Below are 72089 nucleotides of genomic sequence, written 5' to 3'. Positions count from 1 at the left end.
AAACATGGTTCCCATCACGTATATAAATTTTCGGATCATACATTGGTTTACGTATGCTCAGGTTGATACAACATATCAACCTGATCATATGCATGTTGAAATTGTTTCAACATATTTACATACGTGTGACCATGCTAGATTGATCCCCCAAAATACACAAACCGTTTTGGATGTTATAATTATAGTGAACTCCAATAGTGTGAAAAATGTTTAGCTGGGCACACATATGTTTAATACATTGAACAGATATAAATAACCTAACGTCTATATGAAATATGTAAAAATTGTATTATCAAACTCGTAAAATGCAGGATATTGTTTTTTAAAATTACTTTATTTTACCCTTTTTATTATTTTTTCAATGCAACTCGAATTCATTCAAAGACAAATATTGAACCTATTGTAATAATGTTCATAATTGTCCTGATAAATGCAATTACTTGATTCTTTTGTAAAGTATATGTATGTTAGACTCAGATCGACGTCCGGCCTCTTATTGAAGTCCGTTCCTCAAATCGACGTCCGTGCCTCAATTCGACGTCATAATCTGACGTCACATTCTCCATTCGACGTCCAATATTTTGATACTCTAATCGACGTCCAATGTGATATTATGTATTTCCAAAAACAAAATCCGATTTAATATAGTCTTTTCTAATCGATGTCCAATATCAATTAAAATCTCGACTAACACTTATACAAGTACATGTTTTGTAGGGTTTTTATGACAACTAAATTTTCAAACATTTTTACAGACTTTCCATTTATACCTTTTTCAACCCGAAATAAGTAACATGCACATTAATGTTTATCTTGTCAAAGAGTAAATCTAATCGATGTCACTCTTTTTTTTTTCGGAATTGTTTTTTTTTAATTGATATAAGGCCGTCAATTTTTTAATTTGAATATTTTTTATAAACATTAGAAACATTGTTTATCAAAAGTTGTTCGGTTGCTAACATTAACTTTATCTTAACTCTGATGGATAGTTGTCCCATTGGAAATCATACCACATCTCCTTATCTTTATGTAATCTCTAAAATTTAAAAATTGATATCACTACCTATTTCCATACTTAGTCTAGTATGTAATAATTTAGAAAACCTTTTTTAATTTTAAATACATCTTACTTGTCATACATAATATGTTTACAGCCGATATCATTCAGTGTGTAGGCAAAGGTAATATCTTTGGTTAGCTTGCTTGCTAGATGAACCGTGAAGTCGTTATAAGGTAAGGTAAACAGATTTACAGGTTTCAACTACTATCAGATCAGTTTAATTTTGTATAGTGTGTCAAAAACGGACGTTTATTAGAGAAGCTATAACTTGGACGTAGATAAGAGAAGCCCAAAATGGACGTCGATTAGGTAAGCATAGAATTAGCCGTCGATTTAGAATGATATTTCATTGTGACGTCGATTTGAGACCGGACGTCGATCTGAGTCTTACATGTATATCTCAGAACATACAGATGCTATTTATACGTTTTACATTTGCGTTCGTTTTTGTGAAAAGGGGCATTGTTTTAAAGTTTGGGATCAAAAACGTTTACATATCATTAGTTATTAACACTATCTAGAATTACACAGTTTGTCTATGTATACACAATCATAGTTTATATTAAAAACAATTACTCACTCTGAGTCTTCACCGACTGTATAGAAATGACATATAAAAAATCCAAAAGCTATTTTCTTAATAACAGTAAAGTATGACCTCGTATCATTTCATATGTTTTTAACCTTATCAGTTTCGTATTCGGGTGAAATGTTTTCTATTAAAATACATGTATGTATCAACTCCCTTTCAAGGTTATTTATTGGAATTTAACTCCGCATAATGATAAAATATTACTGTAGTACTGACCCTACTGATGTTTACCTTCTATTAGAATATATTGTAAGAATTTTGTTAAATTTATAACAAATAAAAACTTAATCAATAATATCAAGTCCAAAAGGTCGGCTTATTAATACTAAATCATCTCTACGGCTTTTTATGCCCCATTTATGGGCATTATGTTTTCTGGTCTGTGCGTCCGTTCGTCCGTTCGTTCGTTCGTTCGTCCGTCCGTTCGTTCGTTCGTCCGTCTGTCCCGCTTCAGGTTAAAGTTTTTGGTCGAGGTAGTTTTTGATGAAGTTGAAGTCTAATCAACTTGAAACTTAGTACATATGTTCTGTATGATATGATCTTTCTAATTTTAATTCCAAATTAGAGATTTAACCCCATTTTCACGGTCCACTGAACATAGAAAATGATAGTGCGGATGGGGCATCCGTGTACTGGGGACACATTCTTGTTCTTAACCACCTTTACGCAATATTATATGTTCTGCATATTGCATTATAGCTGCCTGTAATCATTCAACAATTCTAAGCTCAAACAGTCTGGCAAGATACGTGAACACTACAACCAGGGATTGTCAAGAAGAATGTGCTAAAAGTCCAAACTGTTGGTCAGGGATATCTATCGATTCAAACCTTTGTATTCTACTTGAATCACGACCAGGTTCAGAAACACTATCACAGGTCACAATGTTCAAAAAGTCATGTGTACAAGGTAAGTAATGCGTAATGGTTAATACGGTGGTGTGAGCGAGAGCGAGAGAGAGAGAGATGCTAAACTTTGTGATCTCTGAATCATTCCAGAAAAGTTGTGTAATTTCAGAAGATCGAATATTAACTTTGAAAATGTGTAAGAGATGGTCTGACTGTTCCGACCGACACTACCTAGAATAAGCCTTTGAACTGAAAGAGGAAATTAACACAAGATACAGATCCAAGAGTACATGAATTTCGGAACTACTTAATTGATTTATCGTATTTTTCTAAAACTAAAAATATCAAACAGGCATATCTAAAAGATTAATTGTTAAGCTATCATAAATATTATCGTAAACTTAAGTATGACCTTGTCTTATGCCACCATATAATTATACAAAGCCAATATTGACATTAAACAGAGAAACAATAATTAACAAATCAAAATACAGAATACTATGATAGGAAATTCAAATTTTCTATTTGTATTAAGTAGCAATTTTATTTTTGTAATGCTAATACTAGTTGTATATTACCATACAGAATAGAAATGTCATCAATGAACAAGTTAAATAGGGTTAATGGTATACTTATTTTGTACTTTTATCGAGGACTTGCAAAACTATCAAATAACAAAAAGAGGGGAGAAAGATACCAGAGGGACAGCCAAACTCATATATCGAAACTAAACTAACAAGAGTACCCAAGACACAACATAGAAAACTAATTTGCATTGTTTTGATTTTTAAGAAAGTAATTTTTTAATGTTTCGCAATTACTTGATACAAAATTATAATATGCTTCAAAATTGGAAATAAATAGAATAAATAATAAATAAATGAAATATATGTAAATATATTAAATATGTGACTGCAAAGTTTAAGTATTATCATCCTCATGGCTGACAAAACGAGAGATCAGCCCGTTGTTAAATTGAAAAATCAGAACCACAAATATCATGTTATTTCGTTCTCTTTTCCTTCTTTAAATTCTTGTCTTTTAGGTTTGATAATGTACTTTGTCTACATGCATTTTTGTGCTTTTTTGTTATATATTTGTTTGTTTTTATAGTGATTATGATTATAACACAATAATGACTGTTGTACCCCTAATTTTGACATTTTTATTTATTCTGTTTGGTCTGTTCACACATCGTTGTCAGTATAACGGAATTTGATTCGACAGTAATGAAAGTAAGAATTTTAGCGCACTATAAAATCAGGTTCAATCCCCCATTTTCTGGATAAGAGATCTAGAATGCCTGTACAAAGAACAGAATATGACATTTGTTATCCATTTGTTTGATGTGTTTGGGCTTTGGGTTTTGTGATTTGATTAAGAACTTTCCGTTTGCATTTTCCTCATAGTTAATTACTGTAGTCATTTTACGTTTTGATTAAATCACACTCAACTAACATTGTATGTGATGTGTTTGGGTGTATGGGTCAATGTCTAATAGTGTCCTATTCTAAACGTGTACACATTCTTCTGACATTTGAGTGTGTTTTATCATTTTAGTGAAAGTTGTAGACAACCAACGTGTGCCTGTTGTGGTAGCAGATGAAAATGATGCTCCTTCGGTGAACTGCTCATATACATCGCAAACAGGTAATAATGTTTGTTTAACTTAGTTTCTCTTTTCATATTTTCATTATAGAAGATCTATCTGATGAGTCAACGTTAATCTCATTTGCTATCATTCCACATCTTCTCATTTAAAAAAATGAATTCTATTGCCTCAGGTTTGTTGTAAACTCTTAATTAACTCGTGTCAAATAAATGTAACTAAAATGCAACAGTAGGTTAATCAGTCTCGCACCTTTTGATAAAATTGAGAATGGAAATTGTGAATATGGCTAAGAGACAGCATCACGACCGAAGAGCAGATAACAGCTAAAGGCAACCAATGAATCTTCAATGCAGCGAGATAATCCCGCAGGCGGAGGTGGTCCTCAGCTGGCTCTAAACAAAAATGTGTACTAGTCCAGAGAAAATGAACTTCATACTTAAAATATATATTAATATATGAACTAGAATTCAAAACATATACACGACTAACAAAGACAAGTGGTTACTGACTTGCGACGGGCACAACACTGCACGGGGTTAAACATTTTTTTGAGATCTCAAGTCCCCTGACTTATACCTCTTGCCAATTTAGAATTAAGAAATACACAGTATTACGTACAGTTAAGCTCAGCTTAAAGAAGTTCGATGTCAATGTAGGTAACATAAGAAGCAAAGAAAAAATGACAATGATAAAAAACAAACAAAGATAAAATTGAGAAAGGAAATGAGGAATGTGTCAAAGAGACAACAACCCGACCATAGAACAGACAACAGCAGAAGGTCACCAATAGGTCTTCAATGCAGCAAGAAACTCCCGCACCCGGAGGCGTCCTTCATTTGGCCCCTAAACAGATATATATATACTACTTCAGTAACAATGGACTGCTAGCAGTTACTGACAGGCCAGCTCCAGAACTTAATAAATTTTGATTGAAAGATTCTGATGTTAAGCTATCTGTTTCAGCTTATGTTAGTTACGTTGCTGTGATTCTTCTTGCTCGATTTTTGCGAGATTTAAACGGGAATCTAGTATCATTTTAACTTATTGGGTTGACAGGTTTAAATATCAGTGTCGTATCAGGACAAGTAAAAAGATAGAATGTTTCCAATTATATAATGTTTGTTTTGTTCGTGTTATATATTTATTGAGATTTACTATTCACTGCATAAATCATAACATAATATATGGTACAAGGACTTTTGAGAAATTGTAGATATAAATATTAACAAACTAAAAACTGTTTGCTCGGCTGAGCCAGTTAGTTTGTGTCATGAACTTGAAAAAGTAGTCATCCATTGTATGTCACCTGACTTTGAATATTTTTTTAAATCTTTTTTTTGAAAAACTTTATTATAAGTTTTCGAGTAGACTATCAGTAACCGTAATCATTATTCTTGTAGTACATCGTTACAGACAAGATTTTAAACAAACATTTCTTAAATTGTCAAGTTTGTCAAGTTTATACATTTTTAAATTTTTTAAGAAAGTCGCTCAGGCAAAGTTGACCTTAGATGAATTTTCCTATTTTTCGTTTGTTTATGTCCTTTTGAATATAACGCTCTTCAATTGCTTTGGATTTTATACATCGTTGGCTTTCTAATATTCGACTGTGAGCGTTCCTGATAAAGATAAATCAAGAAAAGCGCTTCTAGTGCGTGAAATTTATTACTTGTTGTTTTCATTTTTTTTTATATCCGTCGTTGATGACAACGAAATGTTCCCAAAGACCACTTTCGAGTAATGTCCTTCACCGGAAAAAATTATCAATTATGCGCCCCTTTGTGACTTCAAAAAGAAAACTGTTATTCTAAAACAAATCATCTAATTTGAAACTAAAGTAAACATGCGTAGAGTAGACATTATCAGATTTAATAAGCTATAAATAGTTAGTAGCAAAAGGGTTGTCACCGAGGGGTGTCAGGATAGATCAAATGAAAGACCGACCTTAGGTAGTTCTTTCTTTGAACAATCCTGACACCCCGAGGTGACGCACGTTTCGTCTTCATAAGACACAGAAGTGACGCTATGATAAAAATAGTTATAAAAACCAAACAAAGTTGAAGAGCATTGAGGACCCACAATTCCAAAAGTGTGTGCATAATACGGCTTATAAGTTAATCTATAAAATTCGACTCAAGAAAATTGACTTAAAAGTAATTCAGTATCTTGGCTACAAAAAGACTATTGACATAAAAAAAAATAATGATTAAAGAGTAAAATAAAAACAAAACCATATTCAGAGGAACATTCAAAGCCCAAATATAAAACTTTGATCCTGGTATCCATGATGAGTTGATCATACAGCATCGAAATTAATGTTAACATAATTGCCTTATAACAGAACCATGTTCAATTTGATTGGGTAGACAATGTATTCAGTATCTTTTGAATCTTGCTGGTATGAAGGCTAAAATCAACAAAATTCCTCAAAACCGTTATTTGCTGATGCTTATTTTTACGTATAAGGCAGCTGACAGGTTCATGTTCACATGCATAAAATCAAACATTGCATTCAAATGGAGCCAGGAAAAATAAAGAATCACAAGGGTAAACTTTTACAGCTAATTAAGGTAAAGTTGTGTAACTACTATATAGCTAGGACTCAAATTACCCGTAAATTTGAGAAAAAGAACTTTGTAATAAACAACCTTTACTGCGGTATACAAAAGAGAGTCAACGCAATTAAAAAAACATTGAAATCACAATCAGAACTCCATTCAATTTTAACGACCAGAATAAAAGATCGTGTCGCTACAGAAAAGTCTTTTTATGAATAGTTCGAAAAAAGTACAGTGCATTTTTATTGACATGATTTAACGAAAACTGATGACCTTAGTAAACCCAACATTTTATTCTTATATCTTCACCTTTTTTTATTTTACGTTCCTGTTTCTTGCCGAAAACTAGTATTTTTTTCTAAAATTCTTTTTCATTCGGGGGGGGGGGGGGGGAGTTAAAAAAAAAGCTTCCTGATCGAGTACAAATTGTTATTTGTCGATTTCTGCAAATTGTAAACAACTCTTATAAAATAAATTACTGTCACGTTATTGACTACTTTTATCTAATGGCACAATTTCTTTCATAGACTCCTTTCAAATCAAATCTGTCATTTTCATTCCTAGAGCATCATTACAATGTTTTCAAACGACGGATTATTTAACCTCACTTAGAAGGGACTTATGTTATTGATAGAAAGCATTATTATGCAAACCGTACTCTACACATAATTTCAAAAAAGTATTCAAGTTACCGTCCTACAGACAAAAAAGTAAGGAAATCCTATTTGATTTTTTTTTTAAATGAAAGCAATTTTTTTTTTTAAATTCCGGCGTACCATTTTTCCAGGTTCTGACAACAGATGTAGTTTAGACTAATTTCTTTGTTTAAAGTATTGTTGCATGAAATATAAAATACAGTGCTTCAAAAGTGAAGGCACATCCGAATAGAGTATCTTCAAAATTGAATTTTATCATTTTTAATAATTATCAAAATAAACTTTTTTTCCTATTTTTCAGAGGTTTTAGATTCTACTGTAGTTCAAAGTATTCCAGATGTTTCTGATTCTACCGTCTCTGTGACAGACATACCAGAGGTTTCTTATTCTACCGCCTCTGTGACAGACATACCAGAGGTTTCTGATTCTACCGTCTCTGTGACAGACATACCAGAGGTTTCTGATTCTACCGTCTCTGTGACAGACATACCAGAGGTTTCTCATTCTACCGTCTCTGTGACAAACATAGCAAAGATTTCGGATTATACATCTGTACAGACAGACATTTCCCCAACACCATGCTATATGGATGAAACCTTAAATGAAACGAATATATACAACAGAACAGAATTTGTTACGCAATATATTACAGTTCCTGTTTCGGTATCAACTTTTTTTCCGAATTTACAAACTGTAACCACGACTATAAATGTAACTGAAACTGTGTATTTAAACAACATTGTGATAGAAACAAATAATCCAAGCCCGAATGGTTGTGTGGATGCGTCTCCACCATATCTTTCCCCAGACGATCCAGTCCTGCATGAAGCTATTGCAAGTATGTCAAAAGAACTGAAAGTTGACAAAAAGAAAACAAACTCGCACATTAGAAAATTAACAAGTGCGTCAGACAGCCGAATGTCTTCACGAACAATTGGAATATTTGGATTAGTATTACTCATAATACCATTTTTTCTAATTATAATCGGTGATATTCCTGCTATTTGGCGCGATACTAGTATTTTTTTTAGGAGATGTCGGACACAAGACAGTCAAAAACCGTAATAGTTTATTTCTGTAACTCAACTACGTCCATATCTGCAACACATTTTGAAGAAAAGATCTTTTCAAAAACATTGTAACGGCTTTGTTTTAAGTTGATTGATACCAATACCATAACAATCGCACATTATTTGCAATTAAAATGTGTTGAAATTAAAACAATGTACTGAAATATATATAGAGAGAGAATAATGCATGGCAAAATCCGTATCATATGCCGTATCATCCCGAGATACCAATATCAGCCAGAGGGATATTGGTCGAGGGTGATAAGGCGTGTGATACGGATTTTGCCATACATTATTCTGTTTATCATATATTTTTTAAAACCTAATTAAAATTGTAAAAAAATTCATTTGTGCAGAAACAAACTTCTCGAAAATTATGAACAAATAAACAATAAAACTTCAGATATTTCTACATCTTATTGTACTATTTTATATTAAATCGCTCGTCAAGTTACTGGGTAATAATTATTTGAAAAAAAACGATTTTAGTTGAAATGATTTTTTTTTTAAGGGAAATCATTTTTTCCCTAAACCTGAAAATGAAGCAACTGGACGTCATAGGTCAATTGTAATTATAAAGTCACGCCAGGTTTCGATATGGTTTTTGCTATGCGATACGGGGTATGCGATACAGGGTAGGTGATACAAAATGGAAAACAGAACCTTTATTAGATATACAAAATTGCTGTATTTTGTACTAATTCCATTGTATTGAATCTTCAATTGAATAATTATCAGAAGTAGGTTACTTTTAACTTTGAATAAAAAGAGATACACAGTATTGAGAGAGAGAGAGAGAGAGAGAGAGAGAGAGAGAGAGAGAGAGAGAGAGAGAGAGAGAGAGAGAGAGAGAGAGAGAGAGAGAGAGAGAGAGAGAGAGAGAGAGAGAGAGAGAGAGAGAGAGAGAGGGGGGCCGAAGAGACACCAAAGGGTCCTTCAAAATCGAAAACAAACTGAAAACTCCAAAGGTAATAACACAGTCCCTTGAGAGAAAAAAAAATTGGATTACTATACAGTATACAGTAACATAAATCCTGCTGTGTTCTTACATTTAATTTGTTGTTTAATAATCTGAAATTATAAATGTTCACATTATATCACTCGTATATAAAAAGGTGTACGTAAATGTTTCTCTTACAAAACCAGGGAAAATTCGTTCAAAGCCTTGTACGTTTAATCGGAATTTTTAAACCAAATAATTATAGTTTAAATGATATTTCACGGCTAATTTTGCAGGATGAGATTTTGTAATTATTTGTGTCTGCATGATATTGCAATAACCCATGATATTTGGGCTTTTGTGATTAGCTATCTCATTAAACACCATACAGTATCTACTATTTATATAATCTTCTATAAGTTCAAACAAATACGCAAGCTGCTTAAGACACAGTCGATCAAACATTTTAAAGTACAAATGGCAAACCAAATAAAAGCAATGAATTATACATTCATAGACTGATCTATACTTAAATTGAGTTATCGTTCTTCTTATTGTTACAACGAAGGCAAAACTTATTTTAAATAAGTCGAGTAAATTTTAACAAATTAATTTTTTCTTAACTTTTAAATACATGTTTCCTTCAAATAAAAGTGTAATGTATCAAGGAACACCTTGTTGTGGCTTTATTGTGTAGTTTTAGTATTAATGTAAAAGAGTGCATGTTTGTAAATTATTAGAAATATCTTATATATATTTATTCATCGACATACCTGCATCCCTCCTACAACAACATGTTGATAACTTGATGTTACCAATGAACATATGTGTGTTTGTTTGTCTTATATGTACACAATAAATGGTCGATTAATTAGTGTTGAAAATGAAAATATGTGTGTTTGTACGTCTCATGTGCGTATTTCATATTTGCTGTTTTTAATTTTATTTGTACAATTTTTTGCGTTTTTAGATCAAGTTTATGCATTCATGATTAAATAAACGATAACAGTTGCTTACCAAAGTTCAGGCCTTGTTGATCCCATCTTGCACATTTTTAATATTCAAAGTTTTAGAATAAATGAGCCTTATATTTTTCTTCAATGACATGAATTGTAAAGATAAAAGTGAAGAAATTGAATTTTTAATAAGATTAATTCATTTTATATATTTATTTGTCTGCTAATGTCTGAATTTTCCTCTGTGAATTCTTCTTATCTTTATTGTTTAAAGCAAGTCCCTGGGACCCCACGCCAAAGTTCGTGCAACATTTATATTGACATAGGTAGCATCTTGATCAGTGGTAAAAAAATAACTTAACTCTTCATAGAAAGATTCAAATGAAAAAAGTTACGGCTTCATTAATGACAAAACAGTGAGCAAAAAACGAATATGACAGACAACAACTAACCGCAAACACTTAAATTACAGCAGAACATGTGTATCTATTTACAGGCTATTATTATTAAATATATTAATTATTGACTCGGTTACATTGTATTGAGTGAATTGAATGCTGAAAAAAGTTGACGCTAATTATTTTTTAATCGAATTGGAGTGAAATATTATCGATATTTTAACACGACGAAGACTTTTGATAGAGTATACTATGAGAATGATATAACATCGAAATTCAAAGATATAACAATGTTGGGTTTTGTCATTCAGACAGCCACCTAACAGTAAGGAAAAACTATAGTTACACTTCTCAAAGATAAAAGTATCACTAATCTTTCTGTTCTTTTATCTTTTGTTGTAAAATAAAAACTTCTTTCGAACTTTTATAATCATAGTAATTGGTGAAACGATTACAAATGAGAGCGCAAAAAACGTGGATCTAAGCAACTGTAATTCAGGATATGACTTTCACAAATGAGCATAATTAATACCGTATATACTCAGTTAGATTTGTTATTCACGTGGGATTTTGTCTGATGCTTGGTCCGTTTCTGTGTGTGTTACTTGTAGTGTTGTGTCGTTGTTCTCCTCTTATATTTAATGCGTTTCCCTCAGTTTTAGTTTGTTACCCCGATTTTGTTTTTTGTCCATTGATTTATGAGTTTGAACAGCGGTATATTAGCTAGCTATAAAACCAGGTTCAATCCACCATTTTCTACATTAGAGAATGTCTGTACCAAGTCAGGAATATGAAAGTTGTTATCCATTCGTTTATACTACTGTTGCCATTATTCAGACAAATGATGACACGACAAACTATCAAACAATTCAAATGAGAAAAAATCATCCTAATAAAGGCTAAATCAAAAATTGAAAGAGGAGACAATTAAAATATGCAAGTTGTAAACCATTATTCAGTGGGTATGTAAAAGAAATTATGCGACTATAATAAGTACAATAACTACATTTGTACACGGGGCGGATTTTCTCATTGTTTAAGGCCGTATGATGAATTAAACTTTATTACATCAGATCTTTTTAGGTCACACCAATTTTTTTCAATAAAACAAAGTTTCATTAGTGACCTGACGACACTGTTTCCAGCTATTTAAACCTGGAATTCTATTTATGGTGTTTTCCTCTTATAGCTAAGATGTTTCCCTCGGTTTTAGTTTGTAACTCGAATTTGTTTTTGATTGGCGACTTTTGAACAGCAGTATACTATTGTTACCTTTATTTCCAATTCATTGAAGTTGGGGGATGATGTTTTGGTCCTTATTTGAATAGTTGTTTTAAAACCTCTCGGCAGAACTAGGTTGCTGTCCTCCTTAGAACATAATCATGGGGATCATATCTAAGATTCGGAGTCTCAAGTTGAAGGAATATTTTTTTCCTGTACTGACGTCTCATGTTATTGACGTTTACTTATAACATTAAACTTCTGGTTTTTTGATATTTTACGAATCAAAACAGTAAGTTTTAAAGTTTGAATAAGAACAGTCATTAAATATTGTATGTTAGTTAATAGAATCAATACCTTAGCTAATATATTTAATTTTTAGAAACTTTCTTTTTTGATTATCAGGATTATCGATACACGGAAGCCGCTTATGGTGATAAAAGGCTGTACTTATTTTGTACATTTGTAGAGTGAGCTGAAAATCGAAATTGTCTCACACTCCTTTGTATTTATTATGTAATTAATATTTGAGCAAGTAAAAATAATACATGCAATGGATGCCTACCTTTGTTTTTAGAATATAGATAAAATATAATTGATACAATGTGTAATTCGTTCATTTTTATTGATACGTTTGCCATTATACATTATTCAGGATACCAATATAAGACGATTTAGAAATATTCCCATGTCACCTTCTATTGTCATTATATTTTATTTGTTTTTCCTGAATGTAAATTATACTTTTGAATTCCTTAGGTTTTCGGAAGTTGAATTAAATGCGATTGTCATACAAGTAAGAGGTTTAACTAGCTGTAAAACCAGGTTCATTCTATTTGCTACATATTGGAAATTCAGGTACCAAGTCAGACTTATGACAGTTGTTTTCCATTCGTTTGATATCTTTAAGCATTTGATTTTTGCAATTTGATAAATGACTTTCGAGTTTCCCTTGGAGTTCGGTATTTTTGCTTCTTACTTTACGTCGGGGTTTTCAAGTTATGTCAATGAAAGAAGAGAGTGATAAAGCTCTCCCACTAACTGTTAACCTAACAGTGTTATAAGAAAATTATTTAGAGAAGGTTAATTATTTTCTGGCATTTAACGGGAATATTTGTAGAAATAAACGTGCACGTTTTCTGTAGCATATTTCCATCCTTTTATATAATTTTGAAAAATATTAAATTAACAAGTGGAATTAAATGAAAAACATGTGAACAACAAGAATGAGTCCATAGTAAACGGATGCCCCACTCGCATTATCATTTTCTATCTTCAGTAGACCGTGAAATTGGGGTCAAAACTCTAATTTGGTAATTGAATTAGAAAGATCATATCATATGGAACATGTGTACTAAGTTTGAAGTTGATTGGACTTCAACTTCATCAAAAACTACCTTGACCAAAAACTTTAACCTGAACGAACGGACGGAAGCCAGGACGGACAGACGGAAGGACGGACGGAAGGACGGACGGAAGGACGGACGGACGGACGCACGCACAGACCAGAAAACATAATGTCCCGCTACTATCGTAGGTGGGGCATAAAAACAGGTCATCGTACGGTCTTCAGAATTGTATATTGTATGGCAGGCTATACAATATAAAATTGAGAATGGAAATGGGGAATGTGCCAAAGAGACAACAACCCGACCATAGAGCAGATAGTCTACGTTAAGTCTACCCAGTCAGGATTCTACTTCGTCAAAATTATCTCCCTATTACACCAGTACATTTTTACAATCGTAGAAATGGAAGCCATTGTAGGGATGACGCAATGGCAATTTTGCTCTCGGAAACCGATAAATTTGTCCACATTGCACCATTACGATCCTTATATGTCATTTGTATTTTAAAAGACAAATGTATCTTCTAGCTAATGAGCATCAGTTAATGTTCTTGTCTGCATTGATTCAACTTTAAACTATTGTCTGATCGGTTGTCAGGTGGAATTTTCGAAAATTCATAAACATTTTAAAACAATTCTAATTAAATATTTCGTGGAAGGGCAGACTAGATTTTTTTAGTGGTTGAAGACTACACAGCTACTTTTGTATAGGTACTATTTCTGTACTAAAATATGTAGTACTGGAAATTTTCTTTTAATATTTAGTACTATTTCTTTACTTTAAAATTATTGTAATATTAAGGTACTTGTATTTTACAGTACTTGATTTGTACTAAATATTTTGGTACAGAAACAATACAATATTCCATGTTTGAAAATCATAATTTTAAGAGATATGAAATAGAAAAACTTTCAAAATGCTGAAAATGTAACGGTAGTAACCAAACATCTGTAGTACCTAAATTTCAAGTACAAATTAAGTACTGTAAAAAAACAGGTACCTAATATTACAATAATTTTAAAGTAACAAAATAGTACTGAATATTAAAAGTAAATTTCCAGTACTACAGATTTTTAGTACAGAAATAGTACCTATGCAAAAGTAGCTGTGTATAAACCGTAGTTATCACACACAAAAAGTTATAATTTTTAGAAGATATGCATTTTCATCATCCAACTTGAAAGGCTGTCGTCAAGTACTTTCAGTAAAAAATAGCTATTCGAACACACCTACTCTGTTTTTGTGATTCATTAGATAGTATTTCACTTGATCCATATATTTCATCATTTAGTACTGTGATTTTTTTATGTTATAAAGTCAACCTGTAGCTTTGATATATAAAAATGATAGAATCTGAAGCGAGACGATGTATGAAATATTTTTGCTTTGTACGATATACAAACAAAATATTCAACTAAAACACGCCATAACATAAAAAGGTGTACTCAATTTTCTCTTTTTGATACAATTATTACCCATTTTTTGGAATTTTTTTCTTGATTCACATAATGGAAGGGCAGACACGAAAATTACTGAACTAATAGATTAATATGGTTTCCGTCCGTAGTATTTTGTTTTTTTTAAATCGGAAGTTATGCATTTTCTACATCTAACTTGAAAGATACCCATGTCGCCGCCTTGATACAATGTATCTCGTTGTTCTGCTTTATTATGTACTAGATAAATTGAAAACTTATGCAAATGGTGTTTTTAAAATGAAACACTTCGTAATTGAGAAGAAAATCGTAATTTTATTTATTTCTATTAACTTTAAAATGTTTGTCAGTATAGTATACATTACAGTAAGCATTTGTCGCCTTCTCTAACAAAGAGCTTCGATTCTTTTGTTGTATTTCGACCAGGTTTCCGACTGTGCCTTTACTGTAAATGTATTGATTCTAACTTTGTCCCAGTGGGTACAAATAATAATATGTTTTGTAAGTTTGTGTTTAATGATATTTGCACTTGCTTAAGAATTGAAATATCGAAGACGTCTTTTGTGGCTTTATTTGATTATAAAAGAGAGTCATAGATTGCTAACATTATTAGAAGAAAGCATGCTATTGTTGTAACAAAGTTGATAAAGAATATGCAAACAAATAATATCTAATGAGTACTATATTTCTTTTTATAAAATTCGATTCGGTCTCTTCTTAATCAATCTACTAGATTCAAAGAACGGTAAACTACTGTTTCGTTGAGATATAAGCCCAAGAGGACATTTGACTAGGAAACAATTTATATATTGCATGTTCCGGTTTGTAATTTATATATTATATACCCAGATAGTTTTGATTTCAGGTAAGTCGACATGGTAAGTATATACAATTAAACGGTTACATTATGGTATCAATTCGTAAAATAAGAAATATGAAGAGAAAACAAACAAACAAAAATTGTTATCTCGATATTGTTTTCTTAAAATCATATTTATATTTTTTCCAAAATTAAGGTCTCCATATGAATGGGAATATTACAATATTGATTATTTATGAAGCAAACATGATTATTCACGAATATTTAAATAAAGACAACAGTAGTATACCGCTGATCGAAAGTCAAAATCGATTGAGATTAAACACAAATCCGAGATACAAACTAAAAACGAGGGAAACGCGTCAACGATAAGAGAGAAACAACGAAACAACAAAAACATTTAGGTGAACAAAAACCAAATGACACAGATACACACACAGAAACGAACTATAAGATAAGAACTGCCATTTTCCTGACTTGGTTCAGGACATTTTAAGAAAAATGGTTAGTTGAACGAACCTTGTGTTGTGGGTAGCCAAACTTCGCACTCTTATGTCAATGTTAAATATAACATTAAATTGACACCAGTACATGGCGGGAATGCAGTACAAATAAATGTAAGAACATTCAGGACAGAGAAATAAACAAATAAATACTAAGTAATACAATAGTACATTTCGACATGTCGACCACAGAATAACATAGGTCAGCACACTAAATAGCACAACAGAAAGTTGAAATATGTATTGCGTTTTTTGAAAATTATTTGGTAAATCTATCAAGCAGAATGAAACCACAAATAAAAAATTAAACCGATCAAATGTTTAAAGGATTGAAAACACTGTCTTTTTTGGAGACAGATAATTAACTCGATAGCAATAGTTTTTTTAATAGTATAATCTGCAAAATATAAGGTTATCAATTCTTATTTATTCAATGAGACAAAGACAATTTGCATTTTAATCTGCGATCAAGAGTAATAAACGAAAGTTATATTTAATGATCAATTACATTTAAGGAACGATTCATGATCTTCGAAGGTTAGAAATGAGATTTAACATGTTTAATTAGCACCAGTTAAGAATCAAACCTTAGACATACATGATATGTTCTAACAATTCTTACTTAAATATATTATTTGAATAAATATATACTATAAATATGGGAGCTTAATTTGTCTTAAACATTCCAGATTTGAATTGTTCCCAGTGAAGAATGGCATGTGGACAATTGACTGCGATATTATTGTTTTGTATAGACTTCGTTAATATGTATCCAAAATGTACGCAGGCACCCCAAAGAGGTCAGTAAATATTAATAACGGTAGGTTTTTTTTTTTATTTATTTATGTGCAGGAAATTTATTGATCTTTTAGACTTCCTAAGTTGTACGTTTTGTTGCAACATAATGGCTTCAAAAACTGGTGGTGATCCAAACAAACATAACCAACTTTACTTCGGCCTTGTTTTGTTCATCATATAGAACAGATTCAATACAATTTAAAATAATTTTTAACAATGAACTCAGCAGTAAAGCATTTGACTTATGTCAAAATCGATATCCACATTCATGTAAATGTTACTATACAGAATAAGACCCTTCGATAAAATCACAGACCAGACAACTTTACTTGTATTGAACTCTTTAGACCACGAATACAGGTTACTAATGAGATGAAGCGGGGACTAAAGTTTGCTTGCTTGTAATTTCTCTAAATATTTCTTGAAATATTAGCTTTTTTATAATTTATTAATCTATAAAAGGACCATTTCGGAATTTTTTTTTATATATCATGTTAGTACCGAACATATTCAAATACGAGAATAAAAGTATATATATTTTTTTGTTGTGTTCTTATGACAATTTGAATGAGTGTATATTCGCATCACCAACTTAACATGCATAGTGGTAGACGCTTATATTTTCGTCTCACCTATACTTGCTTCTTTTTGATTTCATGGAATTCCCTTCGATTTTGGGTTTTTCCTTGATTTGTATCTGTGTATGAATTTATGTGATCTAAATATCGGTAAACTACTATAGCGTTTAATTTATGTAGTGACGTCGTGTTTGAAGTTTTTTTTTTTTTAATTTTAGATTCATACAATGATTTGATTGAATATACCCTGTACGAAATAGAGGTTTCTTGGAATCACGCTGCTCAAATTTGTGCATCCCAAGGAGCGCATCTCCTGACATTTAAGTCACAGGAAAAGTTTGATCTCATTCAAGAACTTCAAATCAAAGAGTTCAGACTATTCTCGTAAGTTTCAATGTAATTTAATAATAGACACCTAAGATGGTGCCCTGTTTATTTTCAAAACAATGATTTTACAGTTAAATTGGAATTAATATTTTCCTGTTTTGAGGAATGATTCAATTTAATTTCTTATAAAATTCGATATATTTTGTTATCATAACCGACAGGATGTCATTCTTTTAAAAACAAATTAGCAAACTTACTAGATCGAACAAGATGGAACATTTGAAGTTCATTTTTCTTTTTTTCAAAACTGTAAACTGTTTTCTTTCTAAAAGTATTCACTAAGCAAAATAAGATGGTATGAAAAGACAAATAATCTGTATCATTAATGATTGTTGGTTTATTTTGGGGATAATTTTATATATTCTGTTGCATATGTATGAATTTATATCGTTGATTTCAAAAAGAGTAGCATTATGCCATACACTTTAAACAACTATGACTCATTCTCAATCTACTTTATCATATCTTCTAAGTAATCTCGTTCTACTGAATTCCTTACTTTTAGTCATGAACAATCTTACTGGTGACTTGAATAGAATTACTAGTAGAGCCAAAATTGTTCTAATAAGTGACTTAAAAAACTTATAAACAATCAAATGAATATTCAAACTCAGAAATAAACTGAAAATGCCATGGCAAAACCAAACCGATTACTAGTAACATAGAGACAACAATACATAGTGATATAACACAGAAAAGAATGAGCACTACATACCCACTCATAAACTTCAGGTGATCTCACATGCTCGAAAAGGGTAATCAAAATTTATGATATGCTTGTATACAAAGTACAAACCCTGTTATAAGTCTAGTTTGGTTGATTAAGCTGGGGTCACACATTCACGATTTTTACTGCCGTCCTTGACAGGACAATTCCCGATTAAAATTTATTAAAATTCTGATCAAGATCCTATGAATCGTGGATGGAAATTCAAACTTTAATTAAAATTTGTAAAAAAAAAAACTTTAATCACGACATCAATCAGATATTGTTCAGGAAGCGTCGATATTCAACCGTTTCAAAGCGAATTTATCCCGATAATACCGTTCTTAATCCGCTTCTAATCCGATTTGTATCTTTCGCCAGGTAAAATTCGACCGAGTCTGTCACGACTGCGTCCCGATTCTACCGAATGTAATTCGACAGAGATCAGATAGTGACAAGACAGTGAACCGACGCTGACGGAAGTTATCCATTTGAAAACTGTCGGCATACTCGGGATGATCAAGTACTGTCGGAACGTAATCCTATCGCGGTCCGCTCTATCGCATTGCAAACGGCTTTGTCTGGTCTCAGTCGTATTGTATTTTGTAATTGTCGGGACTCTGACGTGGGTATGATTGACGAATTTAGAATTAATAACGGGACTGTTTCGGAACGGTTTCGGCAAAAACGGTTCGCAATCGACAAGATCTGGATGCAATCTGGACTCAATCGGCAGAAAAAAAGCAATGAAAAATTTCTCCAGATCATTCCCGTTCCACAGGACACTGTCCCGAATACACAGAACATTGTTAGGAATTCGATCCGATACAGCAGAATCTGTCACGACATAGGCACGATTGTAATCCGACTAGACAAAATCGACTGAGTTTCCCCGAATGTTACGGGACGCACCTAACTGTCGGGGTGCTTTGCCGAACTATTAGGACCCTTCACGACCAGTAAGAATCTGTTACGAACTAAAACGACTGCGTTAAAACAATAATAGGACATTCCAGATAATTGAGGATATCAATCAGACTTTTTCACTTTTCGTGTTGTATCGCTGTCTGATCTCAAACGGGAGCAATAATCGGCAATGTGTGAACCCCGCATTACATTCGAACAAAAGAGAACGGGGTGTGCTCATCTAGTACGTTTTGCCTCTTTAGTTCGGTGAAGACTAAGCATTACATTTAGTCGGTCGGAAGAAAGTTAACTCGGCGTTCACTAGCGCGATTTTTGAGTTAAACCCTATGCTAAAACTCAAAATTTCCGAACCACAGAAATTATTATAAATTTAAAAGCGAGAAAACAGGCGCGTCGTCTATTTTTGTCACGGCCGTTTAGTACTAACTAAACGGAAACAAAGAAAAAGCGTGTTTACAATTCCTAATGTTGACCGCGTTAACATAATTATAGTAAAGCACGTTACTAGAAACACAGGAATTGGATTGAACAAATGGAATGTCTTCATGCAGCGTTAACGTGCGGTTGCTTTTTGTAGTTCTTTCTGCGTTGAACTTCAACTGTACATCATACTTATCCGTGGCGCTTGAGTAGATCAAATTTTAAAAGTTGAAAGTCATCATTCAATTTTGAAGTGAGGCCTAGCAAATCTTTGGTTACATCTTCTGACATCAGACTCGGACTTCTCTTGAACTGAATTTTAATGTGCGTATTGTTATGCGTTTACTTTTCTACATTGGCTAGAGGTATAGGGGGAGGGTTGAGATCTCACAAACATGATTACCCCGCCGCATTTTTGCGCCTGTCCCAAGTCAGGAGCCTCTGGCCTTTGTTAGTCTTGTATTATTTTAATTTTAGTTTCTTGTGTACAATTTGGAAATTAGTATGGCGTTCATTATCACTGAACTAGTATATATTTGTTTAGGGGCCAGATGAAGGACGCCTCCGGGTGCGGGAATTTATCGCTACATTGAAGACCTGTTGGTGACCTTCTGCTGGTTTTTTTTTCTATGGTCGGGTTGTTGTCTCTTTTGGCACATTCCCCATTTCCATTCTCAATTTTATAAAAGGTTTTCTAAAAAAAACGAACTCCAAAGTTAATTAAAAACTCACAAAATCAAAAAAATTACTTTTCAAAACTACGGAACGAATGGAAAACAGCTATAAATCCCTGACATTATCTGAACATGTGCTGATCTGTTTAAAGTTCGATGTGATTGGTGCAATCAGTTTTCTAGTAAATGGAATCGTTCATGTAGTTTAATAAAATTAAATTATTTATGTTAGATTCCTTTTATTGTTCTTGAGAAATCCTTTGATATGAAAAAGAGACGAAAGAGAGAAATTCAAACTCATAGATCAAACATAAACTGACAACGCCATGGCTAAAAAAAATACAAACATACAAATAATAGTACACAATACACATAGAAAACTAAAGACTAAGCAACACGAACCCCACCAGAAAATTGGGGTGATCGCAGGTACTCGGGATCCGGTAGGGTAAGCAGATCCTGCTCCACATGTGGCATCCGTCGTATTACTCATGTTATTACAAACTCAATAAATAGTCTAATTCAGTAGGTCACATTTGTAAAAGGGGGACAGAAGTAACGCTTAGTTTTATCTGTAGAAATGCCAACAATTTGTTGAAAAACACGACTGATTTATTGTCACTTAAACTAGGTTTTGAAAATCATTTGATTGAATCAAAATGATTGGTTAATATAAAGTGATTTGTCCTTTCCTATATAATCGAGATTGTTTCAATCATTTGTATATTTAAAAAAAAAAGAAATTCTGGAGAACTCGTAAAGGATACTGTGGATTCATTACTATCCGTTCGTTACCTCGGCTTTCGAAGAAACAGGTTAACCATGAATTGAAATCTTCAATGAATTATAAATTTTATATAGGCTCTGTATGCGGGGACTGGCAAACCAACGAAATTAATTGTCAACAAAAATGAACGTTTTGTTTTCCTCAATCCTCAAAAATTGATACTTTCGAAAAAAAATCTGTTTGTATAGTTGAAATAAATTGTACCATTTTAGGTTTATCTTTTCAGATACCAAGACTATTGGATAGGATTAGCTGAACCATCAGAAGGCGAATTTGTCTGGGAAGACTGTACAAACATGAAATACAGCAGACATAATGGTGACAGTTACAAGAAAGGGGCACTGTGTTACCGAGTGAATCATCACACTCCTTACGTTTGGGAAAGTAAATCATGTAAAGACACGAATTACTTTGCATGTGAAAAAATAATATCAGGTAAATTGTATTGTCTTCTTGTGTCATTAAAGTGGTACCAAACACTTTCACTAAAATTTATTTGGCTCGTTTAATTTTCATAAAATTTGGTCAACAAAAATATAAAAAAATCAAAAGTTTTGAAGTAACCGTTTTGCACTGGTTATATAACAGTTTGACAAACACCAATTTTGATCATTGAGAAGCTTAATATTCCTTTTACAACACAACGTAATTAAAAGGTTTAGCTGACTTTACAGAGTTATCTCCCTGTAGTGTTAGGTACCACCTTAATTTTGTTTATAATTTCTAGATATAAAGTATGACTTTTAAGTCCTTTAATACAAACCTGAAACAAACTTTTCGAAGACAAGTTATAATGTATAATTGAACTTCAAAACAAACTGTGAAAATTGACGCAAATCAATATTTTCGCATTTTTCATTAGATATTTGCAAAACAATATACTTTGCCAAAATACGTTTCATACAAAGATGTTATCGATAAATTCGAATATGCTATTGTGTTTTCTATTGAACGTTTTGTCTTGATGTGTATTACCAACCTAGTAGTTATGATATGAAATATCGGTGATTAAGGTCATTTTCTACAAAATGTATGTATGCAAATTGTCAAATTTAATGAAAACTCCTTAGACTTGGATTCAATGCTCTCTAACGGCGTTTTATACTTGGCCTACACACTGTTATATTTTTGTGTGTTACAAATGATCTCAGGTATTGAAAATGCGTAGTTTTTTTTTTAATTCCAATGTCTAATGAATAAATGAACAACATTCATATCCCACTTAGATCTGTATCTATGTAGCAAAAGTTTCAGTATAATTACCATCCACTGCCAAATTCAAAATTACATGTTTTCAAAATGTATCTCATAAGGCACTTTCACGAATGACATTTTTTCATTGGAAAGTGTGTGATAGTGCCCTACATTTCCACACGAGAAGATTTTATTATCTGTCAATTATAGTTTTGCTTGTTACATCATAATACCGCAGTACCTAATATATGTCCTTTTTTATTTATTATTGATATTGGTAATCAAAATCTTTTATTGGAATGCTTTAATCATACATTTCTATCCCTTTTACTCACAATTTCCCTTTATCTTTCTATGCACTTATCACTTTATGTGAAGGTCATTTGTATTTTTGCAAAAAAAATGCAGATTTCTGTAGGAACATTTTTATGAAACATGAATATGAATTAAATGTAAATCGGGTAGAAAATTGTTACTGACAAACCATGGTAACATGGCGACAATAGTTGCTTCTTATTTCTATCAAAAAAGATATATGCATCAAAGTCATTTCAAAAAGATCTTTATTTGGCATTCGATTTCTATATTTTAAAGCCATAAACTATGGAATCCAACTGACCCATTTATTCATTGCAGGAGGATGTGATAATAGAACTTTTACCACCCTGAATGCAAGCATGCTCACATACAACATAAATACGCCTAACCAAAGCTGTCAAAAAGATTGTGCATCAAATTCATCTTGTTGGGCAGGAATAACTACAAATACAGGTCAATGTCTACTGATGGCATTTCAAACAGAAAATGAACCGCCATCAGGTGTAACCATGTTTCAGAAATCTTGTGTCAAAGGTATACTATTATCATGTTTATGTCATTACTTGACACATGCACAAAAAAATGGACAAAACAGTTATTTGTGATATAAGTACGTTATTGTTCTGTTTTAAGCCTCGGTCACACCTTACCGGATAGCTCGAACGGACGCCTAACGGATAACTTTTTTTTCGATCCGTTCATGTCTGTTAGACGTCCGTTCTTATCCGTTAGACGTCCGTCCATATCCGTTGCATGTCCGTTAAGCGTACGTTTTATCCGTCGACGTCCGTTCTATCCGGTGGAAACTTTTGAGCATGTTCAAAACTTTGAACGGATATCCAACGGATAAAATGTCCGTTGAACGTCCAAGTTAGATGTCCGTTTTGTACGGTACTCGTCCGAACTTCTACCGGACGTATAATGGATAAAACGGATGATGAACGGATTTGAAACGGATAAATGCTTATTGAAAATTTTGCGTCAGAAATGCCAATTATTGGTATGTCAGATTTTTAAAGGTTCATGAATTCTTATTATTCATAATCAATCTTATAGAGTAAGGGCAAGTCTTCACAATCAAGCAGCTCTTATTCAGGCCAGACACTGCCCTTTGGTGGCATTTTGAAGAACAAACCAAAACCAGTTACATAGAAACATTTAAATATTTATGCGATTTACATGTATTATTATTGAAACCTTTAATTTTTCCGTATATCTTGTTCATCTGTTTTATCCGGTACGCTTCCGTTTGGTGTCTGTTTTATGCGGTAAACGTCCGTTGGATGTACGTTCGACATCTGTTTTGTCCGGTACGTTTCCGTTTCTCGTACGTTGCATATCCGGTGTGTGTCCGTTATGCATTCGTTACACGTCCGTTTTATTCGGTCAGTTCATCAACAGACTCCCAACGGATAACAATTTTGTCAACGGACAACTTTTATTTTCATCCGTTAGGCGTCCGTTCGTGCTGTCCGGTAAGGTGTGACCGAGGCTTTAGAAATTGACTTCCTTCATCTGCTTTTTTGTAAACAAAAGGCCAACGTAAAACCAGAAAAATGTAATTGAAAACTCAAAACTGTTGTTTATCAAAAATAATGACGGAAATATGTTTCATCCGTCGTGAAACAAATAATAAAACTGTAGTATAAAGGCAACAGTAGTAATCTTGTCATTTATTTTCAGTGTGTCTTCAAGTAATGGGGTAGATTTCTTTTCTACAATTTATTCGATAGCACTCAAACTTAGGTTCCAACTCCCGTATGAAATGTTGTAATATATATATACATGTATATTCATATGAGTTTTATAGTTATATCAACTTGTGCTCATCTATTGCTCTTATAAGTTGGTTATCTTTGCTCGATACAAAAAGCGAAAACGGAAAATTTATTAACCAGATAACAACTCTACCAAAGTGCAGAAGACATCCCAAGGCTACCAATGTGTCTTTAACACAGCGAGAAAATTCTTCACCCGGAGACGGGCTTCAGTTGTCCCTTAAATGATTATATTTCTGTATTATTTAAAAAGACTAATTTTTGTTTTTTTTATATATGTTTCCATATTTTTTACCTTTGATTTGTTAATTTACCTTGGTTTCTCCCTTCTTTTTTTTTTTAGAAAACTCATACTTTAAGACAAGTGCAAATAACAAAAATAAATTCAATATATCATTCCTTTTTTTAGTTGAAACTGTGCCACCAGATGAGATACCAACGGTGACAAATCCAAACACCGATACGCAGCCATCTTTGAATTGTAATACCACAAACACAGAAATAAGTATGTTGTCAAAAGGTTAAGGACGAATTCATGAAAAGTCACTGTGCATATTCGAAATTCTTTTTTCAATTTAGTGTGTATAAACGGGTTAAAAATCAATAAGTTGTTGAGTTTCCGATTTGATTTTTTCCTCGGAGTTCAATATTTGTTGTTTTTTCACTTTTAATGAGATTTCAATACTGAAGAAACTACATAATTAACCGATTGACATTTGCACGGCACTTTTAGTTATTTAGAAACATCCGGTCTCATTTCATTCGGAGTTCTGGCGATTCCATATTTTGATTTTCTCTTAGTCTGTAGATTCTAGATTATAATAAAAAAAAAATGGACAAAACAGTTATTTGTGATATAAGTACGTTATTGTTTTGTTTTAAGCCTCGGTCACACCTTACCGGATAGCTCGAACGGACGCCTAACGGATAACTTTTTTTTCGATCCGTTCATGTCCGTTAGACGTCCGTTCTTATCCGTTAGACGTCCGTCCATATCCGTTGCATGTCCGTTAAGCGTACGTTTTATCCGTCGACGTCCGTTCTGTCCGGTGGAAACTTTTGAGCATGTTCAAAACTTTGAACGGATATCCAACGGATAAAATGTCCGTTGAACGTCCAAGTTAGGCGTCCGTTTTGTACGGTACTCGTCCGAACTTCTACCGGACGTATAATGGATAAAACGGATGATGAACGGATTTGAAACGGATAAATGCTTATTGAAAATTTTGCGTCAGAAATGCCAATTATTGGTATGTCAGATTTTTAAAGGTTCATGAATTCTTATTATTCATAATCAATCTTATAGAGTAAGGGCAAGTCTTCACAATCAAGCAGCTCTTATTCAGGCCAGACACTGCCCTTTGGTGGCATTTTGAAGAACAAACCAAAACCAGTTACATAGAAACATTTAAATATTTATGCGATTTACATGTATTATTATTGAAACCTTTAATTTTTCCGTATATCTTGTTCATCCGTTTTATCCGGTACGCTTCCGTTAGGTGTCTGTTTTATGCGGTAAACGTCCGTTGGATGTACGTTCGACATCTGTTTTGTCCGGTACGTTTCCGTTTCTCGTACGTTGCATATCCGGTGTGTGTCCGTTATGCATTCGTTACACGTCCGTTTTATTCGGTCAGTTCATCAACGGACTCCCAACGGATAACAATTTTGTCAACGGACAACTTTTATTTTCATCCGTTAGGCGTCCGTTCGTGCTGTCCGGTAAGGTGTGACCGAGGCTTTAGAAATTGACTTCCTTCATCTGCTTTTTTGTAAACAAAAGGCCAACGTAAAACCAGAAAAATGTAATTGAAAACTCAAAACTGTTGTTTATCAAAAATAATGACGGAAATATGTTTCATCCGTCGTGAAACAAATAATAAAACTGTAGTATAAAGGCAACAGTAGTAATCTTGTCATTTATTTTCAGTGTGTCTTCAAGTAATGGGGTAGATTTCTTTTCTACAATTTATTCGATAGCACTCAAACTTAGGTTCCAACTCCCGTATGAAATGTTGTAATATATATATACATGTATATTCATATGAGTTTTATAGTTATATCAACTTGTGCTCATCTATTGCTCTTATAAGTTGGTTATCTTTGCTCGATACAAAAAGCGAAAACGGAAAATTTATTAACCAGATAACAACTCTACCAAAGTGCAGAAGACATCCCAAGGCTACCAATGTGTCTTTAACACAGCGAGAAAATTCTTCACCCGGAGACGGGCTTCAGTTGTCCCTTAAATGATTATATTTCTGTATTATTTAAAAAGACTAATTTTTGTTTTTTTTATATATGTTTCCATATTTTTTACCTTTGATTTGTTAATTTACCTTGGTTTCTCCCTTCTTTTTTTTTTTAGAAAACTCATACTTTAAGACAAGTGCAAATAACAAAAATAAATTCAATATATCATGCCTTTTTTTAGTTGAAACTGTGCCACCAGATGAGATACCAACGGTGACAAATCCAAACACCGATACGCAGCCATCTTTGAATTGTAATACCACAAACACAGAAATAAGTATGTTGTCAAAAGGTTAAGGACGAATTCATGAAAAGTCACTGTGCATATTCGAAATTCTTTTTTCAATTTAGTGTGTATAAACGGGTTAAAAATCAATAAGTTGTTGAGTTTCCGATTTGATTTTTTCCTCGGAGTTCAATATTTGTTGTTTTTTTTTCACTTTTAATGAGATTTCAATACTGAAGAAACTACATTATTAACCGATTGACATTTGCACGGCACTTTTAGTTATTTAGAAACATCCGGTCTCATTTCATTCGGAGTTCTGGCGATTCCATATTTTGATTTTCTCTTAGTCTGTAGATTCTAGATTATAATAAAAAAAAAAATGGACAAAACAGTTATTTGTGATACAAGTACGTTATTGTTCTGTTTTAAGCATCGGTCACACCTTACCGGATAGCTCGAACGGACGCCTAACGGATAACTTTTTTTTCGATCCGTTCATGTCCGTTAGACGTCCGTTCTTATCCGTTAGACGTCCGTCCATATCCGTTGCATGTCCGTTAAGCGTACGTATTATCCGTCGACGTCCGTTCTATCCGGTGGAAACTTTTGAGCATGTTCAAAACTTTGAACGGATATCCAACGGATAAAATGTCCGTTGAACGTCCAAGTTAGGCGTCCGTTTTGTACGGTACTCGTCCGAACTTCTACCGGACGTATAATGGATAAAACGGATGATGAACGGATTTGAAACGGATAAATGCTTATTGAAAATTTTGCGTCAGAAATGCCAATTATTGGTGTGTCAGATTTTTAAAGGTTCATGAATTCTTATTATTCATAATCAATCTTATAGAGTAAGGGCAAGTCTTCACAATCAAGCAGCTCTTATTCAGGCCAGACACTGCCCTTTGGTGGCATTTTGAAGAACAAACCAAAACCAGTTACATAGAAACATTTAAATATTAATGCGATTTACATGTATTATTATTGAAACCTTTAATTTTTCCGTATATCTTGTTCATCCGTTTTATCCGGTACGCTTCCGTTTGGTGTCTGTTTTATGCGGTAAACGTCCGTTGGATGTACGTTCGACATCTGTTTTGTCCGGTACGTTTCCGTTTCTCGTACGTTGCATATCCGGTGTGTGTCCGTTATGCATTCGTTACACGTCCGTTTTATTCGGTCAGTTCATCAACGGACTCCCAACGGATAACAATTTTGTCAACGGACAACTTTTATTTTCATCCGTTAGGCGTCCGTTCGTGCTGTCCGGTAAGGTGTGACCGAGGCTTTAGAAATTGACTTCCTTCATCTGCTTTTTTGTAAACAAAAGGCCAACGTAAAACCAGAAAAATGTAATTGAAAACTCAAAACTGTTGTTTATCAAAAATAATGACGGAAATATGTTTCATCCGTCGTGAAACAAATAATTAAACTGTAGTATAAAGGCAACAGTAGTATACCGCTGTTTGAAATTCATAAATCGATTGAGAAAAAAAATCTAGGTTACAAACTAAAACTGAGGGAAACACATCAAATATAAGAGAACTACGACAAAGCATAAACACAACACTAAAAAGTAACACACACAAAAACGAACTATAAAATAACAATTGCCATTGCCTAGTATATGTATTCAGGATCTTCACATGGGAAATATGGACTTATTTTCCCTATTAGTGTTTGATATCTCCTGAGCCGTCGGGTGAAGAGAAAATAGGTCTCTGCAAAGGAATATGATATAAATAAGAAATGTGGTAGGAGTGCCAATGAGACAACTCTCCATTAAGTAATGATGTATAAAACGTTAACAATTAAAGGTTCAAGTACGCCCTTTAACATGAGCTCATATCCACTCTGAAGCCTGAATAAAACTTATATTATACTGGAGTGTCCATATTTGAACATTATCTACCTTTCTTATCTTCGTTTTCGTTTACAGGGAATACAGGTTAATATCCCCTGTTATGCTGACCAATCAATTTGCAGGATTAGCCGGAATATTTTACTCTTTAGATCATATTTATACAAAATCATGCTAAAATTGATAACAATTGATTCAATTGTAGTTCAACCTTCATCACATTATGATTCTCTGAATGAAACAGAAACTGTAAATATTACAGCAATAGTAACCAGTACCTCGGCAGCACATTTAACAACCTTGCCGTTAGATATCTTCAGCACGTTAATGACGATAACTGAAACGTATACATTAACAATATATGAAACAAAAACTATAGAGACTTGCTTCAATATATCAAATGTGTTCTTGTCGACCAATGATCCTTTACTTATAGAAGCTATGTCAAGCATGAAACAAGAACTATATGTCGATAAGAAAACGACGAGTGCTTACAAGAGAAGTAAAATAAGTGCGCCTGATAAACGAACTTCTTCTCGGGTTATTGGAGCGTGCGGTTTGATTATTCTAATTATACCTGTATCTTTAATTATTATTACTGATATACCAGCTGTCGTAAGACAGTTTAAAGTCACGCTTAACGCTTTTCGTAACAAACAATTTCAAAGTCGGAAAAGGAATAATTGAAAAGATAATAATTGGTACTAACATATACAAAAGAAGAATAAATATCACATGCCGCCCATTATCAGAAAGTAAGTTGTAAATACAACTATAGAACGATGGATAAATCAAAAGTCGAGAAACATAAACATTAAGCAACCGGTTTTGGACAATCAATTCAATTTAGAACAGAAGTCTCTTTTGTCATGTTATTGTCTCTTTGGAACACATCATTTCCGTCCTCAAGTTTATCTGCTTTGACAAAATGACTGAAAGGTCTCTTTTCAATTGATAGGGAATGGGGCACTTGTTCTTAATTTACTTTAGACTGATCAGTCAGATTTTTTTTACTATTATCAATATATACTTGTATCATGATGAATATGCTTTTAACATTTTTGGGGTTGAACATTTATGAACAATGATCCTTTGTTATTTGTTTGTTTATTCTATATGGAATTGAATATTATTAATGTCCAATTCTAGATGACTAAATTATTATTTATTTTCCTGTCTTTTACAATGTAAACGACCAATTCCCTGGTTTTCAGTACATATTTATAGATTTCATAGACCATTGAAACGAGGAACCTACAAAATGTTTAGACATTTTATAGCTGGAAATTCATAAGCTTAGAGTAGTTTAGTTATCTCAGCTACTGTGTATTCATTATAATTAGTTGGATGCCAATTTGCGTGGATTTTGTTGTTACACGGGAACCATGAATTCTTAAGTAGAACGAATGACAAATGTTCAGAAGAATGTATGAAGTCTTCGGCAAATTCAAGAAATTATATAGACCTCGAAAATGCAAGTTTTCCTCTATCCACAGAAATAAGTACCCACGAAAATAAACGAATTCACAGTAGACAAGCTGTATCTATGGTTTTCAACTGTTTTATATTACAACTGTAGATGTTCCAAAGGGGTCACAATCTTTTCAACATGTTCCCTCGCTTTCCAACAATTCTCGATGGCTTAATTTCTAACTGAACCTTTAATCATATATTGTAAGATATATTTTTAAGGTTTCTTATTTTATCGTTGTTTATAATTCAAAGGAAGAATCTTATCTTTTTAATAATAAATTATATTAATGTATTATTGTTTTTACTGTTCTGTAATTTTGATGTACTATATCATTGTTTCGGAATAAAGTGCATTCCTGCATTGATAGTTAGTGTATGTTTTCACGCACGTTATGAAAGTCCGTAAACAAAATGATTTAATCTAGCCGCATGTCAATGACAGTTAACAATAGTCCCAGGATAAGAAGTCACTTAACAGAAAGTCCTAAATATTTGGTTTAAAATCGTAAGAAATAAAACCAGCAATAAAACCAGGTTTATTCCATCAGTAAAGTGTATGCATATGACAGCTGCTTTTCATTGTTTGATGTGTTTGAGCTTTTGATACAGGACTTTCTGTTTAGAAATTTCCTTGAAGTTTGGTATTGATGTTATTTTACTTGTTGAGTATATATCGAATATTTATCTTAAAAGACTATTTTTTGTATTTACTTAACAGTTCAATACATTTTTTCATTAGCATTATTAATTACGAAGAATATTTAGAACTATAAAGTCAGTTAATTAACAAGTCACTTAAAGTCATATGAAACCACAAATTAAAAAAAAATATGCATATGATTTTTATATCAAAATGGATAGTTTTCATTATTGAACTTATGTACATATGCTTTTTTTCTGCAGAAAATTCTTCAATTTGTCCACATTAAGTTCCTTTTTGTTAATTGCTTGCTTCCAGAAAGCAATTGGCCGACATATTTCCGTATGCAAGTGACCTTAGCGTGACATTCGTTGTTGTTTGTTTTCTATAAGGTAACTAACGGTAACTACGGCTTCAAATCGCGACTTATAATGAGCTGCCATATTTTGACATCATAACAGACAGACAGAAGAAAAAAATTGACGATTATACGATTTGCGTAAAAATTGATAAATCGTGCACAAAAGACTAAGTTTATGATATATACATGCATTGTTTCCTATGACTTTTGCTGCTTGTTTTCTTGAGCTTTTGATTTTGCCATTTGACAAGGGTCTTTCCGTTTTGAATATTCCTTGGAGTTCAGTATTTTGTTATTTACTTCTTTTCACATATTTGAAAAAAGCGTTGTCATGTTAGTAAACTTGATATTGATAGAAAATGTTTAAAATTCACTTTAAAATCATTTTCTCTACAGAGCGATTTTGATTTTGCATATTGTATAGGCCTAAACATGTCTTTTATAAAAGACAGTTCCTTATTTTGACCTTTAACGTATTTCCTTGAAGTTTTTAGAAAAATAATTCGATAAAGTTTTCTTTAATGTTCCTTGCCATCTACAGGTACCTTTTTATTTTTTTAAAGTGTAACAGCGATAAGTGAGCAAGGAAAAGTTACCCGTGCGCCTATATATATATGAGTACGTCTGAACTAGTGACAACTTTACAACAGATTTTTTCATCGGATCACCAGCAGTGATGCTAATACATGGCTGTGTACATTCCTTTATATACAACTCGTCTAAACAGCAACCCAACAATATTAGATCTGTAAATTTGCTTTCGCAAATTTTTTGTTCTTCCCTCGACGGGATTCGAACCCATGCTACTGAGATATCGTGACACCAAACACCTGCACTGTAACCGGCGATCTAGACCACACGACCAACTGGGTTTCATAAAAATGAAGCTTTCGGTGGCCGGGTGTTACCTTTCTAATTTAGCTGATCTGTAAAATTAACATCTTTATGCTTCATATATCATGTACTGTAAATAATTTAGCTGATCTGGAAAAAAACATCTTCATGCCTTATATATCATGTACTGTAGTACAACACTAGATTAAAACTGACGTGGAAAGGTAACATCCGGCCACCGAAAGCTTCATTTATATGAAGCCCAGGTGGTCGTGTGGTCTAGCGGGACGGCAACAGTACAGGCGATTTGGTGTCACGATATATCAGTAACATGGGATCGAATCCCGGCGAGGGAAGAACAAAAAATTTGCGAAAGCAAATTTACAGATACAATATTGTTGGGTTGATGTTTAGACGAGTTGTATATACATAATGTACACAGCCATGTATCACCATCACTGCTTGTGATCCGATGGATAAATCTGTTGTAGAGTTGTCACTGGCTCAGACGTACTTATAAATATAATTATTTTCTGTGACTGCATCTTACATTAATTTGTAGGATCCTTTACTATAGATAATTTAGCTGATCTGTAAAAATAACATCTCCATGCCTTATATATTGTAAGGCACCAGCCCCTACTCATTCTTATATAAGAATGTTGTTGTTGATATTATTGTGTGTATTATATGACAAGTACATGCAGTGTTTGAATTGTGTATTTTGAATTGTGCATAGATTTATGATGTTATTAATTTGAATGTTCACCATATGAAATGTGTTGTTTAGACAAGCAGTTTTAAGTATTTTTAATCTCTTTTGTAATTTTTCATTTTAAAACAATGAATTACAGTGACATAACAGAAATAGAACATATTTTATTCAATTTTATTATTGACTAGAAAATGTCATCACTGTAATATTCTCATGTTGAATGATTTATAATGGCACGTAAAGTTTAACTTTTCACAGTATAAATCTTGGAAACTGTTATTAACAAAAAAAAAATGGCATCATATACTTCCCAATATCTGTTTTATACCACAAACTCTTTTTTAACATAACTTACATGTTAATTCATTTGAAATTGTTGAAACTTTTGTCCTTCTTAATGTTGTTATTTAAGGCTAAAGTGTCGTCTGCTGCCAGTGCCTCGTTGCAAAATTAATTTGCATTTTTAAACATGTTCTGATGTCAATCCACATAGTGTTACTGTTAGAAAAACGCTATTTTTATGCGTGTTGTAAAAAAACTGTTGTTGTCGTATGAAGAAATGTTATTCCTGATATCATTCCTGTTGATTGAATCGTCGTTATATGAAGTTTTCCATTGTAGACTATGAAATGTAAATTACGAGCACCTGTTCTGAGGGTTGATCTTTATGAATGAATGTGTAAATGCCTGCTCATGCGCAGTAGTTATAACATGTCAAGCTAATCGTTGATGGTTATTAGTTCGATTTTTAATTTAACGTTTTCGCAGTTGTACTCACCGGCATTTCGTATATCCATGAGTTGTATATAAAGTATTCACATAGTTTTTGTCAAGTTGTTTTAGCGGCGAATTCTGTAAATTTGTCAGCCGTTAACACACACGTTTTGTTCTCACGGTCAAGCCGCTACTTCCGGTGGCGCAGTTGTAACTTTATTTACTGTTGCCAAGGAGAATTGAATTAAATAACAGTAGAAGCTCTTGTATAAAAATAAGATGAGAAATATATTATAAATTTTACAAATTATCTTTATAAATAATTATTGTCTTTAAATCTAACTTCCGATGGAATTTGTTTACGTTCTAACATCCAACAATCCAACTTCCCAAGCCCAGTAGTCGGCACTTTTTGTGCTGACATGAATTGTCATTGATATGGTTATATTTATAAATTTACTGTTAACAAATTTTTGAATTTTTTGAAATACTAAGGCTTTTCTACCTCAGGCATAGATTACCTTAGCTGTATTTGGCAAAACTTTTAGGAATTTTGGTCCTCAATGCTCTTCAACTTCGTACTTTATTTGGCCTTTTTCACTTTTTGGGATTCGAGCGTCACTGATGAGTCTTTTGTAGACGAAACGCGCGTCTGGCGTATACTAGATTTAGTCCTGGTATCTATGATGAGTTTATTCCCACAAAATTCCAACGGTGACGTAAAAAACGCTAAAAACGTAGTCTTGCTTAAAACTTTGGCTTGTAAGGCAGATTTTTTTATTCAAGTTATTTTAGATAAATTTCCAAATTTACTTTATCTAAATTGATAGTTATTTAATATAGAAAGGTAAAAACAATGTCTTTTTAGTTTTTAAATTTAAACCTTTTTTTTAGTGGACTTTTAGGAGCCGGGCTCTTAAGATTTTGATCTTTTGTTCTTATCAGTCATGTTAGGTTAAATTTAAGAAACTGTAGCAAATACTTTCAAACCTTTTAGTTAATTTTACCGACTTTGCAGGCAATGCTTTAGTTATAATAGTTCGAGTTTATATTGAAGTTAATCTGTTAAATAGTTATTTATTTGATGTTTGTAAATTTAACACACTACTTTAAATAGGAATAAATAGGCAATATTTGGAATTAGGGATTATGGTTTCCATAAGGTTTGGAAACCATTTCTTAATACGATAACAGTAAGAAAGGATCTAACTGTTATTGTACGAATCACATCGGTTAACTTAAGGGGGAAGAGATGGGTATGCGAGTTTGCACCATGTATCTATCTTTTATTCATATATTACATCATATGGTCGCTAACAATCGATTGTCAACTATAATCTGTCTAATAAGAAACAAGGTGCATCCGTATGTAATCAAATAAAGTCTAGACGACGAAGCGCACGTCAAAGGCGTAACGTCATAAAACAGAAACGGGAAAATGTGTTGTTCAAAAGAGCGCAACGTTACATTAGCGTTTTCATAAAATAAATAGTAAAAACTGTGTTTCGTATTCTTGCAAGAAAAAATGAATACGTTAGTAAATTATAATATTACATAATAAATAATAAACTTATATTTAAAATTTGAATATTTCAAACTTACACTCCCCACAATGAAATTACCAAATAATTTCTTAATACAGTTTGAAAAATGTAATACAATTTTGTCACCAATAAAAAATAGTTCTATTTAGAACACTCGAGTAAGCATAGTTTATTTATAGGTCTCAAAATCTGTGACTGACTAGTTTTGACCACACAGCTACGGATATGACCATCACGGCTCCTTGTGATCTCGACTATTTTACCTAAAGGCCATTATCCTCTCTGTATACGTTCATCAGCAACTAAAACAATATCGTCTATTTCAACATCTCGTTGTTCTCTCTGCCATTTGCTTCTTTGCTGCGGCTTTCTTTCCCCTGGACCTCCTTTTGTTTCCTCCTTTCTTGCTATTTTGGATGGAGATCTTGCCCTTTTCTTTTCCCTTCTTAGGGTCTTGGAACGAGCACGTTTTTTTTTTGCCTTTCCGGGTGAGGCGGATGCTGACCTGCTCCTGGACCTGGACTTGGATGTACGATGAGTTGGGCTTGGCATCCTTCTTGCTGGGTGATACAAGACTGATTCCATCATTTTCATAGCCTCTGTATCCTCTATGGACAAACCATTCTTGTCTTCTCGTGCTCTATCATCAAAATCAGAGGTCCACATCCGTTCTAATTGCCGCTGCAACAAAACATCTCTTGCCTCCTCAAAATGTACATTTATAACATTTGACGCATGCTTATCTTCAATAAGACCACGAATAGCCCATCCAAGGCGTGAGCGAATTTCATATGGTTGGTTTTCGTTACCGGACCTTACTTCTAGCGGAATGTGAGCGTTAGGTGAATCTGTACCAATTAACAACATGACCTCGGTTAAATCAGTAGAGGGTATCTGTATATCGGCTAAATACGGCAATTTTCTTATATCTACATTTTCTACGGCAGATCGAGCTGAAATTGGAAGCTTCTTTACTGACCAGACCTTTTCTAAAGACACGTTATCATTTCCGTCAATAGCTTTTACTTGTAAGTCAACTTCTTGACCGTGAATTGTACTACCAGAAGAGATAACAGTAGGCATCTCGAAAGTGACCAGCTTGCTGGCTATATTTGATTTCTGAAGTAATAGTTCATCACATAAAGTTTTATCTGCTCCATCATCTAGTAAGGCAAATGTTTTGCAAGAGTTACTGTTCCAACCCTTAACGAGGACAGGAATAATCCCTAAACAGTTCTTAATCATAGAACCTTTAGTAGCTGCGCAATTAACTGAAGGCTGGGTAGCTGCATGATCAAAACCGGACTTAGACCAACTATGCAATAAAATATTATGCTTAATATTACAGTCAGATACAGTGCATGATTTTGGTTTTCTACAATTGTTAGCACAATGCTTCCCTTTTAAACAATTATAACACAATTTTAACATGCGTACTAATTTATACCTATCATCTAAAATCATTGACTTGAATTTGCTACAAGATGACAAATCTACACATGTACCTGTACAACATTTACATTTGTGCTCATACTTAAATGTGTTATTTAAACTTTGAGTACTTAACATAGTAACCTTACTATTAACTGTATCATTATTATGATGTTTACTGTTAAAAACCCTATTATCAGTCTTGTTCTGATTGTTTTCTCTACAAAGATCGTAACCATACATAGAACTATCAATGCGTGATTTTTCGTCTACAAATTTAGCTAAATCAGAAAACCGGGGTTCTCTAGCAGACTCGCTAATTGAATGAGCAATATCGACCCATCTTGTTCTCATATGCATTGGAAGCGTGTAACAATACACCTTAAATTTTCAGAATTATCATTATTTGAATTACAGCCTAACTGAGACAATGTGATTTCACATTTTTGCATTTCTAATGCCAATTTAGATAAACCTTCAATATCTGACGCTTTAATCTGAGCGCCGTACGTGTGTACACTAATTTTTCAATAAATGATCTAGCAATTACATGTGGCCTACCGTATCGGGAGTACAATATTGCCCTAGCACGTTTGTAAACCTCATCAGAATCTAATAATACACAATCTTCTATACAACACTTTGCTTCACCTCTACAGTACTGAATTAAATAACTCAGTCTCAAACTATTGTCACTTATTTTACCTTCAATGTTTGTCTCAAAGTTCCTTATAAACTTACTATAGTCTAACGGATTCCATTAAAAGTTAATAATTATTGTTTTGGCAAACTAAACCCTTCGTGAAGTGTAGATGCTATGCGTTGAAAACCGGAATCTATGCTAGAAACACTTACATCCGAAAATCCAGACTGAGCACTGATTCCCTGTGTACTGTTATTAATGTTCATCTTTGGTTTATCAGTTGCTGCAGTTTGTCCGGAAATAGAGTTCATATTAATACATTCCTTTTCACTCTCAGGAATAGAGCTCTGTAATGTTTTCGAGACTGTTTGCGAAATGTTCCGAATGTTCACGATTCCACTGTTATTATATGTGTCTTCTTCCGCTGCTTCTTGCCACACTGATTCTTCGAGATTGGCCTATTCCAGCTCGGATAGTTGATTAAATACCTGTTGTCTGAATTTAATATCTATTTGTGCACGCTCTAGTTCATGCTGTTCACGTTCTAGTTCATGGTGTTTTGATAATTTTTCTGAGTTTAAGTTCTGCAATGAGCCGCTAGGAGTTGGCACTGCGTAATCTAGATTGTGATGAAACTGAAGATCGTGAACTCAAACTGCTATCAATTGAAACTGTATCACTTTCTTCGGGTATTTCCTCTTCATGCGATTTTTCACTCGCGATATACTGGGAAAATCTATCCCGGAATTCTACAAAGTTAGCATGACAACGTTCATAATTCACTTCCAAATTTGCTATAACTTCTGATTGTGTTTACAAATCTAAACACTGTAAGTGTGCTGACTTAAATTGTTCAAACCTTTCACATAACTTTGAATATAACTGTTTTGCATGTTCCACGTTCTCATATGAAATTAAATTCTTCTCCAATTCTTTGTACAATTTAGTAAGCTGCGCTAAATTCGTACTACGAGTCCGTTTTACATCACCGAAGTCCAGAAAGTCTTCATTCCGTCTATCGGTAGCCATTTTTCACCAAAATAGTAAAAAAATTGGCACAATTTTAGAATTTCCTCCAGAACTTAATAATTGTCTCCAAAGTTGAGAATTGTACGAATCACATCGGTTAACTTAAGGGCGAAGAGATGGGTATGCGAGTTTGCACCATGTATCTATCTTTTATTCATATATTATATCATATGGTCGCTAACAATCGATTCTCAACTATAATCTGTCTAATAAAAAACAATGTGCATCCGTATGTTATCAAATAAAGTCTAGACGACGAAGCGCACGTCAAAGGCATAACGTCATAAAACAGAAACGGGAAAATGTGTTGTTCAAAAGAGCGCAACGTTACATTAGCGCTTTCATATAAATAAATAGTAAAAACTGTGTTTCGTATTCTTGCAAGAATAAATGAATACGTTAGTTAAACAATTAATAAATAATAAACTTATATTTAAAATTTGAATATTTCAAATCTTACAGTTATCTTAAAATAGGTACTGTTTCAGGAAGGACCTGGCAGTTGCCTTGATTTTCTGGAATACTGTTTAAGTTTTGAACTGATAAGTAATCAGTTTCCTAAACTTATTTATCTAAATCAGAAAAGGTTTCTGATTAACTTCTGCTCAAATTATTAAACTTTATAGTTATAGAAATGTTAGTTAAATAAGTAATGTATATAGCAAGACTCGAACATGTAAAAGTTCACGTATATATCAGTACTCATTCTTATATAGTACTGCAAACAGTATTATATGGGACTCGATCACAACCTCCTATTTTTCCATGAGGTTCAACACATTTAATAATACATCTGGCGTACAATATGTAGAGTTGACAAATTTTCAAAAAGAGTTCCTACATTTTTATTTCGAGCTCTGAGACTAGTTTAGGGAGGTTTAGAGAGGTGCTAGAAATTTTATTATTATTTTATTACTGTATACTTATATTGTACTGTGAAAAACATATTTGATGAGGAGTTCATGATCAATAGTATATAAAACTTAATAAAAATGGAAACTTCAAAACTTGTTTGGTGTTCTTTTCATCAGGATACGCATGCATAATCTGATTGTCCGGATGTCTATCAAAGCAGGAGAACAACCTATAATTTAGTCATAGAATATTCAGTCTTCAGGTCTTGAGTTTATACTTTTCCAAGTGGTTGGAATTTAGATATTAAATTTTGTGTTCTGTTGGGTTAGTCACCCCTGGCTCGTTACAATATCATGTACTGTATTACAACGCTAGATTAAAACTGACGTGGAAAGGTAACATCCGGCCACCGAAAGCTTCATTTTTATGAAGCCCAGGTGGTCCCGTGGTCTAGCGGGACGGCTACGGTGCTGGCGATTCGGTGTCACGACCACACAGCATAAGTTAACAACATGAAGAAATAATCAACACGGAATATCTTTATTTATCAAACCAATACTGAAGGGAACAAGCACAACAAATATTATAATAGTACTACATGTATAAAATATAAAAATCACTAAAATACCGAGCTCTGAGGAAAATGAAAAACGTAAAGTCCCTTATAAAATGGCAAAAAAATCAAAAGCTCAACCACATTAAACGAATGAATGACAACGATCGTGTATATGATTGATCAGAAGAATGCTTGGTGTCTTATTCAAAAAGCTGCAATAAGTTCATCTGTTTGTAATAGAATCGTGCGTTATCATTTTCTTACATTACGTGTAGTCCTTCTATGAAATTAAAGCACTTTGTTGATTGTTCATGTTCACCTGGTTATATATCCTCTGGAAATGAATTGAAGGGTCTGATCCCTTGCTGGATTAAAAGTCTCATAAATACATGTCTAAGTAGAATATATATTCTGCAAGGAGACGTTTTACTGATAACTAACCACAATGGTTAACAAGGACAAAAAATTATACATATATTAGTTTCTCCCGTATAACAGTGAAACCTTTTTTCACGTTATTGTGCGAAAAGTCCTAATTAGAAACATCGTAACGCGAATATTTTCCATTACTCAAAATCGAGTTTTAAAAAAAAGGTGTTTATTAGTTTGATAATTGTTGATAGACGGTAACCATTAACTGGTAATTGGAATTATTTTTCTACGTAAATGGTGGTGTATTATTTGGCCCATACACCATTTTTTTTCTTTTTATATGAGTCTTCAATACCTCATAAAAGGCCATTTATCAAAATAATTTATCTTCTTTTGTTCTTTAGCTAATTTAAACTATTTCTGGCTTATACTGTATCAATTTAAATTTTTTTTACATTTCACCTATTACATCCTTCAGCTGTATCAAAAATGACAAGTTTGTGACTCTCAGTCTTTTGATGTTTTTAGCAAAAATAATATGAATATTCATGCTTCCTTAGATGGACAACCATCTGAAAAATTGTGTGAATAGATATCCTGCTTATTTCTAAGTAGTTGTCAATCAAGTTGTAGTATATCACTATTCAAAGGTCCTAAATCGATTGATAGAATGTCAATATTGGTTACAAACTTAAACCGAGGGAAACATCAATCATCAACCTCATTTCCAAACAACAATCAAACAAAATTTAAAGAAGGAATTGTATCTAATTTGCATCAAAATTTGACTAGATTCAAGTAAAACAATTATTTTAGCCTTTTCCCTGTAATATATGATTAATAGAGAGAGCATACATGTATACAGCTGGAATAAATCGGTGGCATGAACTTAATTAAACATGATACACATTCAAACAATAATGAAAAAGTATTCAAGAAGACACACCTTTTATAATTAATTAAATTTAAGGGAATACGATACAGTTTTTGATTCCATATTGAAATTTTGATGAAAATTTGTATATAGGCTATTGTTTTACCTGATTTAATCAAATATGTAATAAAAAATGTACCTTTATGTGCTACTTTTTGTGTAAATTGAGGTCGAAATTTCAGATATTTGTTCAAAATTCTGATTTTTTTATGGATTTTTCCTTTTGAGAGAATTACATAACTTTTTTATTTTAAAAGATAAACACAAGCTGTTTTTTTTTAATTATTTGTAATATCTATTCTATGTACCTATTCTATAAATTTGTGCACTTTTGTCTTGGAAATAACTCATTTTTATCAAATGTTCATAAATTAAGATAAAAACGTCTTTTTTGCTGTATATTTATCAAATTTAAGAAAAATTGCACTATTGACTTTTTTTTGAAAATTGGTACAAATAATCTTCATACGTAATATTAAAATAATGTCATTTTAAAAACGAGGGGTCCATGATCCCGTTTTCAAGTTAAATCAATTATATTGATAAAAATCAGTCGAAAAATTCATATTTTCCGATATGTCACAGTTTGACGTCGCGAAAATAACATTAATGTTAGCAACGTCATTAGCTCCCATGTAACTGTGTCGTATGCCCTTAATAATATTAGAAGAACAATTTATTGGGTAATCATAAGTACGTATATTGATATTTCTGCTCTGCTTGCATAATCCGACATGGAAAAAGTATTTATTTATAGTCATTACAGGTTTTTTTTATAGAGATGTTTTCAGTAGCTTTTCTGCAATTGGTCTTTGTATCATGTAATATTTTGAAATACATTAAATTACATAATTGAAATCAAACACTTGCATTTAACAGACATATAAACAAGATATATATAGAAAATTAGTTAGGGAGAGGTCAAAGCCTTACACAGAATTTTATCCTCTAAGTCGGACGATTGGTATATTTAGTTTTGGTACAAATTGCCGCTTATGTTGCACGAAATCTGTACATGTAGATGGTGAATAGATGGAAGATGATTGGGTTAGATCATGCAGCTGTAAAGAATGGTTGATAAAGCTCCTCAGATTAGTATTTCATGGTTTTATATTTATATATTCAAATGCAATGTCATCTGGAAGACTATTCAATAACATCAAGATGCAAATGAAGGACATTTATCATGTTTGGTCCAAAATCCCTGTGATCTTTTGCCTCCGATTTATGCACTTTGATTATTGAAATAAACGTTAAGTAATATATACTTTTTTTCACTTTTTTGGTCTTTTGGAAAATGTTGTTTGGTCTTATATTTAGACCCCTCTACAACGAAATTTGTTTTACATGCACACGAATAAATATTGCGGTTTGTATCCAAAGCAATCATAGGTTTGAACGTTGTTTACCAATTGTTTTTATTTTTTTTTGGGGCTTGTATTATATTTTCCCTCCGGTTCATATAATCCGTTCATCCTATTTCGACTCTTTAAAATTCAAGAGTCTATCCTAAATTGAGGTAAACTGTATGGCCTTCCAAATACCGTTTTGATCCCTAACAATACTGAAGAGACATTAATTGTCGAAATCCGGATATGGTATACTAATTTTTGCACCTCATGTTTGTGATATATCATCTGTGCCGCAAGTTTATTATTGTTTGTTTGGTATTAAATTAATATTAAGATCCATTTTGTTACATCTTGTGATCAATGTATTTTGGCAATCGTCAATGGCAGTCAGCAGGGTTTAAGAGCATCAGTCGGTCAACCTGTTAGTCAAATGCGTTTTGTTAAAATATACTTTTTCACTTTTTTGGTTTTTTGAAAAATGTTGTTTGTGCTTTATTAAGGTAGCACAATACAAAGATTTGTCATCCCCAATCAGACATCTTTAAACTGATGTAATTCCACTCATCCTTCTTTAAATTTTATAAATGAGGTACCAAAAGAAAGAACAAGGATTAATCTTTCGAATTGTGATAATTTCATTGTGACATAATTATTACATAATTAATTGTTATGTTCTTAGTTGCTATATTGTGATGTTCATACTTGAATGAATTTAACTTCTTTGTTATTCATAGCAACCCAAAATATTTTATAGATTCTTGCACAACACAGTTTGACCTCCAAAACGGTGTCTCAGATTTTCCCTATTTCATTTCATTCTCTCATAAATCTTCAATGAAGTTTGCAACATCAATTCATAAGAGATCACTTAATTCAATTGGGTATAAAATTTGTTCTATTGATGTTTTTGGAATCTTCTTTCTTAAAATGACCTCCTCGTGTTATATTTTGAACATTAATTGAAAGTTTAATCATACGTTTATTATTAAAATATGTCTAGCTAGCTGCCAGAAAACTGCGAGTACAATCTGTTCATTGTGTCTTTTTGTGTCGGGATGTATAAGTACCGGCCCTAGTCCACTTGTATGTTTGTCCATTCTGATGAGTTAAGCCTTTTTCAACTGATTTTTATAGTCCGTTCTTATGTTGTACTGTTATACCACTGTCCCAGGTTAGGGGAGGGTTGGGATCCCGCTAACATGTTTAACCCAGCCACATTATTTATGTATGTGCCTGTCCCAAATCAGGAGCCTGTAATGCAGTGGTTGTCGTTTGTTTATATGTTACATATTTGATTTTCGTTCATTTTTTTTTACATAAATCAGGCCGTTAGTTTTCTCGTTTAAATTGTTTTGCATTGTCGGGGCCTTTTATAGCTGACTATGCGATATGGGCTTTGCTCATTGTTGAAGGCCGTACAGTGACCTATAGTTATTGCTGTCTGTGTCATTTTGGTCTTTTGTGGATAGTTGTCTCATTAGCAATCATACCACATCTTCTTTTGTATACTATCTGAAAATAAGTAAAACATGTTATTTAAATTAGTTTCGATTATCTGATATATTGTTAACATTAATGTGTGCACTTGTTCTCCTGGACTTCTAACACAAGAAAGTTAGCTGGCTTCATTCAAAGAAGGCAGAACCCCTTGATCGAAACATAAGCATGTATGAAGTCACGCTTAAATGTTTTATATTACATGAAAATTCCATATTGCTTCTGTAATTTATTCTATGGACCATCCCTTTATTGGCAAGCTTACTTTAGCAGATACCGTTAATTATAACTTTGACGTGGCATTGTCAGGTTTTTTCAACTAATGAGTTTGAATATACCTTTAGTATCTGCCACTCATCTTCCATAACATTGAAGTTACTGGCACATTAATGATATGTGATATATAATATTTGTAAAGCCTGACTTTCAACTTATAATTTTACTAAAAAAAATCTATGCTAATAAATATGCTTGGAATATTTGTTTGTTAATCAGAAACACGAAGTCAATTGAACAATATCGAACAGAACGTCATAGACGTGCATGCGTGAAACAGCGCTTTCAAATACAATAAATTACTAGATTGAGTTAATTAAAATTTCTTCTTTGACTATCGTATGACAAAGGCTGGATCTGACGCCAATTACTCTGATAATATATTGCCTTGTAAAATTGGGAAATATGTATCCAAAGTTGACTAATGCACCTGTACGAGAGGGTATGTTTTCTTTAGATAAAATGTTAGATAGATGGTTTTGTTTTTCTTGATTGAGGTTTTAAGAACTCTATTTAATATATCGTTTCATCGTTTTGATTTGATACATGAGTAGTTACATCAGATCTATCCCTGAAATGTTATTTGTTTTTATAATTTAAAAAAATTATTTATAGTGGATTGGGAAACACGTTTTTTCAAATTATATTAATCCCTTTTCACTTTGAGGGTGCGACTGATGCCTTGTAGCGGCATAAGCTTGCTCTTTTTCGAAATCTTCAAGGGTGTCTTTTACGTGCAAGATATATGGCTCTCTCTTAACATGCACGGGTCGGCCATTTATCGTCCCATTCCGACGGGTCGGACTATCATGGTATCTCAAGAACTGTTGCTTGCCAAGAAGAAATAAGACTAAATGAATATAACAAGTGGAACAGCAACTAATTACAATTAACAGTCTGGTGTATATGTCAGATCAAGCCCGGTTTGATTTGTTCAATTTTTTTGTATTTTATAAAATTGATAATTGAAATGGGGAATATATAAAAGAAAAAACACTCCGAACAAAGAGCAGATGCCATGTATACCACAACTATCATTTTGTTCATACATATACATCTTTAGCGTAAAGTAGAATCCAGTTATTTGTAAAAATGAACAACTGCAGGATCTTATAAATTTTAAGACCATAGATAGTATCTTACCATAAGCTTGTCATTTTTTTTTCAAAACTTAGAAAGTCTGTTATGATTCTGAAGCAGGAGAAAGTAATTAACCCCTGAATTGTTACTTGGCAAGAAAAAAAGATGACCAACAACAACTGATTATTATTTACATTCCGGTGTATATGTTATAGATAATGCATATTTTAAGGTTTTTCTTGTCGTAGAACACACCGAGGGGTGTCAGGATTGATCAAATTTCTTTGAACAATCTTGACACCCTGAGGTGTGTTCTACGCCAAGAAAAACCTTAAAATATGCATTATCTGACTTATATACCGTCAAAAAAATATTAATTTTATAAAGATTTGTAATTTAGTATCCTATTTTACCGACAACACTAAAGTGGGATATTCCTTTCTAATGCGTTTATGTTTTAATACGCCCTGCGGCTCATTTAGAATGTGAAATAAACTCACTAAATAATTTAGATATTAACCTTTTTAAAATTATTATTCATACACAATAAAAAAATATTACTTTAACTGCATGAAGTAAGACACAAATGTATTGTTACCATCCGATAACGGTGTATGACAAATACAAGACACATTGTAAGTACTTTATTGTACCACTTAGCTTATGGAAAAGGGGGAGGGGGTATACTATTTTTCTGTTTGTTATGTTATTTCTATCGCGGAAAAGTGGTTTTTTTTTACTTGAATCGAATGAAAAATTCAGAAAGATTGTCTTTTGAATAGCAGTACATTTTATTAAAAGATAATCAGGATATAATTATATACACTCCACATCCGACTCCTTTGTGAGTTTCGTTAATGTTATTCAATAGAATATAAGATTATCTTATTAGTTGATCATTTGATAGGGTAAAAGGTATACATAAATTTTAAAAAGTTAAGAACAGACACGAAGACGAATTTAAATACATGTAGGTCACAGTATGGTTTTCTATTCAGTGTGTATCGTTCTGAACATGCATAAATTATTTGCCACTGGATGTTTAGCAAGCAACCAAAAATCAATCAAACTATTCAGTTTGACTCAGTAAGATTTTCAAAATCTTACACACGAATATGTTAAATCTGGATTTGTTTTATGAAAGTCTACATTAAAATCCATCTGACATATATGATAATGTTTCTTTATTGTAGCGATAAATTAACAAAACTTCACGTTATTTGTCTCTAAAATTAAAATGCGGGAATACAATGACGGTTTCTTTTACACCTATCATAAATTGAACTTTAAAAAATAAATTTCCAAATCGGCAACAAAAAACTATTAGACGTATAAAGTTTTGAAGTAAATCATAGTTTGCATTTTTATCAAGGAAAATAATGACCTCACACAGGTCATTATTTTATGCCTTGGAGCATATATCATTGAAACATGGTATCGTCCGGGTTGATTCTGAAAAAGAATGACCTGTCGTTCTTAAAGAAAATAACTCCATATAGGTATATAAGATTGAGTCCGGACTTTTATGAGGTTCAATTTTTTTTTCACTCTTTTGTATTCTATACCACAACTATCAATTTGTTCATAAATATACATCTGTAGCGTAAAAAAAGTATTCAATCAGTAGGAAAAATTAGATATTATCTCACCGCAAATTGTTGTTTCTTTGCAACTTTAAAAGTCTGTCATGATTTAGACACAGGAGAAAACAAATCTTAGCACAGGCAACGCACCCTTGACACTGAATTGTACAGTTTGATTAAAGGGTACCATCTTCAATATTGAATAATGTTTTTTGTAAATAAAAGTCAACAACAGTCATAAAATAACTAATCATGCTAATCGAGGAATTCGAAAAAAAGAAAAATATTCACAGAGTGACCGAACAACCCATTTATACACGAATGCGCGTAGTGCATGTGATTATCATCAGTGTTGTTTGGTCACGAGTTGAATATTTTTCGATATTTAATTTTTTTGATTTAGCTATTCATTGTATGACATTGGTAAATGTTTTTTCATGAAATTAAAGTTAAAATTGTTCGAAACTAAATCTTTGTCTACGCATTCACAATTTGTTTTGATCCGAAGTCATCGACGTTCGGCAACGTAAATTGTTGTATGACGTCAGAGGTGGTAAAAGACAAAGTTGATTTCACGTGTGAAATTATCGGTTTTTATTTCACTGGTAAGATTCTATTACTTTTAAATCTTTAGGTCGGGAGGTTTGGCATGCCACAAAACCAGTGAAACACCTTCCTGATGAGTCATAACAACAGACTTAGTGTGTTCAAATTACAAGGTTTTACTAAAAGTGCGTGACGATGACTTTTCAACTGGATCTTAAAAATGCATCACTTAAAAATCTTCATTGTTTGTATGTTTTCTATGGTTATTATTCTTCAACGTCTGAAATTGTTTAGTCTGCCCTCCCTTCAACGTCTTCCATTTTTACGAATGCTAAATTTGACTGGAGTAATGGGGAGATACTTATGACGAGTTAGAGTCTTGGCTGCAATATAAGTATGATATTTTAGAAAGTTTAATTTCAGATCGTATACAGGAACTATGTAATTGATTTTAAAAACTATTTTAAAATACCGATACAATTAAAGGGAATTGTACCTGCTACATACTATAACAGGCGGATATGCAGTGAACGAAAACAAAAGAAAATTCACTCTTTATATGTAAGAGTCGAGAAAGTCAATAATAAAACAATATCGGTGACGATACTGATCAAAATTTATTTCTAAATATTAACTGCACATTTTAAAGAAATTATTTGTTTAACTGTCTTATTGGAAATGTACTTGCAAATACACGATGTTTTATGTTCAGTATCTATCGAGAAAACTGCATAAAAAACTCATAAAACGTCAATTTTAAAACTGTCAATCTTTGCTGCATATTGATAAAAATAAAATGAAAAAAATCATTTACAAAATCGAAAGATCTTACGGGTCAACAATTTGCTGAGTGTTCCAAAACGTCCTTAGAATGTTACAATTTTACAACGTATTCTTATTTTTCAAACCTAAGTTATCGAACACACGATCTGCATGTCAAATGAATATTCAATAGAGAACTATTGTTTTTTCTTGAATATAAACATTTAAAATCTGACTGTGCATGGTAAAAAGTTAAACATAACTATTTTGATAAAATATGTATTTCATTATTCTTATGCATATAATTTCAAGAAAAAGGTCGTGTCGGGTTTTTACAAATATTTGTGGTCTTCTCTATCTTCATTAAAGCCCGGACATAATTTTCAGGATTCAAGTTTAAATGCTAGGACTTTTAAAAGACTAATGCCTAACATTATTTAGGCACTTGGCTTACTAAATAGGCGTTAGCTTATTGTTTAGAATGTTGTGACCTACCGAATTAGACTATTTACCGGATTTGCAATCACATAAGCAACACGACGGGTGCCACATGTGGAGCTGCTCACCCTTCCGGAGCACCTGATATCACCCCTAGTTTTTGGTGGGGTTCGTGTTGTATATTCTTTAGTTTTCTATGTTGTGTCATGTTTACTATTGTTTTTCTGTTTGTCTTTTTCAATTTTAGCCATGGCGTTGTCAGTTTGTTTTAGATTTATGAGTTTGACTGTCCCTTTGATATCTTTCGTCCCTCTTTTACATATATACACTAACAATTAACATCTTCCAGAGATAGATAGACAGTACAAATATAAATTGAAGTTAGTACTCTAAAAATTTATTCGCATAGCAACATTTAAACCAATTGTATTCCAAGCATCTATAGCCTGATTCACTCGTCGTTAGCTACCTAAGTAGGAATGTGAAAATAATAATAGTGAGTGAAAGTTATTTTTATTATTTCATTTTTTTCTAATTTGACTATTTACCAGAACTTTTTTTCGTGATTTTTTAATTAATAACGTGATTGCTTAAATGGGACAAACATTAAGGAGAAGATTTTGTTTTCAGTGTTTACTGGGGAGTTAATAATTTGTGACTACAGATAGGGGAAACATTTCATTTCCAATTATATGTATTCAGTTGTAAAAAAACATCAATGGCGGATTTTTTTCTCAAGCAAACATAAATTATTAAAAGCAAAATCACAAAAATACTGAAATTCCAAACGGAAAGTCCCTTATCAAATGGCACAATCAAAAGCTCAAACACATCAAACTAATTGACTTGGTACAGGTATTTTCTTATGTCGAAAATGGTGGAATAAACCTGATTTTATAGCTAGCTTAAAGTCATAAGAAACCTCAAATTAAAAAAAATATGCATAAGTTTTTTTTATAACTAAATGGATAATTTTCATTTTACAACTTATGTACATATCCTTTTTTCTGGGGAATATTCTTTTATTTGTCCACATTTAGAAGAAGTTACCTTATTTTTAATTGCTTCCTTCCAATTCGCCGAACTATTTTCCGTACGCATAGTGACCTGAGCGTAACCCTCCTCGTAAAAATCCGGTGAACCCAATACGCATGGACCTGTCATTGAAATAAACAATTATCTGATTGAACATGTTAAACACCTGCTTAATAGCCTACTTTTTGTTATTTGTTTACTATAAGGTGACAATCGGTAAACCTCGGCTTGAAAACACGGTATTTAATGCGCATCCATATTTGTTAAATCATAACAGACAGACTGAAAGGAAAAATGACGACTATACGATATATTTGCGTAAAAAAGTAAGAAAATCGTGAACAGAGGACTAAGTTAATGATATATACATGCATTGGTTCAGGGATTGGATAAACATATTTTTTTACCACTCACTCGTTTCATATGACCTTAACCTGAAAAATACGCCTTTTAAGTAGAAAAGATTGGTAGCTTGTAATTTAATCATATTTGGTAATTTAAACATTTTTTTTTTACTCAATATTCTACATTGCAATATTTAAAAAAAATCTCAAACGTAGTTAAATTAGCATAATACTGATTTCTTCATTTATAGAGAGTGACTCGTTTGGAATAAACATATTTCAATACGGCTCTCTACATACAATATCAACTACATGAATAAAACCTTATCAACCTCATATAACAAACATATAAACAATATATGCATATATAAACAAATATCATAACAACAAAAAGAAAAAGAAAAATTATACACCTATAGTATACATTATGGTTAAACTTATAAATTTCACACTTTTAAATAGATCATTAATGACTTGTAAGAGTATTTGAATGCAGAAACCGGTTTTGAATTTTTAATTTCACTGGATAGTTAATTTGCACACTTTTGGACAATTAAAAGAAAAACTTGATTTATATAATTCTATAAACAATAACATATCGGATGATGAAGGTCGAGTATTGTATGATTGATAACTTTGTGCAGACACAATAAGATTTGATAAATATTTAAGTACCAGTTCGTGCTATTATTTATACATCAATAATGGCTTGTGGTAAATGATTCTCTTAGTAATGGGAATAATTCTGGAATCCTTAAATAGTTAAATAGATGCTTTACTAATATCGGGTTCGTTTAAAATGATTCTAGTTGCACTGTTTTGCAATTAGAGTAAAAAAAATGAAAACAACACATTTAATAATTTCTTGCGTCCAAAGCGCTTTTCTGGATTTCTTCACCAGGAACGCTCAAAGCTAAACATTTGAAATCCGAAGATGTATAAGTACCGAAACCGTTGAAGAGCTATATGTCAAAAATACCTAAAATAAATAGCCAATTTCATCTTAAGCCAACTTTGCCTGAGGGAGTTGAAACAACTGTCAATAAAAAACTTGTTACAGTTTCTCCATACTGAACAATAGTTATCCCAAATGTGGAAAATAAGACTAATATAAAATAGAATTCGTGCACTATGATTTAAGTATTACTTGAATCTGTTTTTATAAAAAAAAATTATGCTGAATAAAAAATTTTATTTTTTGATTAATTTGATCAAAGCAAGAATGAGTCGCGTTACAAAAATACCAAGGACTTTTCCACAGTGACTTTCATTAAAATGTTGGCCATTATTCGATATATCATTGCGTCATTGCACATAACAGTCATTTATTTTTTGGAACCAATATATTGTCTTAGTTCTTGACACATTAACTAAAATTTTGTTTTCATCAACCCAATAACATATATAGAAAGTCTGCATTTGAGTTCATTATGTTCAAACTCTTTTGGGATTATTTTGTAGAAAAAAACAAACAAAAGAAATATTCTCCCAGGAAGTATAATCGTTTAATGACATGTAGATTAAAATGATTTTTTTACAATAATTGAGCTATTGTAATACATAAATCAATCACATAGTAATGGAACTTAATTTTAATTTTTTTAGATACATATCCAGATATAGTTCTGTACACATTGTACAATAAGAAGATGACATGGAATGACGCAGCAAGAATATGTACATTGGACGGCGGACACATTCTATCAATAAAGTCACAGGAAAAGTTTGAACTTATCAAAGAGTTAACTATTGATGAGTGGAGATTGTTTTCGTAAGTTGATTACATTTCCGGAGCACCTGAGATCAAACCCAGTTTTCAAGTTGCTCTGTCTTTAGAGTTCTATTTCTTGTTTTTTTTATTTGCTATGAAGTTTTCATTTTATTTTCAACTTGTGAGTTTAATGTCCTTCTGGTATCTTCGTCTCTCTCTTGTCAACGGAAAACGTTTTTTTCATCCGTTCGGCGTCTGTTCGCGCTATCCGTTCAGGTGTAACTTGGGCTTATAAAGGTAAATCCAATATCTGTCTCAGTGACATAATTTCCATATGAATGTTCCTGTCATAGCATTCCTTCAATTTCTTTAATACGTATAGTTTCTGTAAATATACTGTAGAAATTTTAGAACAATCAGGTATTACCTACTTTCAATTCACAGATTGTGTCATCCTCATTTTGGCTGAACGTTTTGTCTTAAATGCTCTTTCAATTACGTATATGATTACGACCGTCAATATGTTGTGATGCGAGTGTAAATCATGGGTCTTATTGAGACGAAAAGCTCGTAGTGCCGTACAGAATTATATTCCTGGTATCTTTGATGAGTTTGTTTCTGTAGTCTTTCAGTAGTAATAACAATATTCCGAACGCCGAGGTAATTTTAAAAAAGCGTATGTCCCTAAAACCTGACAAAATCAATTCCTCCACTATATCAATTAATTATAAACGGAACGAACGACAATTGTACGATCAAGTGTTTATCATATACTATGTAAGATTTGTTTTACCATTGGATGTAGAAAATGCATAACCTCCGAATTTTTTTAAAAATTACCACGGACGGAGAACATATCAATCTATTAGTTCAATAATTTCCGTGTCTGCCCTTCCATTATGTGATTCAAGAAATAAAAATAAATGGGTCACAATTGTAACAAAAAGAGAAAATCGAGTGCACCTGTTTATGTTAGAGCGTGTTTGAGTTGAATATTTTGTCTTGAAAACGAATAAAGCAAGAGTATTTGATACAACATCTCGCTTCAGGTTCTATGATTTTTTATATATCAAAGCTACAGGTTGACTTTATAACATAAAACAAAATACAGTACTAAAAGATGAAATATATGGGTCAAGTGAAATACCTTTCTAATGAATCACAAAACAAAGTAGGTGTGTTCGAATAGCTACTTTTTTACTAAAAGTACTTGTCGACAGTCTTTTTAGTTGGATGTTAAAAATGCATATGTTGAAACAAAATCATTTTTTTGTGTGTGATAACTAGGATTTATAGTCTTCAATCCCTGAAAATTTTTAGTCTGCCCTTCCACGAAATATTTAATGACAATTTCTCTAAATGTTAATGACTTTTCGAAAATTCCACCTGACAACCAAACAGACAATAGTTTTAAGTTGAACCAATGTAAACAAGAACATTAAATGATGCTCATTAGCTAGTAGATACATTCGTCTTTTAAATACAACTGACATATAAGGATCGTAATGGTGCTGTGTGGATTAATTTATCGGTTTTCAAGAGCTAATTTTGCATCGCGTTATCCCTACAATGGCTTCCATTTCTACGATTGTAAAAATGAACTGGCTTAATGGGGAGATAATTTCAACGAAGTAGAATCCTTATTTAAAATAACAAGTATAAGGCATTTAAGGTAGATAGGGTGTCTTCCTCCATCTTGGATTTTGAAATACTAGAAAACAAGGTCTAGATCTTTGATGAAATGTGCAAATTTTTATAGTAGTAGGTAATTCATGTGTAAGAATTTTCATTATAATATAGAAAATGCCATGTTTGATCATATTTATGATTGTATTTTACAAAAATAAGAATTCTTTTGTTTGATTCATTTTTTTCCAACATTGTCAAATAAGGGGAGGCAACTCAAATGCAAGGGCAGATAATCCAGATAGTGTTACTTTTACAATAGAATGTGTTAGGAATTTACCCATTTTTACATGTAGCAAGAAAACGAGTCCGGTGACCCCATTTTTTCTTCTTCTTATCTGAAAGCATAATATTGAAGCTATCTTCTCATATTTTATCTCAAAATTCTATGGTGTGGTTTGCGTTTTATGGCGGAAAAATGGGTTTTACATGCATAATCTATACAAAATCTTGACAATTTTGAACAACCTGTAGCGTGAAAATAAGTCCGGTGACCCATTCTTTTTATTAATGTTTTTAAACAAGCAGGATATGAACTACATTTTGGCAGATTCTATGGATTATAATTTAGACACCCCATCTACCTTAACTTATATCAATATATTTCTAACATTGTAAATTATGTTTCAAAGAAAGTAAATTTTATCATACTTATAATATTTAAAGCATTCATAATTGATGCGGTATAGCTTTTGTACAGAAATATGATAGTTCATTCTTAAAAGGGCCACGAATTTGTCTAGTCGAATTTATTATGCTACACACGTAGTAGAACATGTTGTAAAACTTTACCATATGCCATGTTAATTATTTACAGACACGAAGACTATTGGATAGGGTTAGCAGAACCATCACAGGGGTTCTTGGTATGGGCGGACTGTACTGGTATGACGTATGAACGCAGGAAGGTTGAATCCTACAACGACAATGAAAAATGTTATGTGATTAAACATCACGCTCCATACATATGGGAGAGTAAAAAATGTGATGAAAGTAATTACTTTGCATGCGAAACAATCGTACTGGGTAATTATGACTAAGATCGTGCTCTCCTTCAACTTTTTATTTTTATTTGATTAGGGAAAACGAAGTACTATAAATCAGTACTATCTTCCTATAATTACAAATAAACTTCGATATATGTTACGAGGCTTTAGTAATGAAATATTCTGTTATTATTTCAATACTAAAACTCTTTAGAAGGCCACAGGGACGATTCAAAAATCAATTCATCAATCAATCTAACAATCAGTTAACTTGGGGGTTGTGTGGCAAACTAATACGGGAAACGTTTTTGTAATTTCTATTATTTCTGAACTTCGAATATATAAACAAACAAAAAACAATAAGTAAGTTTTTTTCATGTTTGCGGATCAAGCAAAGCCAAACGGACACCCCCATTGTCATTTCACTTATTTCTGTACTGCGAATTAATAAACAAACACAAACAAAAAATAATAAGTAAGTTATTTTCGTGTTTTCGGATCCTGCAACGCCAAACGAAAAAACCCATTTCATTTAGGGTTTAACTGCCAGAACGGGCAAATATCAAAGATAACCCTATTTCGATACCCGATTCAACACTTGGGGTCTTCCTACATAGAAGAAAGTTTGAACTGACCAAGACATTTTGAATATACATGTTGTCGAATATTTTTTCTCTGGGTAGATTATAAGAGAGACTATAGTTTCATCTTTTGGGAAAAAAATCAACTATATGAACACAGTGGATCAGTAAACAAACATACACAACGAAATATGATACAGTCTGACATAACATCTTTTGTGAGTTAACAATAAAATGGAATGCAACATACATAATTTGGAAATTCAAAATGTATGTACAATATTATTTATATTCAACACTGCGTTGAAGACCAAGTGTGGCCTTCGGCTGCTATCTGCTCTTTAGTCGAGTTGTTGTGTTTTTGAAATAGTCCCCATTTCCATTCTAAATTTTATGTTAACTGTACACCTTTATACAGGTGATTGTGATGAACAAATAACAACCGTACTAAATGCAAACAGGATGGGAACTTATAATGGTATGTCGAAAACAGACTGTCAAAGTAATTGTTCATCAAGTCCAACATGCTGGTCTGGAATTTCGACAGATGAAGGACGATGTATACTAATGGAATTTCGCACAGGTTCCGAGCCACTTTCGAATGTCACAATGTTTCGGAAATCGTGTTTACAAGGTATGGTATATAAAGTATAGCAACATGCAAAGGTGACATGTGGGAAAAAAACAATTAAAATATTAAATTGTTTTTAACACTTTCGATTGTATTTACATACATGTTTAAGTGTATGGTAATTCATACTTTTAGTCACTTCATACATATAAAAAGAATATTAATTAAAATGTCTATTTCATAAAAATGAAGGTCTAATATAATGAGATATGAATAATATTCAATAGGATTTCATGTCTAGTGATCACTATCACATTCCAATATTTAGTGAACAATGAAATCAAAAGGAGAGGAACTATACCAAAGGAATATCCAAACTCATAAGTAAAAAAAAATGACAATGTCCTAGTTTTTAATCATTTTGTCAATTCGGGCCTTTTATACTAGTAACTTACGATAGGGTATGGAATTTTCTCATTGTTGAAAGTCCTTATGGTGACATAGAATTATTAATTTCTTATCCAGCAAAAATACTGCAATCTAATTGGTAAATTATCCCGGCGAAAAATAACACCCCATCCTTGTTCACCCCAGGATAAATAAAATGTTCAAAAAACATTTCTCATAAATAAAGAAAAAAGGAATTTAACAATGCGCAGAAACATTGAAGTTGATAAATTTGAATACCGGTTTTAAAATGAGTAAAGGAATTGTTCATATGAAATAAATTAGTTATCTTGGTGAAATCAGGGCTGTACGGAATTTTACACCGTTGTTGAAAATTCTGGACACCACTGAGTACACCAATACAGCTAATATTATCGTTATTTGGACTCTGTATGATAGTCGTTTCTTTGGAAATCATTCCATGACTTATATGATATTGTATATTGTCTATTCTTCGTTAACTATCAATTTGTATTGTCCCATGGTACTAGGACTTGAAGACAATTGGGGGAATAAATTTACATGATGTGCATAATAAAAAAACACTTCATTTTCACAAAAGTGTTCTATTCAAATAATTTGTTATATAGTAATTCTACTATTTCCTTTTAAGTTCACGTAAAAGAAGAAGCAGAGATCCCGGATTTACCAGATACAAATCAGGATCTCAATCCGTTACTTGGATGCTCACTTGAAACCTCAACATCGGGTAAGTTGTTATGAAGTTTGTAATATGCCTTTTAACCCCTAAAATGTTATATCTCTACATGTGTGACGTTTTCATTCTGATCAACTGATGTACGTTAATGCGCAATTCTACGTCAGAGTTGATGTAATCTATTCGGTCCAAGTACTTCTATATTTCAATTCTTTATGGTTGGATTAAATATACATAAATAAAATACTAAGAAGAAAACAATGAATGAGGTTGTTAAATTTGATATATGCCTTTTTGTTCTTCTTTGTTAAATATTTGTTTGTTTTATTGTAATTAAGATTATAACACAATGTTGACTGCTGAACCCCTATTTTTGACATTTCTGCCTATAATGTCTGTTTGTTTTGTTCACGTATCGTTGTCAATATTAAGGATGCGACTGTCATACAAGTGAGAGTTTTAGCTAGCTTTAAAACCACATGAAATCCACCATTTTTGTACATAAGAAAATTTCTGTACAAAGTATCCAGAAATGTGACAGTTGTTATCCATTCGTTGATTAGGGACTTACCGTTTTCAATTTTCCTCAGTATTCAGTTCAGTATTTTTGTGATTTCACTTTTTTCAGTCATTACACGAAAGGATGGATACGTTGTATTTCAATTTATTGATTTTCAGTCATGGTTTACGTACAGTGACAATGTTGACGAATGTTAGAATCATATTCAAAACAGTGTGGCTGTGGCTTTTGATTGACGACCTAAATTATCCCATTGACTGGGACAGATTGTGTGAATATTTGTCTGTAACGACCACTGCTCACTATGTACTTTTTAATGACACTTAAACTGTGGGGTCACAAAAAGTTCTCAACACACAAATAAAGTTATTCGAAAAAATAATTAGGAATAACACGATGTTTTGATTTACATCAATAATATAAATCAAAATTTAAAGGTTATTCCTGATTAATTTTTCGAATTATTTTATTATTAAAGACGTTAAGAACCTTTGATGACCCCACGGTTTAAATTCTATAATAAGTAAGTAGTGAGCAGTGGTCTATACAGACATACGTTCACCTAATCTGTCCCAGTCAATGGGATAATTTAGGTCGTCAGTCAATGTCCACAGCTACACTGTTTTGAAAATGAATCTATATGGATCTATACAATATATCAATCCGAAGAAAGAAAATATCGTCCTCCTTTTCTCGAATACGGCTGGGTTTAGATTTTATCAACATGGCAGGAATTCATCCACAATTTTCGGTTATAAAATAAAATTGTTTTTTTATTATTCAAGTTGTTATTGTTATTGGTAGTGTTGGATTGTTTCCTTTTTATACGTTTTTATTGTAATATAATTGATTGCCTTTCGTCCTTTGGTTTTCAATGCTTACTGGTATAATATATTTTCTGATGTAGTCGAAACGTGCGTCAGACGTATTAAATTAGAAGCCTGGTACCTTCGATAATTAATTACACCACTGGGTCGATGCCACTGCTGGTAGACGTTCGTCCCGTGGGTATCACCAGCCCAGTAGTCAGCACTTCACTATCAATTATACGGGGTTTTTTTTTTTTTATAAATTTCCAGTTTACAACAGTATGGCGTATTACATTATAAGCCTGAAACCTTTGATAACTATCTGTACTATCTTTTACAACAGTATGGCGTATAACATTATAAGCCTGGAACCTTTGATAACTATCTGTACTATCTTTTACAACAGTATGGCGTATTACATTATAAGCCTGGAACCTTTGATAACTATCTGTTCTATCTTTTACAACAGTATGGCGTATTACATTATAAGCCTGGAACCTTTCATAAATATCTGCTCTATCTTTTTAAAATATTACATGATTTCAACGGAATCAATTGTGTATCGAAATTTGTGTAAAGTTAGATACGACGGGTCCTTCCAGCGAATCCCGTATTAGCATGGGTTTCGTGTAGCACAATTTTAAGTTTTCTGTTTAGTATTTCGTGGACTGCTGTTTATGTTTTCTTGTTTTTCATAAGTTTTGGGTTATCTGTTTCATTCGATCTGTAGATTTTGATTGTCCCATGATGTCTCTCTCTTTTAACTTTTTATTTCGACTTCTAGCATTATTGTTCCTTTTTGATAAATGACTTTTGTACAAGGCTTCGGAATGGTTTAAACTATTGGAGACGCGGTATATCTGCAATGCATTATACAGACGACATACGTGGACGTAATTCTTGTTTGAATTAAAACATAGATCTACAATGACTGGTATAAAAGATTAAAATCTATAGAAGTTTTCATGACATGTATTTCAAAAAAGTGGTATGATAATTAAGTCTAGCCGGTACAAGTGTACTTCTTCTCTGCTTTGTTAGTCAGTTTACAAACGGACCAAATAACCCTAGTAAGAGTATAGATTAATGAGATAAAGCAAACAAGGCAAACAGTTTGTCTTCTTATTTCTTAGTAGTAACATACCCTCTGCACAAATAATATATAAATTGATAAATAAAGGCAACAGTAGTATACCGCTCTTCAAAATTCATAAATCGATAGAGAAAAAACAAATCCGGGTTACAAACTAAAACTGAGAGACATAATAAGTTAGGCGCATATTTATATTATGCTTACCAAATATACAGCGTGAAGTTCTAACGCAAACACAACCTGCCCAACAAGGCAATCACAAAGAATCATATATGACAGACATCGGTGTTACGGTCATCATTAATGCATAATTATGTGTGCTGGACGGTACTATAACTCTGTGATTTACTCTGGAGAGACATGTTGTTTTAGTGTCTCAGGTCTTAATGTACCATAACCAGGGTTTAATCTATACTTGATTAATGGTTTCCTATATTCTTCTGTGACAATTTTACTTATCATGGTGCTTATTATATGTGCTGTATGTACAGCAGGATGCTCTTATTTATTGGACGAACTGGGTTTTATTCCGCATGGAAATCATGCAATTCGCTCAGTTTACTTCCTTTTTGTTCATTTGTCCCATTCCAATTTCATTAACGGTAAAGGATTATCAAAGGTACCAGGCTTATAATTTGATACGCCAGACGCGCGTTTCGTCTGCAAAAGACTCATAAGTGACGCTCATATCAAAACCATTTCAATGCATCAGATGCGCTTTTCGACAATAAATTTTTCTTCAGTGATGCTTGATGTCAAAGTATTTGAAAATTCAAAAAAAAACTAATACAAAGAACGAATATAACAAAGTTATGAACTGCAGTAAACTATTTTTGCCTCTTATTATTCAAGACACCGAATACACATATATATATATATATTTTATTTCTTGTGTTTTCACCTCATCTGTCTGTCTATCCGTCAGTTTTTAAAACACATTTCATATTTTTATGAGAACTACTACCAAGATTATTCGTATCGTATCACCAGTATGGTAGTGATGAATTGTTACTTTTTAACACTTTTGGAATCTGCAGACACTTATTTCTTGTTTTAAGATAATTTGATTTACAATTGAAGATATGCATGTTAAGTTTACTGTATTAATATTTATTGTTATTTGTGGATAATAAACTGACACACTGTAATTTGTTATGAACCATCAGTAACAAATCAATGAATAAACCGATGAATAAACGTAGAAATTACATAATTATAAGTATAAACCGATAAAAAGAAACATATGACTGACAGACATTGTTTTTGGTACACGTCAATTCTCAAACTAAATGAACAAATTGCCAGTTAACGATTTATCAAAATTATTGAAATATTGTCACGTGTATATATAACTTAATGTTACCATTTTACATTTCAGCTTTCACACCCTCATTTGTCTTAGTCCAATCAGGCATGTCAGCTACCGATACATCTTGTCTTGAGTTTGAAACTATAACAGAGTACGAAACAATAAGCACTACTGAGACTTTAAATGTAACTGAAACTATACATGTAACCGACCATGTGATAGTAACAAGTACATCGGTAGCATTACTAACCACGAGAGTGATAGATAATTATAGTACGATGTTTACGTTGACTTCGACAGTCAATTACACTGAAACCTATTATTTTACATCAACAGTATACGACACAAAATGCAAAGTGAATTGTTCACATGCTTCAAATTTGTACCTGTCTACCGATGACCCCTCGCTTGTGGAAGCCATATCGAGTATGGAAAACGATCTGATTGTCGATAAAACAACAACTTCCGCTTACAAAAGGACATTGAGTAGTGCGCCTGACGGTCGAACCTCATCATGTGTTATTGGGGTGGCTGGTATAGCAATTTTGGTTGCACTATTTTCTTTCATTCTGCTGGGTGATTTACCATTAGTCGTCCGATATTTCAAAGCTGCCTTTGACATTCGATGTCGTTGTCGCTAAGAATAAACGACCCTACCGGGTATTGAAACAAGCACATCTTGCCCTCGACACGAACACACTAAAGTGGGACCAACAAAGCCACTCGAAAGTAGGGATATGCTATATTAGAGTTCCGACTTTGTTAGGATGTGTTTGCTTTGAACGGTGTGTGATAAAACTTTATTAGAAAAAAAACCCGGTCTGAATACGAGAGTTAACTTTTCAAAAAATTCCTTTAAAAATGCTAATATTATTGTTTAGAGACAGTTGCTAACTGTGCACATTGTCCTTCTCGGAATTACCCTACCTGAAGGGTTGTATTTATTTCTACCTGTGGATCACGTTAACTATTAGTGAATAATTGCCATTCCCTTTCTATGGATCAATCACAGTACTTATTCTTTTTTTTCTTATCTTTTCATGTTATAATTTTAACGTTAATCCATGCAAAACTTGAAATGACTGATTCTCTTTCTTTTCGTTTGATTTACGTATAATTCCTAAACACTAAAAGAAATTTAAGAACTTAATTCTTCGAAAAAATAAAAACCGGAACAAGTAAATTTGTTTTAAGACTAACAATGATTGTTTAAACGTCGGCGATATATGTGATATGAGTTGAGGACATAGTTTGCTTCAATTAGATAATTGTTTACATCAATGAAAGGCTGAAAATATGAAATGAATAAATCATTGGCTTTTATGGCATTTATAAGTAAACTGGACGGTGTATTTACATTTTGTAAGATGGTAACAATCAAACAAAGGTCACTAAATGATCTTAGTGAAATACTCGAGAACTTTCTAATTATTTATGAAACAATTCATGCTTCTACTCGAGCTCTACATTTACAAAAACAGCAGACACAATTTTGAGAATCTTTTTCTCGATCGAAATGCTCATGTATTCTTTTCACACTTTAGTTAAAAAAAGAAATAATTGGCATAAACATTTCTAGAAGATTAAGATATACGCATCTAAGTCGAAATTTGGGACAAAATGTAAATATGGAATAAGACCGTCACTGTTTTTTAACTACGCATCGGATTATGACGAACTATATAAAATGTAAAAATGGTCAAACGATAGAAAGTCGTTCGTAAATGGAAAGATGGTTAAGACTTCTTTTGTACTTTGGATCATGGATTTTTCTTGCCGTTGTTACGTTTATTTTGAATGTTTTAAACGTGAACTGGAAAGAGACACATATCGTTAGTGGTACATTATTGGTTCTAGTTTTATCAGTTATTCAGAGTTTTGTGTTGGAATATCCTATTCAGACAATATTTTGTTTACTTTTTGGAGGTCATACTAGGAAAGTGGCTAGTTCCGATGGTCAGCATCTGACTTTAATTTTAAACTATAATTTACTTGCTACTTGTGAAGAAGACATCGATGAATGCATGCTGAACATGTATGAAGCATACATGGGAAATATAGGTTCTAATACAGCCAGCGTTTTGGTGAGCGCCACGAAAGACAGCGAACTGAGACAGTACGAACTAATTGTGCGCGATCATTATCGTAATTTAATTTTTGACCAACTTTATCAAGAAGGACTTTTATTTTCTTATGGAAACTTGAAAGGAATTGATAACGTTCGTTTGAGATTTGTGTGGAATAATTTTCAACATATTGACAATGACGAATTCAGAACAATCTATCTATATCAGATCTGTACTAATTTTGTTAATGACTTCATGGTGATTCATAGAATATCATCAGTTTTGCGAAAGTGTGGACAATATCAGGATTTAATGCTTCTTTCTGAAGGTGAAACTGAGGCTTATACGTATTGTGATAGCCAATTTTATTCCAGTGCAGCAAGAAAGCAAGGAGAGCCATTGTTTCATTATTCTGAGGACGTAAGAAACATAGAAGGTAGGAGATTCAGCTATACTTTAGTGCTGGACAGTGATACACGAGTCGGTAAAGCAATAGCATTCAATCTGTTAGATATTGCAGCCGCTAATCCTGAAAGTGGAATAATTCAACCGGCTATATTTTTAGATTGTATAAATAAAACAGACACAATCTTTATGCATCTTGAATCAATGCGTCAAGCAATTAACGAGCCTCTGACGAATTCAATGGCAGAAATTTTAGAACAATCCTCATTTTTTGGAAAAGGACTAATAAGCAATAAAGTGTACATTGATAAAATTCTTGGAAGTAGAGACAACTTGATAGAGAGAATACCTATAGATGTTCTTAGTCATGATACATTCGAAGCTTCAATTTTACGCCCACTTTATGTTGGAAATATTCATTTACAAGAAATGCCATCCTACAACTACGTTACATGGAGTATCAGAGAACGAAGATGGAATAAGGGAGAAATATTATTGGCGATATACTTTTTTCATAACATTTTTGGCAAACCTATGAGATTCCTGCAAAAGAAATTTCAAAAATCAAAATTTATTGAGACAAAACTCAGAACGGCGACCAAATTAGATTTAGTTTCTTCTTTCGTAGCTCACTCTGCGCTCAGACAAATGTTTATGAAACCTGTTCTTTTATTGTTTGTAGTTATTCATCTTTTTACATCGCTAACATATCCGAATGCACCAGTAGCAGTTATCATGTTTTTTGTTGTTATTTTTCCAAAATTTGCGACATGTAATAAGCGCAACTTTAAATATGTATGTATAGAGTCTATCGCTTCTGTATTGCAGTTTACACCAGAGGCTATCACCGGAAGTGTTCGGATAATCCGAGCTTTTAAAGCGATTCTCTTCAACAATACCCAGTGGAAACCTCAAAGAGCAGTGGAAATTGAATTTCAACAGTCAAACCCTTTCGTATCTGCATTTCGTAACCTCTGGGGTTATTCTGTTTTTGCTGTATTAATTGGAACTTTAGCTGTAATATTTGTAGATGGGAGTCATTTGTTTCTTTTTATGACAGGATGCGTGTTTGTGCTACCTTTATATACAGGAATAACGTCACTTCCCCTAGGTTTTGTTTCAAAATACCGTCCAACAGTTGACGTTGCCGTAACATTAGCATCCAAGACATACACAGCAAACACTCAGATAAGCGGATATATAAACAATGACGATACTTTCTTCGCAAAATCATATGTTGACATTTCGAATGAGGTGTTAGAAAATGAAACAATACCCAAGATTCCTGTACCTTACTTTCCACGAATATTACCACGGACGGAAAACACAATACTTAACGATTTCTCCATGTGCTTAAACAATCGTCCACATCTAGATTTATCAAACGAGCTGCCTGAAGTCTCCACGTGTTAATTTATAATAAAATGTAATTCGAGCTGTATTTAATCTCTGCTCTAAAAGCAACAATTGTACTAATTTTGTAAAACTCTGAAAAAATTGGGAACCAACAGGTATTTGAAACGTCCAAAATGTGTCGTGATTTCTTTACAAGTAACAAACTCAAATGTCAAATAGTTATCAAAAGTACCAGGATTATAATTTAGTACGCCAGACGCGCGTTTCGTCTACTGTAGACGGTCTACATAAGACTCAAAAACGTACATTGATAAAATTACGCCGAGTGAATATAAACGCCAAAGAGAAAGCAACCTAGCATCACAACTTTACAAGACATCCAAGAAAATTTTTCAAAAATAACAATGCTGTCTTTAAATAAAAAGACATGTGTCCCAAAATAACGTTATATCTTCAAAAATTAAGAATACAGTACGTTCGATCATGAAAAAAACATATCTTTAATAAGAATTTCTTAACATAAATCAGAATACAATGAAGGAAAACTACGTTCCTAAAATTAGAAAAGCACAGTAACTAAATTATTATTTGCAATGTCTGTCTTTTTCTTTTGGTCATGGTATTGTCCTCGATTTAGAAATGTTAATAGTCTCATTAGAGCCGTTTAATTAGTTCTTGTCCAGACTGGCGCCTTCTCCAATTTCCCAAACTATAGGGCCATAAAATGGCTTCATATGCCTTACATGTGAAAAAGTCTATTTATTATTTATATTCATGATATCGCATTACTAAAATCAGACTTGAAAATATATAACACGTTGATTGGCTTACTCATGGGTGTAAATTTGATCATGTTATAATTCCAAACAAAATCTTTATGTACATATATGCCTATCTTGATTCCTTTCTCATAATATCTTCAATTTGAATTCCCGAGGACGTGAACAAATACTTGTTGGAGTTGATGCATTTAGAGAAAATATGTCATCCCTACGACTATTGTTAGGAAAACTCTTAAAATAATTGTAACTTATGTAGATTATTTGTGTAGAAATTTTATCAATATTTTTACCCATAAGCAGCACATGTGGACGTCATAAACATGTCCGTATAATAAGCTTTTAATAAATATTACTTGATAACTAGTGATTGTAAAAGACAACATGTATATGAAAACATTTTTTTTTCAAAATAGTATATATATAATTTGGTTAAAAGCTTATTCTAAAAATAAACATTCTCATACTGTACATAAAATTGGAAATGGAAATGAGGAATTAATATATGCAAGGTTTTAATTTAAAGTAAGGATGGTTACATGAATAATCGCATTACATACATATGTTCATACGATTCCGTAACTTTGATAGACAAACAACAATCGATTTACATAAAATGTGACATTTTTCGTTTGACTGCACGTACTCTCCGTAACATTACATCATGCTTCTTTCATATAGAGTTTTTAAAGTGTTGATCGTATACGCTTTAGCGCCCAGTTCATTCAAAATCATGTTGCTTTGTTCAACTCTTTTACACTCGAATAGAATAACAAAAAAAACGCATCTTTTGTTCTCGACTGACCAGTTATCCCTATGCTATCTAAAACTTAGCTTTTGCATTTCATTTGGGTTTTTAGATTTAGAAAAAAAAATGCCCTTCATTATATTTACAAAAAGTTAGCACGTATTGATCCCAATCATTCCTCCTCCATACTTTTTCAGAATATAAATCATTAACATCTCAGAGTTTTCAGTTGCCAGATCGAGTGCAAAAATTTGTCCGTGTTTTCTAGTTATATTTTCAACTTTGATACTGCTATCTTGAATAAATTGCGGAAGTAAATAATCAATGTTTAAAAACTCTTTGAAAATATCAACAACCCTTTCATTACATAAGTTCGATTCAGCCTCTTTTTCAAAACCAACTGTATTTACATACTGAATTTTAACTGGATTTGTTTCAAATTGTTGCAAAACTTTTGAAACTTCTACAAACTCGTTCCTCATTTGATGGTACCCATATGCGTTTCCAATGGTTGACTTATTTACCATATATAACCCTATGTTTATTGAATGAGCAAGCGATTCGGTTAAACTCGGTTGATTAACGATGAAATTTCTGGAAAGAAATAAAGCCGTCTGCAAAAACCTGGGTCCACTAAACGCTTGTAAAACTTCAAGAGCATAAATAGCTTGCTTTGAAACAAGAGGCACATACATGACAAATAAAAAGTTTTCGTAATAGCCACAGTCAAGTATAATGTTTGTTGCTCTTGGTGGTCCTTTGTGGCCGTTTAATTCATCAAAATCACTGTAAGTGTTTTCATCGTCGTTCCAAATAAAAAGTGGAATATTCATTTTTCTAAATACCTCGTGATAAACAGAAAGGGTGCTATTTTCACGTGAGGTGGTATAGTATTTATCTATCCAATCAAGTGCGCCTATTTTGCGTAACCGTCTCGCTATGGCAGTCTCGTTTTCACTTTCCATCCTGACAATAATATAATCATCCTGATGGAAAGTGTCTATAAGCCATGCACCAAAATCAATTGAAGACAAATTTTTGCGAATGCTTTCACTTCCAAATTTACTAATATGTTTTGAAATAGTTTCATTTGCATCCGACAGAATTCTAGATTGCACAATATTCATTAAATTTTTGTCAAAAGCCACGAAGAAAGGATTGTGAGAGTCATCCTCCAGAAAGCTATACAGATGATATGTTGCAGCATCCGGATATGTTTGTAAAAAAAGTTTGATACTCTCCCTTTGTCGGTACCAATTCCCTGTTGTTATGAAAACATTTCTCGGTAGATAATCACGCAACTGAATACTCAGATCTTTTTTAATACTAATTCCTGATCTTGAATCCGGAAGATCGTGAATATTATGTCTTTTGAACTGTTTTGTATTGGACTCTCTTAGTTTTCCAAGGACGAGGTTATACACAAAATTGCCTGAAATAAATCCTAAACCTATCACAATTACAATGAACATTATTCGATTCCATTTTCCACTCATATTTGGTCCTCCAATCATTGACATGCGTCTGCTTATAGACACGCTTCGTTTAATGCCAGGCGACGTTTTTCCTTCCATGTTTGCTTTGACAATATTTATAGAAATGCTATAGCGTACAGATAAGACAAGAAGGTACATCTGATATCTATCAGACAATCTGTTGTCTTCCTCAAGGATTATTCCACCTACTACAGTTATTATGTATCATTTCGTTTTCAAGGTGATTATTCGTACCTGTTCATACCTTTTATGTCAACTGACATTCCTGTGAGGTTTTGAAAATATGACCGATTAAGATAACACTATTTCAAATCGTTGACTTAATGCTCGAGAAATATGCACTAAAGATTTTTGTTCTTATTACGTCACTTAGAACGATCGCTTTCCGTTTATTTATTTTTATTTAATTTTTTTTTTTTTTTTTTTTTGCTATTTAATTTATATCTCCACTTTTTGTCCAAGACTTTTCAGGGGGACTACTGCGCCAATGTTGAAGTAACAACATCATCACGAGAAACACCGTATGTAGATGTGCAGTCGTTGGAACTTTAAAAATAGCTGACGTTACCATTGAAAACAGAACAAATGCGAATAATAGGAAAGTTAACCAAACTGAATGTGAACTGTAAATGGTCATGAGGAGATATGGCATCTTTAATAGAAATTGTCATAATGATTTGTTTCCATGGAAACAAGGTAATCAAATTTTTTTAGATATGTCGCCTCTAAACTTGAAGAAACTTTGAACATGAGATGAGCAATTTGACTATGAAATTTTCATTCTTTCTTTGTGCTTGAATTTGAAAAATCCTTGTTTTTCGTGTTTATTCCAAATAAATCATATCGACTCCCCTAAAAGGACGGCAATCTTTTGAGAAAAATTTCTCATTATGTACGTGGAAAATGATATCGATATCTTTCTCAAATATGAATTACTGAAAGTTTCATAAAAATGAGGACCCATGAGACTGGACAGGTATAGCTCAAAAGTCAAATAATCAGACAATTTAAAACCGCGCTATTATGTCTCTTTCTCAAATGTGAAATACTGCACGTTTCACAACATGATCAGTAGTTAATCAGCATGCGATTGGTTGAGGTAGGTGACATGTATCCGTTAGCATAACTGATCATTCACACACCAACTATTAAAATAATTCTTTTCAATAGGAACCATAGATAAATGATCTTCAAACTGAGATGTACGGATATCAATGCAACTTAATAGAAAATATAATTGTCTATCATAAGTAGTTTCTATTAAAGTATCTTTAGCAGAACTGTTAGTATTGAAAATTAGTTATTAATTGAAAGTCACTGGTCAGTAGCAAGGTCTATTCTGCTTAACAATTGTTGACGCAAAGACAATGATGTCACTGCCACGTTCTGTAAAGCAACACCTGTGTGTCACAGGCAAGACCTTCTTTACAAACCATTGATATTAGGCACTGGCTACGGTTACATGGAAATGTAACAATAATAATAAAATTATTGTTACATTGGAGACTAATTTGCGGAATACAGGGTTGGGTAAGGATCCAATTAATTACGAATGTAATCGTTACAAACATTGCGTTATTGTAACATATTAATGCACTTCAATGTACGCAAGATTTATTAAACTTAAACCTTATAATTGTGATGCTTATTTTTAATTTTTTTTTTGCCAATAAGAACAAAATTACGATCACATCATATCTGGACTTGGAAAGAGAAAGCATGATTCCACCAGTTTCAACATTTCGGCAAATATTTACATCATTAAATTGCCTTCACAATATAATAAAAACATCGCAAAGAGTAAAAAAGTATGTTTTCATATGAATCATGACAGACATTGAAAGTTTCTTTAACTTCAAAAAGGGATAATGCAGAATTATATTGAACAGTATGCAAAACAGACGTGCACATTACTGCATCACTCGTTTGTGATGGTTGCTTAGAGTGGTTTCACCAAAATGCGTCAGGCTAAAACATGCTCCCATAAACAACATACGGGAATGTAATTTTTTTCATGTAATCGTAGCCAGTGCTTTGATATTATGTTGATGGTCGTAACTATAAAGCTTTACTATCACAACTGAACAGGATCCAAGACACTGGGGTCAGGATCAGATACACCCAAATGGAAATAAATATACCTCAAATTTGCTTTAATTATAGTTAACCTATTGAGCAATGCCATCTAAGAAACAAATTAACCAGTAAAACTTAATATCGAAAAGGAATCAGGAAAACGAGGCTAAGGTCAGATACCAGACGGACATGTACACTTTACAATCATTACATGCATCAAATATAGTTGATCTATTGCATATAGTTTATACGAAACAAACTTAACCAGGAAAACTAAAGATGAACCCAGATACCCTAAAAATCAGGTTATGTTGATGGTCAGATGATAATGTCAAGACAAACTTGTACACCATACATATTCATTTCATACACCAAATACAGATGACATTTAAGCTTATAGAAGTTATAGTATTAGAAAAAAACAGAAACATAACATTCAGCAATGAACAGTAAAAATTAGTCTCTTAGGGGCTGTTTTACCGGCTCCTGCAAAATAGCCTCCTTGCCGGTCTTTATTAAGATTAATATAGAAGTATAGAAATTAAAACTAGAAATAAAAAAAAAAACATACACTACAATAAGAAATATGTATACAACTATGTCTTTTTTAAGCATTTATACAAAACGTAAATATTAAAATTAAAATTATTTACAGTCTCTAAAAGCATGTCTTTTAAAAAAAAATTAAAAGTAAAATATTAAACTGATTTATACTAGTACTTTTTTTCTTTAATAGGAGGTATAAAATAATCTTTAAAAAAAACATATGATACACATAAGCAAAGCATACAAACTCAAAAATCGACATTCTGATTTTTAACTTTAAGGAAAATATCCTATTAGTTTTGAAACCAAAAGGAACACCAAACAACCTCAAACTGCTTTTAATTACCAGCTTTACAAAACCAATGCCTTGCTTTTTTATGATTTCTTTTTGAGACTGGCACCATAAAGGTGCTACCATAACACTTGGTTCTTTTGCTTCTGCATCACTTTTGCAAAATTTGCAGATGTATACATTTCAGTATTCAGCATTCGGAATAGATGCTGCCAATAGCTAGATTTCTATGCATAGTGTGATCAATATTTTTTTATTTATCTTATAGTATTTTATGCACCATAGACTATAGAAGTTTTGTCTGGTTGTCATAAATTTTATAGTCCTCGTTTCAAGTTTTAAAGTACTCAAAAACAGGCTGTAGCTCTTCATATCAGTCGAAAATAAAGTATGTTTGATAACTTTGTTGTTTCCCATTTTCGAACGTTCAATGTTCTACAAAAATTAACGTATGTATAAAAAAAAAGATGTGTTATGATTGCCAATGATACAACTCTCTGCAAGAGACCAAATGACAAAGAAATTAACAACGATAGGTCACCATAAAGCCATAGCCCATACCGCATAGTCAGCTATAAACGGCCACGAAAAGACAAATGTTTAACAATTCAAACTTGAAAAAAAATGTACAAAAATGAACGAAAAACAAAATATATAACACATCAGCAAACGACAACCACTGAATTACAAGCTCATAACTTGGGACAGACACATACATACAGAATGGCCGAAAAATCTGTTTTTGGCCAATTACTCCAAAATGTTTTTTGGGCCACAACCCCAAAATAATTCCCAATCATCCGTTTTAAGTATTGAATCCTGGGCAGTGGCGGATCCAGGGGGGGGGGGGGTTCCGGGGGTGCGCACCCCCCCTTTATTTTTGCCGATCAATGCATTTGTATCGGGACATATGTTTTGCACCCCCCCCCCCTGCACCCCCCCCCCCCCCTTTGTCCTGGGTTAGCACCCCCCCTTTCGAAAATTCCTGCATCCGCCCCTGCTGGGGTACAGTTTCAAAGATATCCATAAATCAATTCACAAGTTATTGTCCCGACACAAGATTTTTGTTTTTTACCCTTCTATGGCCCCCAATTCTTAAAACAGTTCAGACAATAACCCCCAAAATCAGTCCCAACCTTCCTTTGGTGGAACCTTGTAGTACAATTTCATAGAGATCCACACACTTATAAATTAATGTATTGTCTGATAACCAAAATGTCTTCAGAAAACTACAACTTCATACCATTATAAGACTGCAAAAATGTTAAGGTTGAAAACTAGAGGCTCTAAAGAGCCTGTGTCGCTCACCTTGGTCTATGTGAAATTAAACAATGGACACAGATGGATTCATGACAAAATTGTGTTTTGGTGATGGTGATGTGTTTGTAGATCTTACTTTACTAAACATTCTTGCTGGTTACAATTATCTCTCTATAACAGTACTTTCTGTGGAAAATGTTATTGAAAATCTTCAAATTTTAAGAAAATTGTTAAAAATTGACTATGAAGGGCAATAACTCCTTAGGGGGTCAATTGACTATTTTGGTCATTCTGACTTATTTTTAGTTCTTAATTTGCTGTAAATTATTGCTGTTTACAGTTTATCTCTATCTATAATAATATTCAAGATAATAACAAAAAAACAGCAAAATTTCCTCAAAATTACCAATTCAGGGGCAGCAACCTAACAACCAATTATCCGATTCATCTGAAAATTCCAGGGCAGATAGATTGTGACCTGATCAACAATTTTACTTCCTGTCAGATACTTTGGTTTTTGAGTTACAAGCCAAAAACTGCATTTTACCCCTATGTTCTATTTTTAGCCATGCAGCCATCTTGGTTGGTTGGCCGGGTCACCGGACACATTTTTTAAACTAGATACCCCTATGATGATTATGGCCAAGTTTGGTTAAATTTGGCCCAGTAGTTTAAGAGGAGAAGATTTTTCTAAAAGATTACTAAGATTTACGAAAAATGGTTAAAAATTGACAATAAAGGGCAA

At 32.6% G+C, this 72089-nt stretch overlaps 3 protein-coding genes across 3 annotated transcripts; 2 read left to right on the top strand and 1 right to left on the bottom strand.

Moving 5' to 3' along the window:
- The first annotated feature begins 50653 nt into the window (after window positions 1–50653).
- LOC139521583 (uncharacterized) lies at window positions 50654–57306 on the top strand. Its single transcript, XM_071315060.1, has 6 exons — window positions 50654–50663; window positions 51555–51720; window positions 54164–54372; window positions 55332–55547; window positions 56545–56640; window positions 57218–57306. Exons 1-6 carry the CDS (start codon window positions 50654–50656, stop codon window positions 57304–57306), a joined length of 786 nt encoding a protein of 261 aa, XP_071171161.1.
- A 5047-nt stretch (window positions 57307–62353) lies between these two features.
- LOC139521582 (uncharacterized) lies at window positions 62354–64204 on the top strand. The gene has a single exon (XM_071315059.1). It carries the CDS (start codon window positions 62354–62356, stop codon window positions 64202–64204), a length of 1851 nt encoding a protein of 616 aa, XP_071171160.1.
- Window positions 64205–65001: 797 nt separating this feature from the next.
- On the bottom strand, window positions 65002–67434 carry LOC139520881 (uncharacterized). Its single transcript, XM_071313903.1, has one exon. The coding sequence runs from the start codon at window positions 67306–67308 to the stop codon at window positions 65827–65829; it is 1482 nt and encodes a 493-aa protein (XP_071170004.1). The 5' UTR covers window positions 67309–67434; the 3' UTR covers window positions 65002–65826.
- Between the last annotated feature and the right edge of the window lie 4655 nt (window positions 67435–72089).

The sequence above is a fragment of the Mytilus edulis genome, chromosome 4 (genome assembly GCF_963676685.1).
Source record: "Mytilus edulis chromosome 4, xbMytEdul2.2, whole genome shotgun sequence".
Lineage (NCBI taxonomy): Eukaryota > Metazoa > Mollusca > Bivalvia > Mytilida > Mytilidae > Mytilus > Mytilus edulis.
The sequence above is the reverse complement of the archived record's forward strand: the minus strand, read 5'-3'. Positions and strand labels throughout refer to the sequence as shown.

Coding starts and splice junctions, on each gene's coding strand:
- LOC139521583 (XM_071315060.1), top strand. Junction 51,721..54,163: donor GATGAGTGGAGATTGTTTTC/GTAAGTTGATTA, acceptor AATTATTTACAG/ACACGAAGACTATTGGATAG. Junction 55,548..56,544: donor TCGGAAATCGTGTTTACAAG/GTATGGTATATA, acceptor TTTCCTTTTAAG/TTCACGTAAAAGAAGAAGCA.
- LOC139521582 (XM_071315059.1), top strand. CDS start 62,354: ATGTATGAAGCATACATGGGAAATATAGGTTCTAATACAGCCAGCGTT.
- LOC139520881 (XM_071313903.1), bottom strand. CDS start 67,308: ATGTACCTTCTTGTCTTATCTGTACGCTATAGCATTTCTATAAATATT.